The sequence below is a fragment of the Mus caroli genome, unplaced genomic scaffold, assembly GCF_978045245.1.
Source record: "Mus caroli unplaced genomic scaffold, Mus_caroli_1 scaffold_5, whole genome shotgun sequence".
Lineage (NCBI taxonomy): Eukaryota > Metazoa > Chordata > Mammalia > Rodentia > Muridae > Mus > Mus caroli.
In genome coordinates this window covers 36,675,275-36,738,522 of record NW_028227260.1, presented here as the reverse complement: position 1 = coordinate 36,738,522, position 63,248 = coordinate 36,675,275, and the positions used below count along the sequence as shown (strand labels likewise).

Below are 63,248 nucleotides of genomic sequence, written 5' to 3'. Positions count from 1 at the left end.
GGCTGTACCTTGCCTCGGGAACAAGTGTGTGGCAGCAAGCACTGTTTCCGTTTCATTTCGTTACTGTTAGATTTTTCTCTTAAAACCAACAGGCTTCTGGATTTAAAAGAACAAAAACCACTCCATAGCTGAATGCAGACTGGCAGAATGGAATTTCATGAGGGGTTTGACTTGATATCTTTTCTAGGCTAAAACTACAAAGAAGATTGTGCTGAGACTGGAGTGTGTTGAGCCCAACTGCAGATCTAAGAGGATGCTGGCTATTAAGAGATGCAAGCATTTTGAATTGGGAGGCGACAAGAAGAGAAAGGTACTCTCTCCTTTTGAATGTAAAGCTTTATTTGTAGAGTTCACTGTTTCAGGCCTCGGTGTATATAGGGTACCCTCCAAGATAATAATGTTCACAGCTGAGTTAGATAGCCCATATCTGAATGCATGGGACCAGAAGTATTTTTTTTTAATGTTTTGTGAATCTGACATATGCTTTATTAGTAGACACAAAAGTTTGCATAAGTGCAAAAGAGAAATGGCCTCTACGATTTCAGTATTTAGATTTTGGCTGTGGCTGGGATTGAACACAGGACCATAGATTATGTAAAGGTTCCTTAAAAATTACAAAACACAACATTTTGTTTTTCTGTTCTGTTTACAGGGCCAAGTGATCCAGTTCTAAGCAGATTTTGTTATGAAGACAATAAAATCTTGACCTTTCAATCCCTTTGATTGCAGTTGTTCCTTTGGGAGGGAATAAATTAAAAGCTTTCAGAAATTACCTGAAGTTCTTGGTACCTTGAATTGACTCTTGTTGAGAGGTATGAAATGTGACTTGTTGGGATCCTACTTGGCATTTAAAGTCCATGGGTTACAAATTATAAGAAAAGGCAAAGTAGAGACTTTATTTGAAATCTGTTTTCAATACATTCCAGACTTTTATCCCCCTCCCAGTCCACCTCTGAATGTTGCACATCCCCCACCTCCCCAAGAGGATGCCCCCACCCCCTGAGGTAGAGACTTGTATGTAAAGGGATTTGAGTCCAGTAATAAGCTTTATATATGTTTTGCTTCAGGCATTTTTTTCTTTTAAGATTATTATGTGAGTATAATGTTGCTGTCTAAGAGACACACCAGAAGAGGGCATCAGATCTCATTACAGATTGTGAGCCACCATGTGGTTGCTGGGATTTGAACTCATGACCTTCGGAAGAGCAGTCACTGCTGAGCCATTTCTCCAGCCCTCCATTCTTTTTTTCCCCTGAGACTGGGTTTCTCTGTATAGCCCTGGCTGTCCTGGAACTCACTCTGTGGACCAGGCTGGCCTCGAACTCAAATCCTCAAGCCTCTGCCTCCTAAGTGCTGGGATTAAAGGCGTGCGCCAGCACTTCAGGCATTTAATAAGGGAGTCTGGGGAGCATGCTGTGATCCTTTCAATATACATCCCTTGTTTTCGATTGTTGGAAGTGCCCCCATTTCCTCCCCTGGGTTTCTCTGGCCTCATCCTCCCCAAGTGCTAGAATTAGAGGCATGGAATACCATCATACTGGCTTCGTGTAAAAACACCTGAGCATCCTTCCAAACCTTTTTCCTCCTGATGGCCTGAATCCCCCAGTTTGTCACCAGGACAGTTCATCAATTGGTTACATGATGTCCTAAGAGCAATCACCATTGGTAAATGCAGGTAATCCTATCTGCATTTCTTAGCTCTAGGGGATAACCTGGGCATATGAGTTTGTTTCCAGCCAGGTTTGCACTTTGTAGTCCAGGCTGGCCTTGAATTATACTTGCCATTGCCTCCCTAGTACTGGGATTAAAGACATGCCACCACACCCAGCCTGTCACCTGGAGGAAGCAGATTTTCATTTTTTCCTTTGCACTAGACTATAGTGATTTGTGTCTGGCTGCTTTAGCTAAAATCCTGGTTCTGGGTGCTAGAGCTTGCTGGCTCAGTGATTAAGAGCACTTGTCAAAAAAAAAAAAAAAAAGGCTGGGTGGTGGGTGGCGCAGGCCTTTAATCCCAGCACTTGGGAGGCAAAGGTAGGCGGATTTCTGAGTTTGAGGCCAGCCTGCCTGGTCTAGAGTGAGTTCCAGGACAGCCAGGGCTATAGGGAGAAACCCTGTCTTGAAAAAAACCACCCCCCACCCCCCCCAAAAGCACTTGTTCTTCTGACTTCCTGGGCACCAGGTATGCATGTGGAACTCATACATACAGGCAAAACTCTTGAACCACATACATCTAAAGGGTTTTTTGTTGCTTTTGACTTGGCTGTAAAGATTATAGTGGATAAGCAGCTGCTTCAGGGTTGTGAAGGTTAAAATCAACCAGTATATGGAAGCGTCTGTTACAGTCTACAGGTTACAAGTTACAAGAAAACCTGAAGGAGAGACCTTTTTTTTTTTTTTTGAAATCTGTTTTCAATACATTCCACACTTTTATCCTCCCAGTCCGCCTCTGAATATTGCACAGGAGTACCCACTTAATTTCAAAAGCCTACATTAAAAAGCAGCTTTTAAGGGCAATAACTTTGGGCTACTTTATTTGTAGAGGGAGGGGCAGGAAATGGTTTGGTCTTTAGTAAAACGGGACACAGAACTCTGCCTATATAGTAGTTTATCTTTCTAACCGAAACAAAACAGTGCCTGAGGGGTTTATTCGAGTTTTCAAGGTTAAAGTCCATTCATAGAAGCCTAGGTGTACTTTCTCGGGGAGAAGCTGAGTGACGATGCAGCCAGGATTGCAGGCTAGTCCTCTACCCAGGGAAGAAATCTGGATGGTATAAGGACAAGGTCCACCAATCTCCTGCAGGTTTCTCACAGCCACAGCCCAGGCTAAGTTTGAGAGTGGCCGTTCCCAAACCTCAATGTGGTTTTCCTGAAAAGCCAAGAAAAGAATTGTGAACATGTGGTTAACCTTATCACTAGTCATATTTGATATTCAGCCTTGTTAGCAGAACGATCATGCACTCAGAGAAGGAAAAAGTTAGCCAGCAGTGTATTTTAGAAATTTAAAAGTCATGCTGGGTGTGGTGGCACACACCTTTAATCCCAGCACTCAGGATGCAGAGGCTGGTTCAAGGCCAGCCTGGTCTACAGGGGGCATTTCAATACAGTCAGGGCTAAACAAGAAACCCTGTTTTTTAAAAAACAAAAAGACCTCATCTGCCAAAATGGTTCATATATTTCTAGGAAAGTCTCTAAATATACTAACTTTGTCTTTTAGCTTCTGTAGTTCAAATTCTGGCTAAGTGTTCTTCTTAACTGAAGTATGTCCACTCAGGGCATGGATTTACGCTTAAAGGCTTATCCTGATAAAGGGTCTGGGCTACACTGGGATTCCAAACACCTGAGTGTAGTTGTCAGCTGGCTAACAAAGACTTTCTATTGGCTTAAATCCACGTCACAGTAGTCTTCTCTGGTGGATACCCACAAGAAGCCTGGCCAACAGAGCTACTTCCAGGATAGCCAGGACTACGACTGAGAAATTCTCTTTTGAAAGCAATAGTTCCGGCAAAAGCCTTATTATTCACCACTCTGTTAGCAAGCTCGAGGGGAAAAATAACAAGAGAAAAGGGTTAGTCGTGTCTTCATTTGGCAGAGTTGGGCTTGAGATAAATTTGTACTTGAGTATGAAAAGCCCATCTCAAAATACTGTGAATCAGATACTTTAACGCAGGATATGTTCTTTGGCCAATACCCTCCCAAGAAGCATCGCTTACCTGTCTGAAACAGTACCCCTGCTTGCCCAAGGGGTCTTGGTTGATGGCAATTACATCCTTATTCTGAAGCAGAGCTTTGGCTTGGGAGCTGATTTGTCGGAGATCATTGGACATGAGTAGGGGAGCGGCCATGATGGCCCAGAGGGCCATCTGTGTTACCTGCTGGTCCCAACTGAGGCCAAAGTTGCCGATCACTAACTAGGACAAAGAGTAGAATAAGTCAGGTGGGAAAATAGTCAATTTATTGGGTTTCTGTTGTTTGTTGGGAATACAGAAGTCCTTGTCTGAAAACCAGGAATGTTAAAACACATAGGGCCCTCTTTACAATGGAGTAGTAAAATACCAGTTTTCCTGCCCAGAAGGCTGGGAGACGATTTTGTCAACAACCTGGTGACCTTTTTGCTATCTGTGGAATCAGACCTCACCCAAATTCCATAGAATGATCATCTCACCATCCTTCTCTCCCTAGATCATTCATTACCCATCCTTAGGGGAGATGTCACATGTACTTTATGGCCTGCTGACCTCTGTGCTATTGGTCAGAGACCACACTAGATTCTAGGCTTCTTAGCTATACAACTTACTCTCATGGTCACATGGACTGTGTAAAAGAGTTTCTATGTAGCTACACCTTGAGCTTTACTGTGCACCTAGAATCAGACAGACCATTGCCTGGAAACCTTTTCCCAAATGGCACCTTGTTTTAGATATGAGGACAATGGCGTTAGACTCCCCAAAATCTGACCCAGGTTGACAAAGTAAATATGCACCAGGTTTTCATTCTTATCTCCTCAGTGGGTTCATGTCCTTGCTTGGATGCCCGCAGGGACCCCTCAATAGTTTTTTTTTTTCTTTTCTTAGTTTGGAGATAAGGTCCAAACGAACCTTTAGGCCTTGAGTTTGGAGCAACTCTCCTGCCTTAGCTTCTGGAGTTCCGAGACCCCGAGCAACTACACAATGCCCGCTGGAACATTTTAAAAATTTCCTAAATAATTAACCGAGAGAAACCATTTTCTACAGCGTGGTGATGTAAATATTCACAGAAGGCCTCTTCCAAGGGATCAGCGTAGACGTGGCTTGTGCAAGGCCCTGGTTTCAGAGCCAGACACCAAAATACAAAAGCTACCTCTTCAATGAGGAGGGTTCAGGTCTTTACCATGTCTGGGTCATTCCAGCTGCCTGGTCCAGCGACTTCAACAATCTCCTTCTGGTAAAGCACTGTCCAAGTCAAGATATTCTTTATGCTTTCCCAGGAATCATAAACATCATCAAAATTTCTCCAATGATTGCAGTAATATTGGATATCTGTATAATTGGGCTGTAAAAAAATAGAATTCTTTATAGTCTTAACTTTCTTGTGAGATTTTGCTGATCTACAGATCAAAAGCCTCCCACAACAAAGCCTGACCATCTTTTGGAGTTCTAAATATAAGGGAATTTCACCAGAAGATGTTCACTTCATATAAGTAGGCCATATAATTTTAAGTACCTGTTTACAAAGTGACTTTAATACTATTTATGTTGGACGTGCACTGAACTGTGGTGTCTAAGTGCTGGCATTACGAAATATCTTTGTTTTTACTGTAATGTGTAAACTTTCCTAAGATGGCTTCATTGCTAATAAATTACAATGATCTACTAGATGGTTAATATAAAGTCTATAAAGTTATATGGGATACTATCGAACATGGTAAGATTGGAATTTGAAAGATGTAAATTGTGGAATGAACCAATGTGCAGATTCACAGGTATAACATCCAAGATCTAAAATGCTGAGGAAAAAGTTGTACTATCTAAAGTTCAAGAAAACAATATAAATTCATTCATAAATACTTTAAAGACCTACCCTCCTGGAAAACCAAACAGTTAATGCCTAGATAGTGAATGGGCGGAGGCCTCTGTGGGATCCATTACCATCCATGCACAGTGAATATACAGCAATGGGGTAAATATGCTATATGATACACAGAAAAGAAAAAGCGCCGAGCTGGAAAGAGCTGTTGGGGGCTGGAGGCAGGCAAGAAGCATGCTGATGGAGTTTGATTTTATTCCAAGTGTGCAATGGGAAGCCAGTTACAGTTACATTCTAAGGAGGAGACAGAGGGGAGGCCCTTGATAGGTTTTCAGCGGGGTGAGATGAAAGTGGCTTGGAAGGCCAGTGTGGATTTCCACAGGACAGCAAGTTAGTGGTATCAAGAGAGGGGGCCTGGAGAGATGGCTCAGTGGTTAAAAAACAGACTGCTCTTCCAGAGGTCATAAGTTCAAATTCTGGCAACCATGTGGTGGCTTACAACCATTCGTAATGAGATCTGATGCCCTCTTCTGGTGTGTCTAATGACAGCTAGATATAAATGAGAGAGACTTTCAGAGCGAATACTGGCAGGATTGCGGGTGGGCAGGATGTGAATGGTAGAAGAAAAGGAAAAAAAAATCAAAGATGGTTTCCTAGTTGGTGAAAGCTTAGGCTATAGTTACAAACAGCGAGGACAGGGAGGGGGAGAAGTGCAACTTTGTACTCAAGCTCGGAAGTTTAGATTCTGGGCCCACTAGCTCACCTTATGAAAGGGTCTCAAATAAAGTGGCCACTCACAGGAGTATACAATGCTTCGGCCTGTCCTGTTCAAGGCCAAGGCCATGTACTTATAACCTGTATGAGGAAAACAATAGGTAAATAGCGGGAAGCAGGCAATTTCCAGGCAGTGTGGTATATCTGAAGAGTCCATGTTTATATTTAAAACCAGTGTCTGGGCGGTGGCGGCACACGCCTTTAATCTCAGCACTTGGGAGGCAGAGGCAGGTAGATTTCTGAGTTCGAGGCCAGCCTGGTCTACAGAGTGGGTCCCAGGACAGCCAGGGCTACACAGAGAAACCTTGTCTCGAAAAAAAGACAAAAACAAACAAACAAACAAACAAGTGACATGGAGAGGTTGTTCTCTGCTTAAAACTGCTCAGAAGGCCGGGCGGTGGCGGCACACGCCTTTAATCCCAACACTTGGGAGGCAGAGGCAGGTGGATTTCTGAGTTCATGGCCAGCCTGGTCTACAGAGTGAGTTCCAGGACAGCCAGGGCTACACAGAGAAACCCTGTTTCGAAAAATCCAAAAAACAAAACAAAACAAAACAAAACTGCTCAGAAGTTAGCTCAGCGATGGGTCAACAAATCCCAGCAACCACATGGTGGCTCCCAACCACTCATAATGAGATCTGACACCCTCTTATATGTAAGTGTACTTACATATAACAACAAATAAATCTTTGGGCCAGAGTGAGCAGAGGACCTGAGTTCAATTCCCAGCAACCACACGAAGGCTCACAACCATCCATAGAACTACAGTGTACTCACATACATAAAATAAGTAAATCTTCTTAAATAACCGCTTAAACTGTGACTATTGGGTTGCTCTGAGGAGGTGGTACAGAGACAATAGGCATAGAGAAAAGATAGGAGTTAGATGCTTCTTTATCTGGGCTCTCACAAACAGTATCAGATCTAGTTATAATTAATAATTATAATGTATTCTCAGAGTCCTTGAATCAAAAGTGCACAGTATATGTCATGTGCCATGGTAGGCATGTATGAATTCCACATAGATGAATAAATGATGGAGACAACTTCTTTGGCTGGGCAGTGGTCCCAGCCCTCAGGAGGCAGAGGCATGACAATCTCTGTGAGTTCAAGGCCACTCTGATCTACAGAGCTGGTTCCAGGACCACCAGGGAAAGAGAGAGAGAGAGAGAGAGAGAGAGAGAGAGAGAGAGAGAGAGAGAAAGAAAGAAAGAGGGAGAGGGAAATGGGGAGAGATTAGCTCTTTGGAGGCTCAGCTTAACGATAGCCTCAAGTTCTTGTTTCTGGCTAGATCTTTTACTTGATGTTAACCAAAAGGCCAAGAAATAATTATGGCTAAATGTCTTGAAGACAACATACGATTTAGGCTAATGAAATGGTACAGCTAGCAAAGGCTCTTATTGCCAAGCCCGACGACTTGAGGTTGATCCCTGGGACTCACATGGTTGGAAAGAGCGAACAGATCCCTGCAAGTTGCCCTCTGACTTCAGGCACATAGCACATACACCCCCTCCAATACAGTCACATGCACTATACATCATTCTTTGTTGATTTTAACATAATTTAAAAAATGGAATTAAAAAAAAGAAACATACCATTCTCCAAGGATGCCACACTGTCACAGTGACAACCATCAAATTTTAGCAGATCCACACCCCAGTCAGCAAATGTCTGCGCATCAATGTCATAGGATCCAAAACTCCCGGGGAAACCTGCACAGGTTTTATTCCCAACATCTGCATAAATCCCTAGCTTCAATCCTTTGCTGTGGACCTAAAATGAGAAGAAAGATGGACCACAATAGGAAATCAACCAGGAAGTAGTAAAAAAAAAATGGTGGGAGGGCCACTTACTAAGACTAAGCAGAGATGTGTGCTTCTCCAGGTCTTGGCAACTTGGTTCCTTCCAGCACTCCAGTTTTTTAAGCTGAAGTTGTTGGAAGCAGGGAACCAACCCTCCACTTTTGCTAAGGCAGTTCTAACTATGCATGTGGACAGTAGCACAGAAGCGAGGAAAGGGCTATGTCCACTTTAATGTTCCTCATGGGATCCTAAACAGTCCCTTTCCAAAACAGTGAGAGACGGGTCTTGATAAGGGTGGCGATATTGCAGTTAAGTCTCTCTGACATTACTCCAGTCTTGGCCTTCCTGGCATCTGTCTGGGTGAATTTGGATAGAGCCAGGATCCCAGTAAGGTATCCTATCCTCTGACTCTCGGTGTCTCCTCTAGCCGTTTGCCAGCTGCTGAACCCCCAGGACTTACTCACTGGTTGTACAGTCTCACTTGTCCATCTGGTTTGGAATGTGACCTTTTCTCCTACAGGACTGAATAGTATCAGGCCTCATTTGTCTTCAATAGTCTCCAGAGCATTTGTTTTTATCTTTTAACATTCACTGAGTATGTAGTTCAACTACATACTTAATAAGAGTATGTCTAACTACAGTAGCCTTTGGTGCTGATGTGGAAATACAAGCATGCAAGGCACAACCACGCTATCCTTTTCACTTAGAGTATTCAAGGCCTGGGAACTATTGCGAAATGTTTATAGGCTAATATGATAATTCCACTTGGTAAGCACCATAACTTATCATTCAGACAACATTACATTACATTTTCAAAGTATTATGTGGTCTGTTTCATAATAAGCCTTCATAAAGCCATAAAAAATAAACAATGGGCTCTAAACTCACGTAATTTGCGAGGTGTTTGATTCCACTAGGAAAGCGTTGGGGATCTGCCTGAAGCCTGCCCTTTGAATCCCTCTCGGGAGCCATCCAACAGTCATCTATGCAGAGATATTCATAACCTGCATCCCTCCAGCCATCAGAGACCATGAGCTCTGCCATCTGCATGAACAGTTGCTCACTGAAAAAGAAATTCAGACAGTCATTCCAATTCGTTAGGTGACTACTTCCGCGCTCCCATTTTAAGGTACCTCGGGATTTCACAGTTTCTAAAAATGCAGTAACAACGTGGTAGTAATCACAACCCCTGAGGTATAAAAATGAACCATCCTTCCCGCTACTCCTCTCTCCCTCCTCCCACTACCTCTGACCCAGAACTCACAGAAGGGGTGGGGCCTCCAGGTCCACGCCTAAGCACAAAAGAAATAAACAAAACCTCCAAATAATTAAGAATGCAACCCATAACAAAACTGAAAAGCTATTGTAACTATCAAGCTGTGCTGACACAGGCCTGTAATCCTAGCTATTGAGGAAACGAAAACCGGAGGATGTGAAGGAGAAAGGCCTGCCTGGCCTATGAACAACTAGAGAAATCCCAGCAGAGAAGGCTGAGTACGATAAACAGCCTCTTCCGGTATCAGCTTTACTTAAGAGAAAACAATCTCATTCGTACATAATACTAACAGAAACAAAAAAGAGCCAGCAAAGGCTAGGATACATAGAGATTAATATGTTTATCAACCATATGTTAAATATTCTGTTCCTCGATGGCCTGAATAAATGGAGAAACATTATCTTACTCTTGGATCAGGAAACCTTGAACAAATCCCAAAAAAAGACTTTTGAAGGAATTTGGCAAGATTTCAGGAGCTCACCTCAAAGATGAAATGCTTATGTTCCTAAAAAGAAATGAAGCTACTGTAGCATGGCTTTTACAATACAGAGATTACAGTGATTCAAGAAATCAGAAAGAGAGCCATTTATCTAAAACCTGAGTCTTCTAGCTTCCCCCAAAGAATGCAAGGTTTCACGACCACCACCCATTTTTTTGGTTAAGATTTATTTCTTTATTATATGTAAGTACACTGTAGCTGTCTTCAGACACTCCAGAAGAGGGAGTCAGATCTCGTTATGGATGGTTGTGAGCCACCATGTGGTTGCTGGGATTTGAACTCTGGACCTTTGGAAGAGCAGTCAGGTGCTCTTACCCACTGAGCCATCTCACCTGCCCCCCATTTTGTTTTTTGAGATGGTTTCTCTGTGTAGCCCTGGATGTTCTGGAACTAGCTCTGTAGACCAGACCTTGAACTAACAGAGATCTGCCTGCCTCTGCTTCTATCTCTGAAGTACTGGGATTAAAGGTCTGTACCATTACGCCTGGCTCACAATCACATTCTTATAAAAACGTACCTTCCCTCTGGAATGCTATTTCAGTCAAACTGAGTCTTTGTTTCCTATGTGCAAACTTACTCTGCACTCAAGTGCGATTTACCTTTTGTTTTAACTTTGATTTCTTGGTATAAGACTTCAAAGACAGAAATAAAGAATTGACATGTCCCATCACATGAATTTCAGAATAACTCATAGTCAAGAACCAGCTGTATCTGCAATAGATGCTAGACCCAAAACAAATGGCATAAGAGAAAAACTCAGATGATACAATCAAATGGCAAAAAAAAAGGGAACTCTGTTGAAGAAACAGTTGAAGAAGCTGATTTAAAGTAGGAAAAGACGTTAAACCTCCTTAGAAATTAACTACAATAATGTACATAAGAAGGGCTGGGGTGTAGGTCAGTGCCAGAGTATTTTGAAACATGGTAAATCCTGGGCTCAAGTCCCTCGGGGGCAGAAAAAATACTTAATAACACAAAGCAGATTGGTAAAAGTTCTAAAAAGATGACAAAGCTCAGGATTGGCTACATTGCTGTGAAAAGAGGCAAGATGGATGACAGACACACTGTGGGGGTACGCATGCATCTGCAAAATCTGGGTTAATAAACCCGGCAGTGGTGGCGCACACCTTTAATCTCAGCACTTGGGAGGCAGAGGCAGGCGGATTCAGATTTCTGAGTTCGAGGCCAGCCTGGTCTACAGAGTGAGTTCCAGGACAGCCAGGGCTACACAGAGAAACCCTGTCCCAAAAAACCAATAATAATAATAATTCTTGGTTAATGAATGTTAATGGTTAATGAATGGTTAAATGGCTTGGTTAATGAATGGTTAAAGATTATCAAAATAGGGCTGGTGAGATGGCTCAGTGGGTAAGAGCACCCGACTGCTCTTCCGAAGGTCCAGAGTTCAAATCCCAGCAACCACATGGTGGCTCACAACCATCCGTAATGAGATCTGACGCCCCTTTCTGGTCTGTCTGAAGACAGCTACAGTGTACTTACATATAATAATAAATAAATAAATCTTTAAAAAAAAAAAAAAGATTATCAAAATAATCATACCTTTACACTCTAAAAATTAGTGTTTTAAGAAAAGAATCTAGCCTGGCCCGGTGTGCTGGCTCGTGATATCTCAGCACTCTGAGGCACTAGATCAGCCAGGCCCGCAGAGTGAGACCTTTCTCATTTAAAAAAGAAAAAAGAAAAACCATTAAAGGAAAGAAAGAAATCACATATAGGATGCACAAAAGTTGAAGAATATCAATAGCTCTTAACAGAGGACTACACAAATGCTAGACCCAAAACAAATGGAATAAAAGAAAAACTCAGATGATACAGTTAAATGGCAAAAAAAAAAAAATAAAAATAAAAAAAGCATTAAAGGAAAGAAAGAAATCACGTATAGGATACACAAAATAGCATATACAGAGACTTGAATTTATCAAGTTCTTACTCTGTACCAGGTACACTACTCGGCACTTTTTTTTTTGAGGTCACTTACATGTATCCCAGGCTGGCCTCAAACTTGTGTGACATGAGCTGGACTTGAACTTCTGATATTCCTCCTTCCACCTCCTGAATACTGGGACTTCCATGTGCACCACCATTCTGAGTTTACAAAAGCTATGCTAGGCAAACCCCGTGCCAACTGAGCTGCATCAGCCCAATTGAGACAAAAAAATTATACTGGACATGGTTCTGCATGCCAGTAACCCCAGCAAGGTGGAAGAAGGATCCCCAGTTCAAGATGACCTTGATCCACATTAGGGTGACCAAGACCCCAAATCCAAGGGTAAGGAATTCAGCCCTTTCTAAGAAAGAACACTTTCTTAACATATGCAATACCCTCAGACATGTCCCCAAACTTCAAGAAAAACAAAAGTAAATGAATGCTTCGCCTAAAGCCACACTAACATAGAATTTGAACCCAGGCAGGGCACTGGGGTCTTGATGGTACTCACACATAAAAGTCATGCTATTTTTGGGGAGTCAATTAGAAATCTGTGTTTTCATTTACATAATAAACTACTGCAGATTTGTATATAGATATTCACCATGATTATTTCTGGATGATGAAATAAGGAGGCTTATTTTCCATCATATCATTTTTACCACTAACTTATTTGCAGTGACCATGTGTTAGTTTTCTAACAGCCCCCCCCCCAAAAAAAACAGCCACCATTAACAAAACAAAAAGACAAAAAAAAAAACCCTATATTGTCAAGTTACCACAGATTTTATCTCAGGGATACAATGGGCAGTCTGAAACGCAGAAAGCCATTTTCTCTTATGATGTCTGTACAATACCTTGATTTTACCCTTATAGACATTTAGAGAAGTAACTGGTGAACACAGAGAGGAAGTTGTGTCACCACTGGGTGACCTTACTATGTTTTCAATAATACTTATAAGGGAGCCATGCAATATCTAATACTTGGTTCTTAATCTTTTCTAGATCACAGATTCTTTTAAGAATCTGAAGAGGGCAGGTGTGGTAGCATACACCTTTAATCCCAGCACTCAGGAGGCAGAGGACACAGAGAAACCTTGTCTCAAAAAAAAATATTGTGAAGAAAGAAAAACCTATCTTTTCTAGAAAAGTGCCCATATATTTGTGTAAAGCTATAATTCATTTTCTTATGCCAGGATAAAGACATCTGATGTATTTGCCTAATTGAGGTGACCAGAGCAGGAATAACTGGTTTTTAAAGTGGGTTTACTTTAACTGAGAAGATCATCTCTGTCAGATAACCATTTTACAGCTCTTCCTTTTTCAGTCAGTGTCTTACTACATAGCCCTGGCTGGCCTTGAATTCAAAAGAGATCTGCCTGCCTCTGGCACTGGGGTGCTGGGACTAAAGTCCTGAGCCACCAAGCCCAGCAAAGTTACAGTTTTTTCCGTGTCAGCTCCATGAGTTAAAATGCAAACTAGGATTGTGCCTGGTCGCAACTCTCACCTTTGATTTATCAAGTTCCTTCAGGTCAACCTTCCAGCCTGGTGCTATGCTTAAGGGAAGGGGGTTCAGGAACACCTCAGCTATCCTATGGTTTCTCTAACTCTAGCTTCATTACAGCCAAAGAACCCGTGATCCAAAAAGAAAAAAAAAAAATCACATTGGTCTTAGTCATCCTCCTGCCCGGTCCAACTGTACTTATGGCTAGCTCAAGGCTAGCACTAAACAAGAGCAGAATACAAACCCACACAAAGGGTCTGCGTGGAACCAAATAATAAATGAAAAATTCCCAGTGAGGCAGAGATAGAGCGGGAGCGAAGCACTAGCTGCTGGCTAGCTTCAATCCCAGGATAGCTCACCAGGATGATGGTTTAGAGACAGTCTAGATCTCGGGTGGAATATAAAAATTGCTGGGAATAAAAAAGCATCAGTAGTACGAGATCTACCCCTCCAGCTCAAATGCTCCACTCCTTCTACCAAAGACACCCACACAAACACACGGAAAGAGGAAGGATCACTCCACATCTCATACCTTATGCAGGCATCAGGCTCTTCTTGGCAGTCAATGTTGCACATGAAACGTTCCCAATGCAGCCAACCCATAGTAGGAGTCCGTGCCAAGCCATTGTCCAATGCTCTGACCCCAAGAATGCTCCAGAAAACTAAAGCCAGGGGACAAAGCGCAAGCTCACAGACCAGCCGCTTATGTCCGCTCAAAAGCATCATGGCCATAGAAATCCTTTGGTTCAGTTTCCCGAGTTAAACTGGGCTTTTAAGTTTACCCTGGGGCGGACCAATCAGCAATGAGCTACTCCAATGACATCATCGTTTCTCAGGCAACTAGGCAGTTATCTCCAAAAGTGAACCAATGAACAGTCAGGTAAGACATGCATCAACCAATCGTATTGGCGCTTTTTTTACCTTGGCCCGCCCCATTTCCAAAGGAGGAGGAAGTGCGGCATCTCAGTGATCCCGAGTTTAAGCCGAGAGTTGCTCACGTGACCGAGATCTCACATGACGTAGATGCTCACGTGATCAATCGCTTACGTGAGCAGAAGTAGTTCTGGTCGTCGTCTATCGTCTCGCTAAAGCCGTTTGAGGGAAGAAGAAGGAAAATCCCCGGGTCTCGTTGGAGGTTGGTGTGCGGGTGGGAACTGGGGACCCCGGGTGGTGATAAGGAAGAGCAAAGTCGGGTCCGGGGTCGCCTCCGCCTTTTCGTGCTCGACTCCCCCCCCAAACCCCGTCCTCCTCCCCCCTCCCCCTCCCCGAGTGCCGGGAAGCGGCCTGCGCTGCGTCTGGTGGGGAAATGGTGGACGGTCGTGACTGTGTGCGTGTTTTTGTAAATCAGTTCCTTTGGCTGGATCTCGGGGGACTTTTCCCCCTCTGCCCGCAAGAGGGACCCGTAAGATGAAAAGCGTTTCAAACACGGTCGGTCCGGAGTTAGGGGAAAAAAAGAAAAGAAAGAAAAATAAACAACAGAGTGAGACCCGCGGTCTGAGTACCGCTCCATCCATTCATGCGCTCAACTATTCAAACTGCCGGATGGTCGTGAGGGGTCCCGAGGGAATTCCATCCTTGAAAGTATGAGTTGGGCAAGTGATGCGTGCTCGAGAGGCGCCCAATAAATGCTTTCACTTAATTATTTGAACGTTTGTTTTTCTGCTTATCACGATCTACGAGTTGAATTTTGGTCGTTCGAAAAGTAATAAATTCGTTTAAAAGGGACACAGTTCAGCACTACCCAACTCTTATTACAGTTACCAAAAGTGTGCTGTAACACGGGTATAAGTACACGGATGCTTAACTCATAAATTTTGGTTACTACGTTAGGTAACAGAATCCTGGTGGCCTTCTCAGGAAACGTAAGGAAGCCAAACCTCTCAACCACTAGGGAGGACCTATTGAGACAGAATGCTGTAGAAATCACCATCGTCTCTGGGGTGTTGTGTCAAATCATTCTTTAAGCAGACCGTTAAGCCTGCACAAAATAAAATTAAAAAATAGACCATAAACTCAATAGCCATTGTTTACATTTGATGTCTGATCCCCATTCCTGCACACATAAAAAAGTTTTTTTTTAAATTTTTGTCATATTTTCCATGCTTATGTTTTTGTTCTAAGATTATTTTTGTCCCAATACAGTGAGCTTAAAGAATTAAAAAAAAAAATTGAAGTTGTCTAGTATTAAAGGGTAAATGGCATTCATTCCCTTGGGCTCCATTTGTTCTTATAGTTTATCTTATTGCAAAGCTACTTTCAGATCGTCTCTCACACAATGAAACATTTCGTTAACATTTTTGAACATTTTAATAGAGTTAGGATTATACTATGGATGATCATTCATTCAATTTATTTTGGAAATCTCTCCAGGTAGGGGCAGATTGCTTAGTCAGTAATTGCATAGAACTCCATTTAAGGTAGAAATATATTTCATCCATTTCTGTTGATGACCATTTAGTCTTCTGATTTGTTTTTTACCATTACAGTCCTGCAGCAAACATTTTTAAAGTATTTCTGTCGACCAGATACCTGGAAGAAACTCTAACAGGGTCAAAGGGTATGTGAATTATTATTTTTTTAACATAATTGAGATGAATAATCTTGAGTCATTTAAAATTTTATAACTTTATATTAAATGTATAATGTTCCACTTTTCTTCATAAAATGCCTTTCGAATACTACATAGTTCAATAAGTCCTGCTCTTAATTTCAGATAATTCCTTAAGGCACATACCTGAAGTGGATTTTCTGTCAGAAGGTGTGGTAAATATTACCAACATGTTCTCCCAGAATAGTGCAGCTTTTAATTCTTCTGGTGAACTCTAGTTTGTGAACTGTCCGTAATGTTGACTTATTGTCACTGTTGAATATCCACTATTTTTGATGGGTGGTTAAAATGTTTATTTTCAATTTCATTTTGAATGAAGTTTGAACATGTCCCAGACTTTTTCCCTATACGCACGCTCCTTTCACCTCTGCATTTAAATTTGTTATTGAAGTTATAATCGGAGCATTACGGCTTTCCTTTACCCTCACTCCAAACCTTCCCATGCTTAATCACCTCTCCACATTGCTCTCTTTTAAATTCTTGGCCTCTTTTTCTCAATTACATGTGTGTGTGTCTGTGTGTTCCTAAGACATAAATACCAGCTGCTCAGCATATCTGTGCACGCTTTGAGGCCTGATCATTTGCTATTAGGTAACCAATTGGTGTGCTTTGCTCTGGGGAAGACATAGCGCTCCACTATCAGCATTCCTTAGTTGCCTGCAGTCCTGTATCCTCCTTTGTTGTGATTGTTCGTTTTTTGGGATGGGAGTCTCAACTATGCATCCTTGACTGACCTGGAACTCCTCCCTCTGTCGGGCATGCTGGCCTCAAACTCAGGCCCTCCTGCCTCTGTTTCCAGAGTGCTGAGATTAAAGGTCCATGCCGACACACACATCTCAGTGGGTCATTTTTTTAAAAAGATTTATTTGTTTATTTGAGTGTTCTGCATGTATGCAGCCTGCATGACAGAAGAGGGTATCAGACAGAACAGGGCATTGGATCCCATTGATGAATGATCATGAGCCCATGTGGTTGCTGGGAATTGAACTCAGGGCCTCTGGAGGAGCAGCCAGTGCTCTTAAGCAAGCTCCTCAGTGGGTCACTTTGAAATTTGTTCATTTCACCTAGTCCTCCTTTCCTTCTGTTTGAATGCTACATTCCTTAAGGTTTGGGGGAGGTATGTGTCACAATGTAACGTGAATACTCAATCATTGTGCTTGTGAAGCAAGCAAGAGTCTAGTCTACTTACATTAACTAGAACGCTCAGGAGCTGCTCTCTTTCGTGAGTCTTGTCTTTGGAGTTCTTTCCCCTTCCACTTTGTGCTTCATTAAAAGTCTTTATAGTTTCTGGACCCTGGAACACAATCAGAATAGTTTGTTTCAATTAACCCTTGTGTCTCCCGTTGATACACGTAATCAACCAATCCTTCTATGAACTTGCCTTCTATGTAGTCTATGGATCTGCACTTTAGCGAGGACACATAGTTCTCCTGTAGAACTGTGATTCGTCCATGGCAGAACTGTGGACTGAAGCTGGCTCCTAAAACTTGTTTAAATGTATATTAATGTCTTCCATTTATCTCTTAGGCTTTAATACTTCTGTATTTTATTGACTTGCATTCATTCTTTATACTCTTAGGCTATTTAATGGATTTGTTGTATTGTCTCATGAGTTTTGTTTGTCTTTTGATTTAAAGAATATTTTCATTTTTCTATAATGGAATATAGTTGTACTTTGTTATATTTAGTTTTAATTTTCTCTCTGTGATGTTAATACATTGGCTCAGTGCAGAAAATTTAGAATATTCAAAATTATCTAAAGGAAAAAAGTATCCATGGAAACAGAAAAATTCCTATAGTACTGCTACCCAGAAATAACCACTGTTAATTAGACCTGATACATAAGAGAAATGGTATAAGCACTCCCTAAGTGAATGGATTAAAAGTTTTATGCAGTCTTTGCTCATATGGCTCCTTTGAAAAACTTACTGATGTGAACTTGTAAAATAATAGTTTTCTTTGTTTCTCTTACTATATTATATATACTTTTTCATGACAATAGTTTTCTAATTTTTTTAAAGCCACATTGAATTTGCATTGAGCCAAGCTTGCCACCAAGAGTCCATCAGTCACCATGATGCTGAGCACAGAGGGCAGGGAGGGGTTCGTGGTGAAGGTCAGGGGCCTACCCTGGTCCTGCTCAGCCGAGGAAGTGATGCGCTTCTTCTCTGATTGCAAAATCCAAAATGGCACATCAGGTGTTCGTTTCATCTACACCAGAGAAGGCAGACCGAGTGGTGAAGCATTTGTCGAACTTGAATCTGAAGATGAAGTGAAATTGGCTTTAAAGAAAGACAGAGAAACCATGGGACACAGATATGTTGAAGTATTCAAATCCAACAGTGTTGAAATGGATTGGGTGTTAAAGCATACAGGTCCAAATAGTCCTGATACTGCCAATGATGGTTTTGTACGACTCAGAGGACTCCCATTTGGCTGTAGCAAGGAAGAAATTGTTCAGTTCTTTTCAGGGTTGGAAATTGTGCCAAATGGGATGACACTGCCAGTGGACTTTCAGGGGCGGAGCACAGGGGAAGCTTTTGTGCAGTTTGCTTCACAGGAGATAGCTGAGAAGGCCTTAAAGAAACACAAGGAAAGAATAGGGCATAGGTACATCGAAATCTTCAAGAGTAGCCGAGCTGAAGTCCGAACCCACTATGATCCACCTAGAAAGCTCATGACTATGCAGCGCCCGGGTCCTTATGATAGGCCAGGGGCTGGAAGAGGGTATAATAGCATTGGCAGAGGAGCCGGGTTTGAAAGAATGAGGCGGGGTGCCTATGGTGGAGGGTATGGAGGCTATGATGACTATGGAGGTTATAATGACGGGTATGGTTTTGGGTCTGATAGATTTGGAAGAGACCTAAACTACTGTTTCTCAGGAATGTCTGATCATAGATATGGAGATGGTGGGTCCAGTTTCCAGAGCACCACCGGGCACTGTGTACATATGAGGGGATTACCATACAGAGCCACTGAGAATGATATTTACAATTTTTTCTCACCTCTTAATCCCATGAGAGTGCACATTGAAATAGGACCTGATGGAAGAGTTACTGGTGAGGCAGATGTTGAGTTTGCTACTCATGAAGACGCTGTGGCAGCTATGGCAAAAGATAAAGCAAATATGCAACACAGATATGTGGAGCTCTTCTTGAATTCTACCGCAGGGACAAGTGGAGGAGCTTATGATCATAGCTATGTAGAGCTCTTTTTGAATTCTACAGCAGGGGCAAGTGGTGGTGCTTACGGTAGCCAGATGATGGGAGGGATGGGTTTATCCAACCAGTCTAGTTACGGAGGTCCGGCCAGCCAGCAGCTGAGTGGTGGCTACGGAGGGGGTTATGGTGGTCAGAGCAGCATGAGTGGATATGACCAAGTTCTTCAGGAAAACTCAAGTGACTATCAGTCAAACCTTGCTTAGGAAGCAAGGGACCATCCAATAGCATCTACAGCAACCTTTATAGGAACTGGATAGAGTAGGGAGGGTGTCTTCATATCCAGTATGATTGGTAAATGGGAAGTACAACTGCTTCTGATCACTATTGGTCAGCTTCTTTCTTTCTTCTTTTTCCTTTTTTTTTTTTTTTAAAAAAAAGAACAAAAATTTAAGTTTTAACAGTTTCGCATTACAAGCTTGTGATTCATGCTTACTGTAAAGTGAAAGTTAAGATTGTTTTCAAACTTTAAGCTCAGCAATTTTGAACACTGAAAATATTCATCTAGGATGTAATAACAAGTTCAGTATTGACCATAACTGTCAAATCCCCTTTCAGCTTTCCTCAAGTTAGTTATGGTGTAGGAGTGAACTTAAGCAGCAAGCACATTTAGGTTTAAAGCAGATTCACTTACGTTAAATGTTGCTCTTATACCGCAATACATCGAAAACTTCAGATGCATGTTGAGAAACATGCTTTTCTGTAAAAAAAAATATATAGGAGCTGTGTCTATGATTCAAAGTGACAACATTTGGCATGTTTGTTAATTCTAGCTTTTTGGTTTAATATCCTGTAAGGCACGTGAGTGTACACTTTCACTTTTTTTTTTTTTTTTAAAGATCCGGGACAATTTTGAGATGTGATACCAATACATTAGGAGTTTGGTCATGTTATTTGTATGGAATTCTGGGGCTTTGATTTAAACCTTACCTTGTATTGTGAATTCCATTTAGATGTATTGTACTAAGTGAAACTTGTTAAATAAATCTTCCTTTTAAAAACTGGAAAAATCTGGCATAGTTTGATTTTCTTTTTTAAATCATGTTCTATTATATGGACACATAGTAACTGGCTTTTAAAGTTCTCTGCTGTTGAAATTTTAATTTTTTTTTCTCAAATATTCCAGGCTATGAATGACTCAAGGTTTGATCCTCCTGCCTCTACTTCCTAAGTATTAGAATTGCAGTCATCCGTCACTGTCCAGTTTATGCAGTGGTGGAGAACAAACCCAGGGCTGCTTGCATACAAGACATGAACTGTACCAACAGAGCTATATTCATAGCCTAAATTTTGATTGTGTGTTGCTAGAGGGTAGAGAACAATATTGGATCTCCTTTTCTAAATACCCTGCCTTATTGTCTTGGTGGTAATGGGGTCTTTCACTGAGCCTGCAACTAGTCTGGCAGCCAGGAAGTCCCAGTGATCTGCCACTGCTGTACACTGCACTGGGGTTATAGTCACACTGATCTTACTGGGTCACACTTTGTGGGTGACCATGGCTGGGTTGTTACATGGCTGCTGAAGATGTGATCTCAGCTTGTCGTGCTTGCTCAACAAGCATTCATTTTTGTTTGTTTACTATGCTTTGAGACAGGATCTATGTCGTTCTGGGTGTCCTAGAACTCTCTGTAGACCAGGCTGAACCAGGCTGGCCTTGGCCTCACACAGAGTCACCTGCCTCAGGTTCCTGAGTGCTTAGATTAAAAGTGTACATCACCATGCCTGGCCTATTTTCTTCCTTCCTTCCTTCCTTCTTTCCTTTCACTCTTTCAGTTTTCCTCTCTCTTTTTCTTTCCTTCTTTCTCTCTTCCCTTCTTCCTTCCTTCTTTATTTCTTTTGCTGGCCTTGAACTCACAAAGATCCACCTACCCCTGCCTCCCCAGTGCTGGAATTAAGAGTACTGGGATTAGGGCTGGAGAGATGGCTCAACGGTTAAGAGCACTGGCTGCTTTCCAGAGAGAGGATCCAGGTTCAATTCCCAGTACCCACGTGGCAGCTCACACCTGGAACTGGAGTTCTAGGGGATCTAGCACCCTCACACAGACAGGAATGCAGATAAAACACCTAAGAGTGCTAGGATTAAAGGCACGTGTTGCTACCACCTGGCCACAGCAAGCACTCTTACCCATTAAGATGCCTCTCCATCCCTGCGATGTTTATTTAGAGTATTTTTCTGTGTAGCCCTGGCTGTCCTGGAGTCTGTAGACCAGGCTGGCTTCAAACTCAAAAGATCTTCCTGCCTCCACTGCTACCCAGCTCTATGTTTGATTTCCTAAAGGTTTGTTTTTAAACTATCTCTACAGAATTCTTGGAGACTGTGCTTTATCAAGACAACATTCCCCAAATCCAAAGAGAAAGAAAGCAAATAATTGCTTTCATGTTACCATAAATGATACTATGCCTTTACTAGAAAAAAATAAAGCAGGCTATAGGAAAAAACCCATTCTAAACAAATTATTTGATAAAACTTTTTTAGAAGAAGATTCAATTAGTTTTATTTATAGGAGCACACTGTAGCTGTCTTCAGAGACACCAGAAGAGCGCACCGGATTCCATAACAGATGGTTGTGAGTCACCATGTGGTTGTTGGGAATTGAACTCAGGACCTCTGGAAGAGCAGTCAGTGCTCTTAACGGTTGAGTCGTCTCTCCAGCCCTTGGTTTTTAGGGTTTTCAGACATCTAAAGCTTGTGAGCCACTGGTCCTCTTGCTATTGTAGTGTCACTGGAACATATTTAAAGACATTGACTGCTGGTCCCTGGTTTGGGAAAGATCTGAGAGGATGCAGAATACTGTGCCAAGCGTACTTAGGACCACATTTTAAAAACACCGTAGGATTCTCTCTCTGCTAAAGGTTTAACCCTAAAAGGAACTGTTAAGAAATAGCTGTATTTATGATCTCCTGTCCTCATCCTTAGCAAGTAGCTCAACATTTCTTGTGATGTACAAGCCATAGTTGATTGTTTACCAAACCATGCACCTCCCATGAGTATTTTGAGCACCTGCGGCACTTGTCTTCTGGTACCTCACATGTCTGTATCCTAGTGGTTAGCATGGACACCCTCAGATTAGTAAAAGCTGCACACTAAACACATATTTCTGGATATATGACTGGTCAGGAACTGATCGTTGTCTTTGAGCTGTCTATGCTCTGACATGTGTAGAAATGCCCTGTGATATAGGATACAGATGACAACTTCATATTAATTTGTACTCGGGGATACTGAGGTTTCAGATTCACTAATTGTTTCTATTTAATATTTTTGGTTGGTTGGTTGATTTTCACATTGTTTCTAATTTCTATTACAGTTGACAGGAGAGTAGGCCATCCACTTTGACTTTTATGTCGTTGCACCAATCACTGTCCTTTTCTCCTAAGCACATTTTAGAACCCTTTCTCAGAGAAGAAAATAAATTCAAGGTATTTTTGCTTTCCACGGTGCTGAGTAATTTTTCCAGAAGTTTCTACAAGTATTAGTGAAAAAGCTCCAGTTAGCCACTAGATGTCACCAAGTCCCCAAAAAGGAAAGCTGAACCCGGAGATGCTAGAATGCTCTTTGCGCCATTAAAATGGGGCCAGCAAGACAGCTCAGCAGGTAAAGGTGCTTTCTGCCTGCTGTGCCTCTCAATGTTTGATCCCTGGGGACCCACACCAAAGAGACCTACACCGATAACTGACGACGGAGCTCAGCAAGTTGTCCTCTGACCAGTTTCCTCTCATGTGTATCCCCTACTCCCAAGAAAATAGTAAGAAACTCAGGCTGTGGAGAACAGTCAAAGGCAGGAACCTGGAGAACAAACGTGGTCAGGATAATAGTACCCATCAGGGCACCAACACTGATCCTTGAATAGTATACTTGTCTACAGGTCGTCCCCCCAGTGCCCGACACAAACACACACCACTGCTAGTGACCCAGCATAAAAGTTACCCAGGGGAGTGTTACAGAAGCTAAAATGGACGTTCCACTCCATTGAGTCAAGCTACTTGGCAAGAGCAGCAAAAAGTTGTATGGTACAATAATCATGGCCTAAAATTGTTCCCATAATAGCTTGTGTCAGTGTGCTGGTGTGGTTTGTGGAGCAGCAACAGCACAACCTCAGGCTTCCTTAAGAATGAGGCTTTTCAGCCCAGGTGGATTGGAATGATTGAAAAACTCCCAACAAGCTGCGTTTTAATAAGTATGTCATGTATTCTGCTAATGTGCTTACTTATATGTGGGTTCTTTTTTGTTTGTTTGTTTTTTGTTTTTGTTTTTGTTTTTGTTTTTTTTTTTTTTTTCGAGACAGGGTTTCTCTGTGTAGCCTTGGCTGTCCTGGAACTCACTCTGTAGACCAGGCTGGCCTCGAACTCAGAAATCCGCCTGCCTCTGCCTCCCGAGTGCTGGGATTAAAGGCGTGCGCCACCACGCCCGGCATATGTGGGTTCTTTAAGCCACCAGTTCATTCATCCATTCCGAAATTAATGAATCTGACCCTAAAATAGGTAACCAAATAGACAATGATATTGTAACCACAGAAGACTGTTGGCTCATCCCCTAGCAAGAAAAAGTGTAAGAAAAAGTGATGTCAAATTTATTTATAAATCAAACACCATTTCCATCAAGAGGAATTAAAAAAAAAGGATTTATTTGAAGCTGGAGAGATGGCTCAGCGCTTAAGAGCACTGACTGCTCTTCCGAAGGTCCTGAGTTCTTATCCCAGCAACCACATGGTGGTTCATGACCATCCGTCTAACCGTAATGGGATCTGATGCCCTCTTCTGGGTGTCTGAAGACAGCTAGTATACTTACATATAATAAATAAATAAATCTTTAAAAAGCATTTATTTATTTAATGTATATGAGTGCTCTGTCTCCATGAACATCTGCATGCCAGAAGAGGGCATCAGATCCCATTACACATGGTTGTGAGCCATCATGTGGTTGTTGGGAATTGAACTCAGGATCTCTGGATGAACAAGCCAGTGCTCTTAATTGCTGAGCCATCTCTCCAGCCCTAAGAGGAATTTTTAATGCTATCAGTAAAAATGATATTTTTTTTTTCCAAAATGGGTCTTGAGAGAAATTGCCACACAATTGGTGATGTCCACTTATTTGCCAAGTACCGGGCTGAGTGTCATGAGAGCCCTTTTGTAACCTGGTCCCACACTGACTACAGTTCAGTCTTGTGAATGGTGTGGTCCTAACTGCTTATCCCCTTTCTTTCCCTCCCTTCCTTCTTTTCTGCACATTAACATAGAATTCTTTTATGTATATGGGTGGGGAGTCACCTGTGTGTTTATCTGTGCATCACTTGAGCAGTGGAAGCCAGAGGGGAGGGGACTAGAACAGGCCATCCTGTGGATGCTAGAAACAGAGCCTGGGTCCTCTAGGAGAGAAGCCAGTGTCCCTAACCAACAGACACTCTGCTTTCTCCAGCCCCACCCTAAGCTTGAGGACAGTTTTATTAGAGTCGAAAAGAAAAATCCGAGGGTAGCAAGCTATAAATCTTGGTAGCTTCCAGGAATGGGAAGACGGAGGAAAGAGAAGTCATACTATTTGAGTTAGAGAAAGAATGAAGGCCAATTTGTTAGCATACTTAGAAAGGAGATAGAAGAAAAGGACATTTTACTTTTTTTTTTCTGAAAAGCCAGCCGGCTAACTGGTGCTCTGTTGAGTGGGTGTCCCATTTATCTATTTATAATGCTCTGTTTGGCCAACCTGTTAAGACGTCTAGCTTTTTTAAAAAGATTTATTTATTTATTATATGTAAATACACTGTAGCTGTCTTCTGACACCTCAGAAGAAGGAGTCAGATCTCGTTACGGACAGTTGTGAGCCACCCATGTGGTTTTGGGATTTGAACTCAGGACCTTAAGAAGAGCAGTCGGTACTCTCAACGACTGAACCATGTCTCCAGCCCAGACACCTAGCTGTTACTTCTATTTTCTTCCTTCCTTCCTTCCTTCCTTCCTTCCTTCCTTCCTTCCTTCCTTCCTTCCTTCCTTCCTTCCTTCCTTCCTCCCTCCCTCCCTCCCTCCCTCCCTCCCTCCCTCCGTCCCTTCCTCCCTCCCTCCCTTCCTTCCTTCCTTCCTTCCTTCCTTCCTTCCTTCCTTCCTTCCTTCCTTCCTTCCTTCCTTCCTTTCGAGGTTGAGGGAAACTGAAGATTGAACCTGGGACCTTGCCTATGATGGACAAAACCGCTGACCTAACCCTTTTAAAATAAAATTGGATATTGCCAGGACCCTTTTTCCAGCATCCTTTTTACTCTCCTTCCTCTTGCTGCTACCCTTTGTGCTTGATCTGTTTCTCATATACCGGATGCTGTTAGGTTTCATTGACATCTCCACTTTAGAGACGCGGAAACTGAGTCTCAGGGACTCAACTATCTTGGGGAAAGAAACTTGGGCTGAAGGAAAGCAGGAAATAATGTGGGTGGGGGAGTGAAGGACGTGTCTGGGTTCCACGTGGGATTGTGTAGCGGTTCCTGGGAACTTGTGGGTGAGGATATTCCTGAACAATGCTGGAACCACTCTCAGCCTTCTCTTTCTCTCTCTGGTCCTCACTAGGGAGCTCACAATAAGCAGAGGGGTGCGGGGCTGGGCTCGGGAGGGTCGAGAGAATTTGGCAGGAATCCCATCTCTTCCTCTCTTTCCAGATGGCTGGAGGCCCTTAAACAATCCACTCCCCCCAGCACATTCCACTTCAGGGACGGAGTTGGGAAAAGGCTGCCAGGAAATGGCGGCTAAAGCCGGGTGGGGGCTGGTACCGGGTCACCGAAGCAAATGGGGGAGTGGTCAAGACTGATGAATGGCAGATGGTGGTGAGGGAAGGAAGATGCGGAAGGTGTCTGCAGAGCTAGGGGAGGGAATAAATACCACTTTTGTTAGCTATTGCTAAGCATCTGGAAAGCCCAGGCTATCTCTCCCGCCTTCTCAGACCCCTCCCGCTCCCCCAAGCAGGGCGGGAAAGCAGGCCAAAATGCAGCATAACCAAAGACAGGGAAGACTGGACCGCCACCCTCCCCAGGGTTCTCGGAGGCTCATTGGTTCCCCAGTCTGACCCTTCAAGCAGGGACTCCCTGCACTCAGGGCAGCTCTCGGGAGTGGGTGGGAGGGGGCACTGCAGCTACCTCCTCTAGAAGGTGTCACATTACCCTACATGGCGCTCCTGTCTTGGCTTGCAAGAAGCAGCAGAATACAAGTTTATTTTCAGTTGAGTGTTGATCCAAGGTTTATGGCTTGTGATTAATCTTTTTCCTTCTGTTCTTGAATCTCCTATTGATGATGGGATCAAGGACAACTGTCACAACACCATATTGGAACTTTTACAAGTTCTGAAAACATGCTGGTTGTTTTCATTTTTCTACCCATTGTTCTTTCCTTTTCTTCTTTTAGATATTTTTTTCCTACGTAGCAAAATCCTAAAAGCATGTTTCTTCTGCCCACCCCTCCCTTTTTAGTTCACACTTACTTGCTCCCATTTTGCTTTGCTTTGTCTGAACTGTGGTAGCTCAACAGGACCTTAAACACACAGTCTCCTGCCTCCTGCTTCCAAAATCTACATTTCAGCCCTGTGCTACATGTAGGGTAGTGATCCATACAGATTTCTGTTGTCTAAATCTTTTTGAACAAATAAACCGAGCACTTACCATTTTCAAATTATATGACATGTGTGTTTGTGTGTGTGTGTGTGCGCGTGTGTTTCTTAAAGATTTATCTTATTTATATGAGTACACTGTAGCTGTCTTCAGACACAAAGAGGGCATCAAATCTCATTACGGGTGGTTGTGAGCCACTGCTGAGAATTGAACTCAGGACCTTTAGAAGAATCAGTGCTCTTAACCACTGCATCTCTCTAGCCCTTGACGTGTATTTTTTAAATTTTTCCTGTTAAGCTGTACTCCTCCCCATGTTGGTGGTGTGGGGGCCTAGTACTTTTCCCAACTTAGGCATGTTGGGTTGTTGCTTATTTATTTATTGTTTGTTTGTTGTTGACCCATCATAGGCCAGTATTCATTAAATGTGATGACTTCCAAAACTTTCCTGTTGGATGGAGACTGAGGGATAATGGACATGAAGCTTTTTTTTAGAGGTAATAAGAATGTCCTAAAACTTCCATTGTAGTGATGGTTTGACCAAGTCTGTCAATTTACAAAGGACTGTTTTAATAAGGATCCTCCTTTCCTTCACCAAGAGGTCTCCAGCTACCAACACCCTCACTCAGCTCCTTGGCTGTAAATCTATGCTATTGTTGTTATATTTGGAATCGAGTTGTTCTATATTGAAATATCCCTTTTCCTTTATTATAGGAGTTTGTACTCAAAAACCTATCTAGGGAGTGGAGAGAGATCGCTCAGTGATTAAGAGACCAAGTTGCCAGGGGCAGTGGTGGTACACGCCTTTAATCCCAGCACTTGGGAGGCAGAGGCAGGTAGATTTCTGAGTTTGAGGCCAGCCTGGTCTACAGAATGAGTTCCAGGACAGTCAGGGCTACACAGAGAAACCCTGTCTCAAAAAACAAAACAAAACAAAACAAAAAGAGAGACCAAGTTGCTTTGCCAGAAGACTTGGGTTCAATTCCCAGAACCCACATGATTGCTCCCAAAGTAACTCCATGGGATATGTCGCCCTCTTCTGGCCTTCCTGGGAACTGGACACACATGTTACACAGACATGCATACAGGCAAATTACCCTTTACTTATAAAATGATTATTAAAAGCTATTAAAAATTTAACTTTAGTGTTTTTTCTTTTGTGCCCAAGAAGGCCAGCATTGTTGAGTGAGTCCTCCTATGTTCCATTCTCTCAAGACAGATTCTCTCACTGAACTTGGGGTTCATCATTTCTCTTCAGTTAGGTTGGCTGGCCAGCAATTATGCAGCCATGCCTGCCTTTTTGTAACGTGGGTTCTGGGAATCCAAACTCAAATTCTCATGCTTGCATAGTAATTAGTCTTGCTCACTGAACTATTTTCCAGTTCATAGCTTTACTACTTTTAACTAATATATAGCTCTTTCTTTTGGGAAAAAGACACTCCTAGATACTTATACTATCGTAATCTATAGACTGGCCTCATGGAGGACAATTATTATTAACAGATTTAGTTTAGCAGGGCATGGTGGCACATACCTTTAGGCTCAGAACTTGGGAAGCAGAGAGGGATCAATGTCTGTGAATTTGAGGCCAGCCTGATCTACATAGTGAATACCAGGTCATCCAGAGTTTACATGTGTCAAAGTACACACTTAAAATGTCCTAACATATTTATTTTATATTTAATTGCATGTGTGAGATGGAGGTGGGAATGTGGGTATAAATGACTTCAGGTGCCTTTGGAAGCCAGAGGAACCCCTGTGAAACTGAACTTATAAGCTGTTGGGAGCCATCAGATGAGGCTTCTAGGAACTTAATTTGGGTAATCTGCAAGAACACTGTGTGTGTGTGTGTGTGTGTGTGTGTGTGTGTGTGTGTGTGTGTGTGTGTGTGTGTGAAAGAGAGAGACACAAAGGGAGAGAAAGAGGGAGAGGGAGAGAGAGAGAGAGAGAGAGAGAGAGAGTGTCTTGGGGTTCCACTGATGTCCTGGCTGGTCTAGAGCTCACTATGTAGACCAGGGTGACCTTGAACTCACAGACATGTGCCTACCTCTGTCTCCCAGGTTCTAGGGGTTAATGGCATATGATGCCAGACATCTATCTAGAGCCTACAATTTTTTTAAAGACCCCATACTTGTTGCCAGGCACTGTGCTAGGTACCAAGGATAAGTGAGCAAAACTCCTCCAAAGTCTCTGCCCTCAATGAATCCACAGTCAACCGGGGAGCCAAATAAAAAGCAAAAGGCTATGTGTGTGTGTGATGGAAATGAGTGTAAGTCCTCCGTAGAAGAAGGTACATAGTGCTAGAAAGCCCATAAGGAAGAGGCATTTGAGAGATGACTCAGTTTTGAAGAGCACTTAGTGCTCAAACTCAGAGAACCTGCGTTTGGTCCCCAGCATCTTTATTGTAGTAAATAGCCATATCTCCAGTTCCAGAGAACCCAATAACCTCTTCCAGCCTCTATAGGCACTAGGCATGCATGTGATGTGCACACACACATGCAGGCAAAACAATTATCTGCACAAAATAAATAAATCTTTTTTAAAATTAAAGAAGGGGGAATTGACTCTTCTGGCATAGAGCCTAAGAAAGTGAATATCGGGCTGGAGAGATGGCTCAGTGGTTAAGAGCACTGACTGCTCTTCCAAAGGTCCTGAGTTCAAATCCCAGAAACCACATGATGGCTCACAACCATCTACAATGGGATCTGACACCTTCTTCTGGTGTGTCTGAAGACAAAACAACTATAGTATACTCATATACATAAAATAAATAAATAAATCTTAGAAAGAAAGAAAGAAAGAAAGAAAGAAAGAAAGAAAGAAAGAAAGAAAGAAAGAAAGAAAGAAAGAAAGTGAATATTGACCTGCCAACTATGGGAAGAGTTCAGGCTATATGTTTGAATATAGAATGGAGTAAAAAGGCGTTAAATAATATGTATGGACAGTTGGGAGAGAATTGGACTGGGAGTTGAGGCTGTGCCCATGTGGAGGGTCAGATCAGACAAGGCATTAGAAACTAGCTTAAGTTGTTTTGTGCATATCATAAGACCTATTGGAAACCCTGTGGAGTGTAGGCAATGAATCAGATAAGCTTTCTGAAAATAATAGCCCTGGCTACAGTGTGGGGAAAGGATTGGGAAGGGGTCCGAATCCCTATCAGGGATTTTTGTTTGTTTGTCTGAGATTAGGGAATTACCGTGTAGCACTGATTAGCCTGGAACTCACTATATAGATCAGGATGATCCCAAACTCTCAGAAATCCTCTTACCTCTGACTCTAGAGTGGTGGGCTTAAAGGGATGTATCATCATGTCTGGGTCCTCTTAGGGGTTACAGACCTGATCCTACTGCACTGCGCTTTTATGGGGGCTATGGGGATTCAAACCCAGGTCCATATGCAAGTGCAGCAAGCTTACCCATTGATCTATCTTCCCAACCCATGACCTCTTTTTTAATAAATTATTATTATTATTACTATTGTACATATATATTGACCTTTTAATACTTGTATATAATGTGTATATGAAGGTAATTAATTTCCTATTCCTTTACTTATGTTTGGTACTTTCAAACTCCATTTCTCCAGTTTTTTGTTTTTTGTTTTTGTTTTACAAACTCTGTGATAGGTTGTTGCAGACCACACTCGCCCCATTGTGCTATGGAATCCCAGAACCCATTACTTTCTCCCCTCTCCCTTATATTATCATTGGTTATATTAAAAGTAGATTTCTTTCCTCATACAATATGTCCTGATTACAACTTCATTTCCCTCTACTCCCCCAAGTTCCTCTCACCTTTCCTACCATCCAGATCCACTCCCTTTCTGTCTCTCATTAGAAAATAAACAGGATTCTGAGGGATAATGATAAAATAAAATAACTAACACATTGTAATAGGACAAAACAAACTAAAGAAAATGTGTCCCCTAAAGGGGGACGTGAAACGTATATAGACTCATTTAGACCTTCAGAAACCTCATTAAAACACTAAACTGGAAGCCATAATATATATGCAAAGGACCTGTAGAGAGAGATGGGCCCTGATAGACATTATGGAACAAGTAACCTCCCAACATTCTGTTGAGTTTGTTTTCTGTTAGCATTTATAACTGAGTGTGCAGCCTACCCTTTCCCCAGTGAGACTCTCTCGGAGAAAACTCACTTTTCATTGGCAAGTGGTTATCCATTGGAGATAACTTCTAGGTTAGGGGTAAAAGGATGTATCCAGTCCCCCTTTCAGCTCCAGGACTCCATCTGTGCAGACATTATGCAGAGAGTGAGACCTTGAACCATCCATTGCTTTCATTTAACTGTTGTCAAGACATGATTTATGTAGCCCAGTCTAGCTTCAGACTCACTATTGCAGCTGAGATTGCCTTTATACTTCTTATCCCCCTGATGCTTCTTTTATTCTTTGGTTTTCCAAGACAGGGCTTCTTGGTGTAGCCCTGGCTGTCCTGGAACTCACTATGTAGACCAAGGTGGCCTTGAACTATCATACCCAACTCCCCTGCTCCTTAACACTGTTAGAATGGCAGTTAGATTTTTGTTTGTTTGTTTTTTGTTTTTCGAGACAGGGTTTCTCTGTATATCCCTGGGTGTCCTGGAACTCACTTTGTAGACCAGGCTGGCCTGGAACTCAGAAATCCACCTGCCTCTGCCTCCCGAGTGCTGGGATTAAAGGCGTGCGCCACCACCACCACGCGCGGCTGGCAGTTAGATTTTTACAGAAGTTTTAGAGAAGACAAATGGCAGTCTTCACTGTTGGTTTCTGACATACAACTCCTAACCCCCTTGGGAGTTCTTAGAATGAATGTGTTCTGCTCACTAATGGGGAGGATTGGTATCTGGGCGTACATGGTAGCTTCCTTCCTTCCTTCCTCCCTCCCTTCCTTTTTCTTTAAGATTTACTTATTTTATTTATATGAGTACACTGTCACTGTCTTCAGACACACCAGAAGAGGGCATCGGATCCCATTACAGATGGTTGTGAGCCACCGTGTGGTTGCTGGGATTTGAACTCAGGACCTTCGGAAGAGCAGTCAGTGCTCTTAACTGCTGAGCCATCTCTCCAGCACCTTCTCTCTCTCTCTCTCTCTCTCTCTCTCTCTCTCTCTCTCTCTCTCCTCTCTCTCTCCCTCTCTCCCTCCCTCCATCCCTCCCTTCCTTCCTTCCTTCCTTTCTTCTTTTTTTGAGAAACAATCTTACTCTATAGTCCAAGCTGGCTTAGAGTTTATTATGTAGCCCAGGTTTGCCTGCACTTCCGGCAATCCGTCTCTGGTGCTGGGATTATAGGCGTGAGATACGATGCACAGTGCTAGATCTATTTTTATGAAATAATGGGTAAAAATCTAGGCTGGAGTGTACGGAGGTATGGCTAGATGATAGGAATACCCAACAAAATAGAAAAAAATGATTATAGGCAATTATTTGAAGCATCATGCTCATAAAGGGAATGTAATAGTGTAACGGGAATGAGATGAGTCAAGAGTTATATTATTATTATTATTATTATTATTATTATTATTATTATTATTATTATTGCAGAATTTCATGTATGTAAGGCTGGCCTCCAACCTACTAAGTAAGCAGAGATGACCTAGCGCTCCTGATTGTCCTTCTTCACCTCTAAAGGGCTAAAGAGAAGCCCTTTTTAATTGGGAGAAATGTTATGACTGTGTAAAGATTACAATTAAGCGTTTGTTGGGAGTGAGTACCTGAGCAGAGAAAAGGATGACGCGATAGTGTACAGCTACTAAGAAAAAGGAGGATTCGAGACCTAAAATATAGGTGATGTGTAGGAGGCCTGGGCGATCCTTGTCATAACTGAGAGTCGCAAGGCGGCTTGAGCAGCTGGACTGCTTATGCTTGCGTCGGGGAAGCCGAGAGGGAGCTCTTTTCTGACAGGGCACAACCGTTCTTTTTTTATGTAAATGGAGTGTGCTCCCAAGCACTGCACATAGAGACAATATGATGGCCAGTGGCTGGAGGTTTTGAAGACAAAGGAGAAGGTTCAGTGAGGTGAGGGGTGAGTGCAGCTTGTGGGAGGACTAGAGAAGTGGACGACTGACTGGGTAACTCTGATGGCCCATTTCGGGTTGTCAATGGCAGATTTACTGTGAACCACACTTTACTTTTCCTAAGGGCTTTTCTAAGGGTTAAGGTATTTTATTTCATCTTCAAAGCAGCCTAATAAGCAGGAGATTGTTTTTACCTCCTTTTCAAGATGATAAAATGGAGGGATAGCAAAGCTCTCTCATTTGTTTAAGGTTAGAAAGCTAGATCTGCAGCCTAGCATCATATCCAGGTTATCTTGTTCCAACACCTATCATCTTGACCACTAAATGCACCTATGTCCTGAAATTAGGTCCTGATCATACTTTACTATTGTAAAATGTAAGTCTACATAATCACATTTAATGGCTGCACCGTATTCCTTTGTACGAACACAGCACCCATTATTATAATGCGTTCTAAACAGTTTTTTTCCTCTTCCACTAGGTACACACTGAGTTGCCAGAGAAGAATAAACGCAGCATGCGTTATGATGCAATCTAAGCAGTTTTTTTTTCTCTTAATAGGCACGAGCTGAGTTGCCAGAGCAGAATAAACGGTTGTGTTCCTTTGTCTCCTGTGCTGTGTAGGAAGAAAGCTCGGAAAAGCTGCTAGTTGTTTGCCTTTCTGGGCCTGATTAGAGGCTCTGTGTGAGCTGAGCCTCAAAGTATAGTGAGCTCTGATTCTTCCATAGAGAGCATCTCCATGGATTTGCAAATTGATTTTATGCTTGACAGTCTGCTCAGTTAATTTCCCAGAAAATCTCTACCTAGGATTCTGCACTCTCAAGGCAGCCAGTAATCAACGCTGAATCCCAGAAAGAAAAGAGAAATTTTGAGCTCTGTTGGAGGAGGATTAATTTTCTTCTCTTTTATTTTTTTGTATTTTTCCCTTAGATTTTTCTTTTCTGGCCCTTTATTTTTTGAGACGGGGTTTTTCGGTTTCAGCTGGCTTAAAACACATTCTATAGTTGGTACTCATCCTCCTGCCTCTAATTCTCAAGAGCTAGGATTATAGGTGTACATCATCATGCCCAATTATATGTAGCTACTTATCTATCTATCTATCTATCTATCTATTTATTTTGAGACAGCATCTCACTATGTAGCCCTGACCATCCTAGAGCTCACTAGATAGACCAGGCCTTCTTCAAACTCAGAGAAATCTGTTTGCCTTTGCCTCCTGAATGCAGGGATTAAAGAAGTGTGCTACCATGTTCAGTTTATATTTTGTTTTTTAAACTTCTCATTTATTTATTTATTTATTTATTTATTTATTTATTTACTTACTTACTTACTTACTTATTGGAGGGGGCACATGTCAGAGTCAGAAGACAAGTTACAGCAATTTGGTTTCTCCACCGTGTGGTTTTCAAGCATAAAAAGCAAGGTGGTCAAGCTTTACGGCAATTACCTTGATCTGCTAAACCTTCTTGAGCCCCCTCCTGGATCCTTGTTATTTGAGACAGGGTTTCTGTATGTAGCTCCGGGTGGCCTGGAACTCTGTAGCCTAGGCTGTACTCAAACTCATGACTTTTTTGTTTCTACCATCTGTGTGCTAGCAATACAGGTCTGTGTCACTATACCTGCCTTCTATTTTCCAGTGTTCTATGGAGAACATGTATAGTTTCTGTTTTGTGGAGGAAATTAATTTACCTAAAATCCAGGTCAGGCAAGAGACCATAAGACTCAGAGTTTTGAGTCTATGGACCAGGCTGGCCTGGAACTTACAGAGATCCACCTACCTCTCCTTCCAAAGTGTTAGTTTACAGGCAATTCCGCTAGGCTCCTCCCAGGGTCCTAACAGTGGCTTACTTTGTAACCTGCCTCCAGGGCAAGGTGTGTCTGGTGTGAGCTGCATATGAAAGGATTGCCTGGAGTGAGTGGGTAGTGGAATACACTCATAGAAGCAAGGAGGGCTGGGAAAGGAGATGACATTTGAAATGCAAATAAAAAAATAACGAATAAAAACAATAAAAAGCTGGGCGGTGGTGATGCACGCCTTTAATCCCAGCACTTGGGAGACAGGACAGAGGCAGGCGGATTTGTGAGTTCGAGGCCAGCCTGGTCTACAGAGTGAGTTCCAGGACAGCCAGGACTACACAGAGAAACCCTGTCTCGGAAAAACAACAACAACAAAAACAATAAAAATTATAACACTGTCTCGAAATGAACACAAACAAACAAACAAACTTAACATGATTAATCAGTAGTTCTAAGCTTTGTCCCAGTGTGCCCATTCGGTCCACATTCTCCTTCACTCAGGCCGTTTCTCATGCAAGTGTGAGATTTGCCTGATTCCATATATAGACACTGGGATGGCTTTATTGGCATTTTCTCCTTTACTGACAGCCTAAGAAAGTGGTATTTTATAGATCCATGAGATCCATGTGGAAGCTAGGGCTTAGGGAAATTAAATGCTTTTCCTAGAAGTGATTTTAAAAGCCTTCTTATTGTATAGGAAACCGTTATAAAGGAATAGATAGGGAGCCCCTATTTGATTCAGATTGTTCTAGAGGCAGGGACTAGAGGGCAGGAATGAATGGTCAGAGTGGTATATTCCTGGCTAAGGTGCTGTTGACTGAACCTGCTTGTGGCAATAAGTGAGAAACCATGCAAAGTTAAAAGCAAATGTTTATGAGACATTTAACTGAAACATGAGCACTGTCTTAGTTACTATAGTAACTAAGTTACTATAGTTAGTTAGGGTTACTATTGCCGAGATGAAATATCATGACCAAAAGCAAGGTGGAGAGGAAAAGGTGTATTTGCCTTACACTTCCACAGCACTGTTCATCATCAAAGGAAGTCAGGACAGGAACTCAAACAGGGCAGGGACCTGGAGGCAGGAGCTGATGCAGAGGCCATGAAGGGGTGCAGCTTACTGGCTTGCTCCTTATGTCTTACTCAGCCTGATTTCTTGTAGCACCCAGGACCACATGCCCAGAGCACTACCCTCAATGGGCTAAGCACATCCATATGAGTCACTAATTAAGAATGTCCTACAGTCTTGCCTACAGCCAAATCTTAATAGAGGCACTTTTGTTATTATTGCTCTTTCATAGACAGGATCTCACTATGTAGCTCTGGCTGTCTTTGAACTCACTACTTAGAGCAGGCTGGCTTCAAACTCACACAGATGCTCCCGAAGGCCTTTCCTTAACTAGTGTTCTCTCGTCTCTGATGACATTAGCTTGTGCTAAGGTGACATTAAACTAGCCAGTACAAAAGCATGTGTTATAAATGCCAATTTTTTGAAAGACAGATTTAAGATTGTGTAGTCAAGATTTGGTTGTTTTTTTTTTTTTTTTTTTTTTTTTTTTTACAAGCTAGAGAAAAATATGTCCAGATGTCAACAGCAGTTTCCTCTAATTCATTTTTATCTCTCTGTAGTCCTGTGTTTTCATACATTGCTATAGAACACAGTGCTACTAAAAGATCAGAACAATACAACCTCTTAACAAAGCCAGGAAAAATGGCTATCTCGCTATCTGCCTTAAAGGAATTAGCTATGTAAACTTTTTAAAGACCAGATATGGGCAGTTCCTCAACTGCTTTTCAGTGGTTTGGGAAATACTTTGAACTTCTGGGAGTTATGGTGTATAAAGGAGAGAAAATATGATGATCAAAACTCAGTACAGAACACATAATTTGAGAGACGAGTGCATGTTTAAACCTAGGTTATAAGGATTTATTTGTGCTTGTTTCACTATGCCTTATGCTAAGATGGGAGCCACAACCCTTTCATTCTCCCAGTTTGTAGCCTGATAGCAGCTTTAAAGTGGCAAGAAGTTCAAGCCTGACCATTAACAAGATATCCGTACAGCATGGGAGACAATAAGCATACGCTGGATAGGATGGTACCTTTGGCTAGATACCATCTTCACCATCAGAGGCATAGAGAGGACGAAGACAAAGCTCGGCCTTAGTCAAAGGAGTCCCTAAGATTCTGCTGCCTGCAGTTTGTTTTGTTTTGTTTTTCTATGCATATGAGTACACTGTAGCTGTCTTCACACACACCAGAAGAGTGTAGCAGATCCCATTACAGATGGTTGTGAGCCACCATGTGGTCATAGGGAATTGAACTCAGGACCTTCAGAAGAGCAGTCAGTTCTCTGAATCAGCAATCCTTTTGTCAAATGAGATTTTTAGGATCCCATGAATATGATACAATCCATGTTCAATACATATTTTTCTTCCTTCTCAAACTATCCTCCCTTTCTACCCCAACTATAAAGCTGTTCACTTATAAGAGGTCCCTAGAGGGAACTTGCTTTCATTTGGGAAAGACAAATCCTGTTCCACTCTGAAGTCCCCACACCTCACCCCTACTTGATACCTACCTTGCACCTGGTCCAAAAGCTCATAAATCTTTGTGAAATGAATGAACAAACGGATGGGTAGGTGGGTGACTACTATTGGATCAAAGGTTCATTTAGAGACGGGGCTAGAGAGGTGGCTTAACAGTTAAGAGCACTGGCTGCTCTTCCAGAGGACCAGGGTTCAATTCCTAGCATTCACTTGACAGCTCACAACCATCTGTAACTTCAGTCCCAACATCCTCACACAGACATACATGCAAACAAAACACCAAAGAACATGAACCCAAGGTTCGTTTGGAGATTAGGTCCCTTTGGGGATTGGTTAGTTCTTTGGTTAAGTTGAATGGTGTTTTAGTTTCAGGAAAATACCTACACCATTGACTGCAATGGAACTGAGACAGAAAGACTAGACTATTGACACCTCTTTATTTATTTATTTATTTATTTATTTATTTATTTATTGTTTTTCAAGACAGGGTTTCTCTGTGTAGCCCTGACTGTCCTGGAACTCACTTTGTAGACCAGGCTGGCCTCGACAAACTCAGAAATCCACCTGCCTCTGCCTCCCAAGTGCTGGGATTAAAACGTGCACCACCACTGCCCGGTGACACGTCTTTGTTAAATAGACAGAAAAACCAAACAAAAGTGATAAATAGAGATAGAGGATACTGCTTTGGTCATACAACCAACTGTCTGCCAAGAAATTAGTTCTCTCTTTTAAAAGCAAGTCAACAGTGAGCTTTGGAAATAAACCCTAGACCCAAGATGGACACCGAACAGCCAGTTCTCTTTCCATGGAACATCCTCTGGACTAGACAACTCTGAGGTCAACTAAATAGTACAGCATAAAATACTTTCCAAAATGGGTCAGCAAGGTGGGAAACAAATAGGCGCTGTGTTCTGGTTGACTCTGCCTGCCATTTCTATCTGGTAAAGTCTGGAGGAGAAAGACAATCACGAGACATTTTATTTGTGGAGGTTTCTGCAATGTCTTTGTATATCTGTACAAGGTAAGATAGACAGGCTAGGCCTGCCACTAAGTCTAAGTGCTTCTTGATGGCACCACTCCTATCTTCAACTTTGTAATAGAAAAGCAACAAATAACTAACCACCCAGGGCTGCTTATTCAGTAAAATAAAATAAATTTAAAAAGGCTGTGTACTAGGCATGGTAGTACCTGCTTGTAACACCTGTACTCAAGGGGTAAACACAGGAAGATCAGGAATTTGAGGTCATCTTTGACTATGGCAAGTTCCAGGCCAGCCTGAGTTACATGAAACCCTATAATCATGCTCCCCTCCCCCCCCAAAAAAAAGAGAAAGCAGGGAGGGCCTGTGAGGTGGTGGCTTATGCCTTTAATTCCAGCACCCTGGAAGAATAGGTAGGCAGACCTCTGAGCTAGAGGACAGCTTGGTCTAGATCAAGTTCCAGGACAGCCAGAGCTACACAGAGAAACCCTGTCTGGAAAAAAAAGAGGAATGAGGGAGGGAAGGAGAGAGGGAGGAAGGGAGCAATGGAGGGAGGGAGAGAGGAAAGAAGGAGCTATGTTGTATGTACTGCCAAGCATGTCATCCCAGTGCTGAGAGCAGAGGTAGGGGAATAAGAAGTTCAAGGACATCTTTTATGAGGCTTCTTCTTAGCTGCAGTAATCATTGTAATAGCTTTTTAATGTCCAATGAAGGTGTGGGGGGCAGATGCCAGCAAAGATTATAGCTTCTTAACCATCCAGGAAAATAAAAGAACCGATCAAAATAACGTGGCTTCTCAGTATACAAAGCATGTTTTACTTATCTTGCTTCATTCTTAAAGCAGCCTTGGAAGTAGACATGGATTACAATGTGCTCTGAATAAGAACCTCAGGGAACCCTGCAGAAGAGGGGGTAAGAAGGATTGTAGGAGCCAGAGGGATTGAGGGTAACAGGAGAACAAGGCCCACAGAATCAACTAAGCAGGGCTCATAGGAGCTCACAGAGACTGAAGCAGCAATCATGAAGCCTGCTTGGATCTGTACCAGGTCCCCTGTATATATGTTATGGTTGTTGGTTTGGTGTTCTTGTGGGACTCCAAACAGTGGGGGTGTCTGTGACTCTTTTGTCTGCTTTTGGGACCCTTTTCCCCACTACTGGGCTGCCACATCCAACCTTGATGTGAGGGGAGGTACCTAGTCTTCTTGTAATTTGTTATGCAGTGTTTGGTTGATATCCCTAGAAGACCTGGCCCTTCCCTTTTTTGGAAGGGAAACAAAGGAGAAATGGATCTGAAGGGAGGAAAAGGCAGGTGAGATAAAGTGGGGGGAGGAGGAGGAGGAGGGAAAACTGTGCATCCTTTAATCCCAGCACTTGGGAGGCAGAGGCAGCCGGATCTCTGAGTTTGAGGCCAGCATGGTCTACAGAGTGAGTTCCAGGACAGCCAGGGCTACACAGAGAAACCCTGTCTTGGAAAAAAAAAAAACAAAATACCAACCAAACAACCAACCAAACGAGCAAACAAACAAACAAAGAAAAAACCCAACAACAATGAAATCAAATGAAAACTAAGGCAGGAGTTAAGTCAGTTTTTCAGGGTCAAGTATATGGCACAGCAGGAACTCAGATCAAAGTCTTTCTGAGCCCAGAAAATGAGTTGTAGAGAATTACCACAAAAAAGCGAGGGCCCAGAATGCAAGTGGGAAGATAAGGCATAATGTTCTCTCCAGGAGTCACCCTTTGACCATAGTCTTCCTTCATCCTACTTCCTGCAATAAATGGCTTCCGCATTTTTATGGTGAGGACTATGTAGGCATTGGATTTTCAAGATAACAGATGAAATCAGTACCTTATCAACTCTTCTCCCGTAAGTATTTAAGAAATAGAAGGATGGAGAAAAGAGTGCTGGAAGTGACCAAGGGAAAAAATGAAAGGAGCCAACAAAAGCAGTTGAGCGAGACAGATCTGATACTACAAGCATCTAATACCAAATACTCCCGAGGCTGAAGCAAAAGGGTCCCAAGTTCAAAGTCTGCCTCATTTACAGTAAGTAACCATGGCAACTTAGAGAAATTCTGTCTCAAGATGCAGAAACAAAAGTGAGCTGTGATGGTGCACAAATATAACCCCAGCACTTGGAAGGTGGAAACAGGAGGTCCAGGAACACAAAGTCATCCTCTAAGCAGCTCAAGGTTAGCATGGGCAATGTGAGATCCTGTCTCAAAATCTTTTTAAACAGAAAGGTGGAAAAAAAATAAAGAAACAAAGAAGACCAGGGGTATAGCTCAGTGGTAGAATACGTGCCTAGCATACCACAAGGCCCTAGGTAAAATCCCCAGTGCAAGGGAAAAAAATGGTACAACATTAAAATTCACACAGCAATATGCACAAAATTTAAATGTGCAGTTTGATGAACTTCCTGTGTTCATCTGCACCAATGTAACCAATGAAAATATAAAACATTTCTATTACCTCATAATGCTTACTCCTCTTCCCAGGTGATCTTCACCCCAGAAGAAACTGCTATTCTTATTACTTATAAAATCGTATTCAGAGCCGGACAGTGGTGGCGCACGCCTTTGATCCCAGCACTTGGGAGGCTGAGGCAGGCAGATCTCTGAGTTCGAGGCCAGCCTGGTCTACAGAGTGAGTTCCAGGACAGCCAGGGCTACACAGAGAAACCCTATCTCAAAAAAACCAAAAAAGAAAAAGAAAAATTAGTGTTCAGGTGGTATAAAAAAGTGTGCATTTTTGTTTGTTTTGTTGAGAGAGTAGCCTAGGTTGGTTGCAAACTCATGATCCTCAAACTTCATTTCCTGACACACTTTTAAAAAATATTTATTTACAGTATATGAGTATACTGTCACTCTGATGGTTGTGAGCTACCATGTGGTTGCTGGGATATGAACTCAGGACCTGTGGAAGAGCAGTCAGTGTTCTTAACCACTGAGCCATCTCTCCAGCTCCTTCCTGACACATTTTTAGGGGTCTTTGTTTTGACTGAACAAGAGTTCCACTCAGTAATCCAGGTAGGCCTGGAACTTACTACATATCCCAAGCTGACCTTATAACATTCTTCCAGGGTTGCTTCTATGAAGCCTGTACAAGACTGAGCTGGTCATTAGTCAATATAGATTGGGGAGGGGTTTACAAGGCTCACCCCCTCCTTACTGAAATATTGGCTGTTAATTGATTCTGGGAGACAGGCAGTCACTGTCTTCAGTTCAGTTCCCATAGGTGAGCCTACCAGATTCCAAGAGGTAATTCTAAACTCATGGTCACACAGACACCCTAGTTAAACTCAGAGGGTTAGAAAACAGAGCAAACAGTCATGACAGTAAGAAGGGCACATGTAGGGAAGGAGGGGTAGATGGGGCCGGGGGGGGGGAATTGGAGAGGTTCAGTATGATAATAACCAGAATATAGTATCTGATTTTTTTATATAGCATAATTATTTTGAGATTTCCCATGTTGGTATATATTATAAGAGTGTATACCTTTGCAGCTAGGTATAGTGATACACTCCTATTAATTTTAGCATATATATATATATATATTTGGTTTTTTGAGACAGGGTTTCTCTGTGTAGCCCTGGCTGTCCTGGAACTCACTCTGTAGACCAGGCTCAAACTCAGAAATTTGCCTGCTTCTGCCTCCCAAATGCTGGGATCAAAGGCGTATGCCACCATGCCTGGCTTTAGCATTTATATATTATTGGTTATGTTTTGCATAATTGTGACAAAATGTCTGATAGAAACAGTCTAAGAAGGAAAAGATTTATTTATTTTGACTCACAGTTTCAAGTGTTCAGTCCATAGGCACTTCTCTGTGTTTCTAGATGGGTCAAACAGAATGCCGTGGCATCAGAAGTATGTCAAGGAGATTGTTCACCTCATGATAGATAGGAAGCAGAACATGAGAAGGGGATTGGAGACTGGGTATAACCTTCAAAGATGAGCATGCCCCAGTGACCTAAAAAAACCAAAACCCATGGTTCACTTCTTCATGGTGATGAACTCACTGAATGGCACAGAGAAGGAAGTAACCAATCATTTCTTTCATTTTCTTCAACCCTTGATTTCAAGAAAGCAAAAGAGAGAGAATGCCAGGCATGGTAGCACATGCCTTTGATCCCAGCACTTGGGAGGCAGAGGCAGGTGGATTTCTGAGTTTGAGACCAGCCTGGTCTACAAAGTGAGTTCCAGGACAGCCAAGGCTACACAGAGAAACAAAACAGAGAGAAAGAGAGAGAGAGAGAGAGAGAGAGAGAGAGAGAGAGAGAGAGAGAGAGAGAGAGAGAGAGAGAGAGAGAATGTGGGAAAGATCAGTGGTGAGCACTGGAGATGTGCAAGGGGTCAATAACAAAAGTGTAATCACAGTCTCTCTCATCAGAGGCCCAACACTCTCATTTAATACCACCCAGAAAAGTTGGATGGGAGAGAAAGGAGGCGACCCACCCACATCCCTAGCTAATGGATTTTGGATTGATTTTAATTTTGGGGTGGTGTTGAAGAGTGAATACAGGACCTTACACGTGCTAGGCAAGTACCCTATGACTGGCATACACCTTGAGTCCAGGAGGCATCATTTTAGAATGCACAGATGAGTTATTCTGCAGGATCAATAGTGTTGAAAGGCACACTTATCATAATCATGTCCTTAGCTTGTTATGGCCTCCACTTGTATTCACAGCACTCTCCTAACTATCAAGTTCCAGGTCAGCCTGGGTTACATGAGAGACTTGGCTTTAAAAAAGCCCCCAAAATAATACAATCTGAGGCCTACGGCGGTCTCCAGCAATGGCTTGTATCACTGGGTCTAAGTGTGGTTTGTGGATCATTATCAACAGAAGCAGCTAAACCATGTAACCTAGGATGTCCTTGGGAATGGGAATCTTCACTTCCTATGAACTGACTCAGAAACCCTGAAAAATGGAACAACACATTGTGGTTTGACAAGTGTCTAGGGGAGTTCTGCTACAGGTTTATTCATGGTTTCTACAATGTACTCTCATTCCTTTATTTGGGAGTTTATCCATCCCATCCTAAAGCATGGTCATGAGACCAAGGACTTTTTTGCACTAAAGGGGACCACTATAAATTCTAGCTAGTTGCCTGAGTCAGAAGTTAAGATTAGTAGCAATTGGAAAGCTCTTTCAGATCCAGAGCGAGGAGTATTTTTGGTAAACCTTGATGAGTGTGCTGGTTAATTTTTGTCAACTCAACAGAAACGTAGGTATATCTGAGAAGAGGGAACCACAATTGAGAAAGTACTTCCATCAGCCTGTAGTCCACCCCGTGGGGCATTGTCTTAGTTAGGGACAGGCCATTGTGTATAAGAAGGCAAGTTGAGCTAGCCATGAAGAGCAAGCCAGCAAGCACCACTCCTCCATGGATGCTGCTTCAGTTCCTGCCTCCAGCTTCTTGCTTTGAGTTCCTGCCCTGCCTTCCTGTCACAGTGGACTATAATGGTCAGTGGGAATAAACCCTATCTTCTTTGAGTTGCTTTTGGTCACGGGGTTTATCACAGCAATAAAACCCTAAGTAAGATAAGGAGGGAAACCATTCTTTCCATCAGACATGTATTTACCATAGCTAAAGCAGGAAGCAGTGGAATAGGAAGGCAGCTCATAGGCTGAACTATTATTGCTTTTGGAATGGTTAAGGGATAGCAGCCTCAAAAGTTTCTGGAACTAGGATTGGAGAGATGACTCAGTGGTTAAGAGCGCTATACACCTGGCTGCAGCCCTCAGACAGAAGTTAGGTTTTTGAAAGCAGAGATGGGTACTGAGAGACAACACCCAAGAGTTCTTATCATCTATTCAGTGATACATTTCTGAGCCATTTCCTTATACTCACCCTGGTGCTGCTTTTAACATTGCTCTACTTCCCTAAAGACAAGGCTTTCATTCTGAGCTGAGCTCCACGTACTTTCTGTTTTCCTTTCAGTTGGACTCCTTTGTAGAGGATGCTTCCCTACAGATGAGACCTGAAAAAAGTCAGGTCTCTAAAACAGGTCTCTTGATGTTGCCTGAGTCCGGCATCAGACACAGCTTGAGTCCTTTCCCGGAGGCTCTTCAGTGTCTACTGCAAGTAGATTTTTAGTAGGTCCACTTGGTGCATCATTCCAGGGATGTCTGTCAGTCATCACATTTCTCAGCTCTTCTCAAGGACTACAATTGTGACCATCTTCCAGAAGACTTCCCAACCAACCCACAACTGGACTTGTTCAAGTCTTTTCTCATTGTCTTTCAAACTTGCCTAGTCTTAGTAATTTCCTAATAGACACATCAGTCAGCTGCCAAAGAGTTTCAGATCTATGTGATCAAAGCACACTCCTCCCCTAAAGCTATGCTGTAGTATTAACTGGGATTGCTTGGTCAAAGCCTTGGTCCCTTGAAGGCTCAGCAACTAGACTCTGGTACAAGTCCTCAGTAGGCAAATTACAAAGACAGGTATCCCAGCACTTGAGAGGCAGAGGCAGAGGCAGAGGCAGAGGCAGAGGCAGAGGCAGAGGCAGAGGCAGAGGCAGAGGCAGAGGCAGAGGCAGAGGCAGAGGCAGAGGCAGAGGCAGAGGCAGAGGCAGAGGCAGAGGCAGAGGCAGAGGCAGAGGGAGACAGATCTCTGAGTTCAAGGCCAGCCTGGTCTACCTAGTGAAGTCCAGGTTAAAAAAAAATAATTTATGTATATAGGAGTTTTGTAAAAGTATATGTCTGTGAACAATGTGCATACCTGGTGATCACAGAGGCCAAAAGATGTCAGTTCCCCTGGAACTGGAGTTTCAGCCAGATGTGAAGCACTGTGTAGATGCTGGGAATTGAACCTGGGTCCTCTGGAGGAGCAGCCATCTCTCCAGTCTCTGTTCTGCTTGTTTTCCTTCCAAAACCAATTCTTATTTATTTTTTATGTGTATGAGTGCTTTGCTTGCATGTGTGTATGTGTATCATGACCATGCCTGGTGCCTATGGGGACAGAAAGAAAGTGACAGGTCCCCTAGAACTGGATAGTCGTGACCTACCCTATGGTTTCTGGGAGTTGGTCTCAGATCCTCTGCAAGAACAAGTGCTCTTAACCACTGAGCCACTTCTCCCACTCCTATGAAGTGGTTCAGGGTGTTTGCTTTGAGACATTGTATTCCAGCCTCGCCTCAAATTAGTTGTGAAGTGAAGGATTACAGACATCTGCCACTATGTTAGGCTTCTGCAGTGCAAGAGATGGAACTCAGGACTTCCTGCATGCTAGATAATCACTCTTTCAACTGAGATACATACAAAACCTTTCTGCCAACCCCCTCCTTGAGATCGTGTGTCACACAGCCCAGCCTAGCCTTGAACTCACTGTCTCCACCTCCTGAGCGCTGGCATTACGTTGTGCACCCCCATGGCTGGTTTGTGCAGTGCTGACTTTATATGTGCTAAGCAAGAAGTCTGTAACCTAGTTACATCCTGGCAGAGAATAAGAAGTATGCACAACTAAGCAATTCCAGTCTAGGTGCTGTTCTGCCCTTCGTGGACGTATCATCGTCATCTGTTGTTCTGTTCTGCAAGGTGGTCTGATAAGTTGTAGGGGCTGTGCGAATTCTCTTTCCTGGAAAACCCTTCCATCTTTCCATATTCACTGGTACCTGGGTCCTAATCTTTTTCTTTGGGGGAAATTTCAATTTTTTGAGGTCCACTGCCTCTATTGTCTTAACACTTGAAGGGAGAAGTGCCAGTGTGTGATGTGAAGTTTGGATTTTTTTTTTTTTTTTTTTTTTTTGGTTTTTCGAGACAGGGTTTCTCTGTGTAGTCGTGGCTGTCCTGGAACTCACTCTGTAGCCCAGGCTGGCCTCGAACTCAGAAATCCGCCTGCCTCTGCCTCCCGAGTGCTGGGATTAAAGGTGTGCGCCACCACGCCCGGCTGGATTCTTTTTTTTAATTGTTTATTTATTTACATTCCAAATGTTTTCCCCTTCCTGGTCCCACCCTCCATCACCCTATCTATCTATCCCCTTTCCCCTTTGCCTCTGAGAGGGGTCTCCCCCCATCTCCCCTCCCCCCTCCCCCAGCCTCCGATCCCTTCCTCATCCTCCATCCCCCTTCACTTGGGACATCAAGTCTCTATAAGATTAGGCGCATATCAGCTTCATCATCCAAGGTTGGCAAATGAAGTTGGATCCATATAATTATATCACTCACGCTGTTTTAACTTATTAAATGTACTTTAGCAGTTCATAGCAGTTATTATTCTTAAGAATACTGAGGCCGGGCAGTGGTGGCGCACGCCTTTAATCCCGGCACTTGGGAGGCAGAGGCAGGCGGATTTCTGAGCTGGGGCCAGCCTGGTCTACAGAGTGAGTTCAAGGACAGCCAAGACTACACAGAGAAACCCTGTCTCGAAAAACAAAAACAAACCCAAAACAAACAAACAAACAAAAAAACCCAACAACAACAAAAGAATACTGAGACTGAAGAGTACTGAGACTGGCTTGTATAAGCATTTCAACTTTCTCAGCCCCGCCCCTTTCTGTCATGGAGGTTTCACTATGTTGCTGTAGTGTTTTGAACGACAATGTCCCCTAGAAGCTCAGATATTCAAATACTGAGTCAGCTAATGGTTCTATTCTGTTAGAGGCGTGACCTTGTTGGAGGAAAGTAAATCACCGCAGGTGGGCTTTGAGGATCTTGGTATTCCCACTTCTGTTTCCTGTACAGGATTTCATGCCTTTGCAAAGCACTTACATCTACTAAAAACATTTTTAAAATGAAGTGGGATTCCCCCACCCCTTCTTATAAATGTGTTCTGTGCTGGAGATACAACTCAATGGTAGAGAGTATTTCCTCGTAATGTCTAAGGCCATTAGTTTAATACCTATCACTGCCAGAGAAACAAACAAACAAACAACAAACTCTCTCTTCAGAATGAATTCATGACCAAGTATGGTGGCTCACACTTATACTCTGAGCACTCAAGAGGATGGGCAACAGGATTGCTGACCCAAGAGTCAGCCCTGAGTCATTGCCTCGCCGTGAGTTCCAGGTTAGTCTGTGATACTCTGTCTCATAGAAAACAATCTTGACAAGAGCTGCATCTTCAGTTGGCATTGTGACCCACTTATAATCCAGTCACACAGAAGAAGGTAACGAAAGGGTCAGCAATTCAAGGCCAGTGGTTATATAGTGAGTTTGAGGCTAGTTTGGGCTACATGAGATCATGCCTCAAAAAATGTGTTCCTGGAACTATTACGTACTAAAACACTTTCATTCCGGGAAGAATTGGTAGCAGCCGTTATCTGTGCTACAGGAAGGGATCACTGCGATCAGCAATAAAGCGTGTTTACAAAGACATCTGTTGCTCCTGACTTCCTGCTGTCCAGTTCCATCAGGGGTAGGACTAGCCTTCCTTGTTTTCATTTCCTGCAGTCTTTGCTAGCCACTGCTGTGCTAGCCTCTCCTTTCCTGAATGTTTGCACTTTTTCCTCAAGGCTTATCTTCTTCCTGTTGACCTTTGCTTTGGGCTTTGTTTCAACTTTTATAGCCATAGATTTAACCTTCAGGCTGCAGATCTCCCAACCTCTTTATTTATTGTCTCTTTAGCTGAATCCACTTTCTTTGTGGAAATCTTGGTATTGGTCACAATGAGGAGAGGAGGATTTCTAGGTGCCCGCGGGTTGTCATGAAGTTCATGAGGTTCTGCACACTCCCCAGCCTGAGCTACTGGGGTTCTGAATAAAGAAAAATTTCTATTCATCTACCTATCTACATCTGTCTGTGTGTCTGTCTGTTTATATATCTGTTTCTCTCTCTTTAATCAGTCTTTTTTTTTTTTCAAGACAGGGTTTCTCTGTATAGCCCTGGCTGTCCTGGAACTCACTTTGTAGACCAGGCTGGCCTGGAACTCAGAAATCCACTGCCTCCCTCGGCCTCTGCCTTCCGAGTGCTGGGATTAAAGGTGTGCGCCACCACGCCCCGTTTAATCAGTCTTATATCTTATATGTATGCAACATCCCTCTTTTTTTCTTAGACAAATAGGAGCATGCTTGTCATATTTTTCTCCATCTTGCTTTTTTCACCTAGCAACATATCAAAAGATCATTTCCAAGTGTATCTTGGAATGCATGGTCTTCATTTTTTTTTTTTTATTGCTGCAACATATGCCATCTAACGAGAATACTGAAATTGGTCCAAACAGTCCTACTGATAGACAGTTTGGTTTCGTTTTGGTTAACCATCCTGCTTTTGCGTAGAGAGCTTCTGGGAACGATCTCATCCACGTGTTGTAGTAGTTTGTTGTTGTTGTTGCTGTTTGGGATGGATTTCAAGACGTGGGATTGTTAGATGAGAGGGGAATTGGGCAGGGTATCAATCATCTCCCATCCAAGAAGGTGATGCAGTTATATGTTCTCACTATCAAAATGATACGAGAGTGCTTGCTCATAGCTTCCCCAGAACACTATGTATATAAAACTTTGAATTTTTCCCCATCTGTTAAAGGATAAATCTGTCATAGTTTACTTATAATATATATTCTTACGATTAATATTTTTCATATGATTGTATTTTTTTCCTGCACATTGATTTCTTTTTAATTACTAAGAAAACCTTTATGTGTGTGGGTGTCTTGCCGGTATGTAGTCTGTGTATCACTTGCATGCTTGGTGCATACAGAGACAAGAAGTGAAGAAGTCAGATCCCCTGGATGACCAAGCCTGCTCAATCAATCAATAGGTTCTACAATGCAGGACTGAGGGTTGAAAAGCAGAAAGACAGGTAGACAACATTGTAGCATGACCCTAGTCAATTCTGAGACTGAAGGCAGGTTTAATTTTTTTCTAATCTGCTTTTATACCATTTTAATTACATGCAAGTATTAAGGGCGAGTAGCACAACGAAGAATCAAGCAAGGCAATAGTCAAGGAACAAGTAAGACAATAAACACAAAGTCCCATGATCACTCTGGTGAACACTGTGTCTAAGGATGATCAAGATATCTGAGCCTACTTCTTTGTTTACCCTAAAATCAGATTCTTACTTCCTTGTCCGTGGCCAATTTCAGGTCCCTGCCTGAACTTCTTTGTCATGCCCTACTGTCAGACTCCTACCTGGACTTACTTCTGTGTTAGGGCTTAATGTCAGATTCCTGCCAAGTGGCACCCCAAAAGGCTCTCCGTACCTGGAACTGGACTTACAGATGGTTGTTTGCCTTTCTGTAGGTGTTGGAAATGGAATCTGGGTCTTCTGTAAGAGCAACAAGTGCTGTTAACTGATGAGATATTCCTCTAGCCCAAATAAGTACTGTCCTGACAGTTTAAAATATATTTAATGGGGGCTGAAGAGATTGTTCAGTGATTAAGAGCACTGACTGCTCTTCCAGAGGCCATGAGTTCAATTCCCAGCAACCACATGGTAGCTCACAACCATCTATAATGGGATCTGATGCCTCTTCTGTTGTGTCTGAAGACAGCGACACTGTACTCACATACATACAATAAATAAATCTTTAAAAATAATATATATTTAATGTATTTCAAGCTATTACATATATACATATATATTCCCCCATCTTTTAATTTTTTTCATTAGACATTGTCTTAATTTACATTTCAAATGTTATCCCGAAAGTTCCCTATATCCCCCCTCCCACCCTGTCCCCTACCCACCCACTCCCACTTCTTGGCCCTGGTGTTCCCCTGTACTGGGGCATATAGAGTTTGCAATACCAAGGGGCCTCTCTTCCCAATGATGGCCGACTAGGCCATCTTCTGCTGCATATGCAGCTAGAGACATGAGCTCTGGGGGGTTCTGGTTAGTTCATATTGTTGTTCCTCTTATAGGGTTGCAGACCCCTTCAGCTCCTTGGGTACTTTCTCTAGCTTCTCCATTGGGGGCCCTGTGTTCCATCCTATAGATGACCGTGAGCATCCACTTCTGTATTTGCCAGGCACTGGCATAGCCTCATATGAGACAGCTATATCAGGGTAATAAGAACACATGCTCCACTATGTTCATAACAGCCTTATTTATAATAGTCAGAAGCTGGAAAGAACCCAGATGTTCCTCAACAGAGGAATGGATACAGAAAATGTGGTACATTTATACAATGGAGTACTACTCTGCTATTAAAAACAATGAATTTATGAAATTCTTGGGCAAATGGATGTATCTGGAGGATATCATCCTGAGTGAGGTAACCCAATCACAAAAGAAGTTATTAGATATGCACTCACTGATAAGTGGATATTAGCCCAGAAACTTAGAATACCCAAGATACAATTTGCAAAACACAAGAAAATCAAGAAGAAGGAAGACCAACGTGTGGATACTTCATTACTCCTTAGAATAGAGAACAAAATATCCATGAAAGGAGTTACAGAGACAAAGTTTGGAGCTAAGACAAAAGGATGGATTATCCAGAGTCTATTATATATTTTTAATTGCTCAATTATTATCCTTTAGAAACGGGGGATATTGCTTTATTGCTAGAATACTTGCCTAGCATGCATGGAGTTGTCTTATATCTGTGATACCAGGATTCTGCAGGCGGAGGCAAGAGAATCAGGGTTTCAAAGTCAAATTCAAAGATAACCCAGGATACAGACAATGGTGTATCAAAAAAGAGAAGTATTGCAGGGACTCACCTTTGAATAAAGAGCTATAGGTGGTCAATGGTGCTGAAGGAGGGAGAATTAGTTTCCTCTGGGGAATAGGCTACCTAATCTTGAGTGGTCATCCCTGGACATAGATAAAAACAAACAATGCTAAAGGAACTCAGTAGGTTATGCACACCTGTATGGATCTTTATACATATACATATACATATACATATACATATACATATACATATACATATACATATACATATACATATACATATACATATACATATACACATGTACATGTACACATATATATGTAACAATAATAACTAAAAGACAGCTCATGAATATGAGAAGAAACGATTGGATACAGGAAGAGTAGGAGGGAAGGAGAAAGTGCAGAGAGGTAATGTAGACAGATTTGTTGTTCATGCATGAAGTTCACACACACACACACACACACACACACACACACACACACACACACACACACACAAAGAAGAAAAAAGAAAATTACTGTCTGACCAGTAAAAGCTTTTTAATGTTTTCTATCATGTCCTTTTGCCATGACCTTTTGAGAGCTTCTTTAGTAAATTGTGTAACAGGGTATTTTTCAGCTATATTTTTGCACATTAAGTACACCAGAACCATTTTTCGCAAAATATATTGTTGGTACAGCAATAACTGCATATCTATAAAACTTCATGTCCATAACACATCACTATCTGACATTATATCCATATGACATTTCATTGCTTATGATCTATTTCTTCCTTTCATACTTTAAGATCGTAGGTTCTTGGTGTGTGAAGGGCAAGAACTTTGTTTTCTTCATTCATGTATATCCTAAACACAGATCAGCACCTGGCCCACTGGCAGGGCCAGAGGCTGCTGCTTCTCATTTATCTTCTTCTCATTTTTTACTCTCACACCCAGTTGTGTATCCTCAATAAACTGTGTGATTTGATTGGCAAGACAATTAAAAAGGGGCACTGGCCTCCTCTTTGACTTTGCGGCCTGCACAAAGAAACATGGAGACAAAATGCACCACAGAGTCCAGCTCTCTGGGCCCCCTGCTCCTTGAGGACAGGGCTCCTGCTCCCTGAGGACAGGTGCACTCACCAGGGCTCACAGGAGGCAGGGGCAGAAAGGTACTGCTATGCTTAGGAGAGGTAAGGTTCAAGAGAGGGGCTCAGGGAAGGGGTGAGGGCGGGGATTCCATGAACTGTGTGTACAGAACAAGAGAGGACAGCTCCCTTAGAGCAGGCACCTCGCGCCCCTGAGCACAGGAATCCCTTAAAGAAGAGGTCTTCTTGACTGGCCTCCTTGGATGAAGGCCCTAGTCCGTGGCATTTATCTGTCTACCTATCCTGCAGTGGCTCTGTCACCCATCTGTGCCCATCTGATGAAGGGTTCTCCCAGTAAGGATTACCACTTGGCTGACTCCTGCTTCCTTGACTTGCATATGTCCCCTTATGATGCTGTCAAAACCACTTCCTGCAGCCTTCCTTCCTCAGGATCCCAAGCCCTGCTTACTGGCAGGGTGAGAGGGTTGGCAGCTGCTCCACTTTTGGGGGACCTGCATTCTTCCCTAGCCCTTCCTAGGGGTGCAGCAGTCAGGAGGAACTCCCCTCAACGATAGTGGGCAGGATGCTGTCAGTGCTGGTCCTGACCTGCCTCCAGAGATACATGCTCTGCCTCTGAGAGCCACACACCCACCCGTGCAAGGGAGGAGGGTGGACCCTGTGTGTTGAGTCATGCACACAGGCCTGCCAGACTCCTTCTTCCCTCACACAGCAGTTCCCCTTTACACACCCCTCCCAACTCCCCTTAGCTCCTGCCTCACCAAGGCTAACTGCCCTGTGCGCCTGCCATATGTCAGGAGTAGATGCCTTCCCAGAGCCATGACAAAGCAGGAGACACACCTGCTTCCCATGTGAGGGGCTGCTGCTGCTGCTGCAGAACAGGTGTCATGTACTGGTCGATGTCCTTTGGGTGCTGTTCTGAGTCACCATGCCCTGTGCACTGGTGCTCTGTGTGCACAGTGAGCTGTCTTCTGCCCGCTCTCCTCCATGTCTCTCCAGAGCTTTCATTTCCTCTTCTGCTTCCACACACCATTTAACTTCCATCCCTCCTGCTTGTTGTACCCTGTTCCTGGTACCATTCCATCGTGACCAGTAAGGTGAGGTACCTGCCAGACCCCTTGGACCAGAGGCTGCTTCTTCTCATTTATCAGACATTGTGATTCTAGCCTGCGGCACAAGGAGAGTAGTGGCCTTCCAGAGACAGAGTCCTAGTTATTCAATGAGTGACTGGTCAGTTGTAGACATATTCTGGTCATATAACGATGTTTCTGTCAACTGCAGCTCAGATTAGCTAGGATTGCCTGCCGAGGTCTGCAATCTGGAAATTGTACAGGTGGGAATGTTCCTTCTCCAATGGGAAGCTATAACTAACCTGACAAGGGCAACTGAGCACTCGGAACAGAGGGAAGCTGGAGCACGGTCTCCCTTCTGGGAGAAAGCATTATGCAACTGTGTATGTGCCTTTAATTCCTTGCCTATATTTCTAGAAGCTACAGTAGCCATCACACGCAGTTTATGTCAAAGTCAACGCTTTTAACATTTTAAAATGTATTTTTAGTGTGGGTGTGTGTTTCTGGGCACACACACCATGCATGTGGAGGTTAGAAGACAACTTTATGGAGTGGGGTCTCTCTTTTCTACATTTGCATGGGGCTCCAGGGATTGAATATGGGTGGAGCCAGTGCCTTATGAGCCTGAGCCATCTCACTGGCTCCTAGAAATCTTTTCTGTGTGGGAGAAAGCAGGTTGGGTGAGGCTAACAGTTGTTCGAGTCCTGCTGGACGTCAGACATTCTCTGCAGACTTGCTCATTATGGTGGCTTTTTTTTTTTCACTTACCGCCATGCAGAAGATAAAGGAGGAAAAGAAAGCATATTTTAGAAACAGGAAATCAAACAGAGATCTTCTATTCTTTTCTGAAGCCCGGAAGCAATTAGTCTCATAGCCTTGCATTATCTGCAGATACCATCTGCACAGGATTTCCTGTTTAGCCCTTACACTGTTATTACAACAGGCCTGTTTGGCCGCCTCACATTATGCCAATCACTGAGATGCTCCCCCCCCCAAAAAAAAAAAAACAGAGTTTACAGGACATTCAAGAGTGGAAGAAAAGACCTACACTCTCAAATCTGCCTCCCCAAGTATACAGTTTGGGGATATTAATGGAAAAGGGGATTGGGCTGACTTAAGGTGTGAGGGGAAAGTTATCAGAGGTCTGAGCATCTATTATCAGTCCCCATGAGACTTCACAGGGCACATAGTCAGAAAAGCAGTTAGTAGGATCTGAGGGTGGAATTTTGAGGTTCTTGATACCAAAGGTTACCAGCCTAATGCTAGTGCAGGTCCAAGTGAAGTGCCAATGGTTTCTACAAAAGTGGCTGAAAAAGTAATCTAGGCGACTGTTTCTACCATAGCCAATCCTTCAGATCTTCAGCGTGTATGTGGAAACAACGTGTTAGAGACAGTTCTTTCCTTCTACCATGGGGTTTCCAGGAATCAAACTCAGGCTTGGCAGCAAACTTCTTTGCCTGAGGAACTGTCTTGCTAGCCCAGAATTAGAGGTATTTTTTAATGACAGGGTTTTTTTTTTTCCTTTTAGAATTTATACTTCATAAGTGTTGAAGGTTTTCTTTTCTTTTTATATTGGATATTTTATTTATTTACATTTCAAATGTTATCCCCTTTCCAGGTTTCCCCTCTGGAAACCCCCTATCCCACCCCCTTCCCCCTGCTTCTATAATAGTGGTCCCCCACCCACTCCTGCGTCCCCACCCTGGCATTCCCCTATACTGGGGCATCTATTGAGCCTTCATAGGACCAAGGGCATCTCCTCCCACTGATGACCAACAAGGCCATCCTCTGCTACATATGCAGCTGGAACCATGGATCAGAGAGATGGCTCAGCCGTTAAAAGCTAGGCTCACAACCAAAAATATAAGACAGTTTTAAAAAATGTTTTGTTTTACGGTTTTATGTGTACCTGTGTTTTGGTTGCCTGTTTGTCAGAAGAGGTCATGTTGAATTCCCTGGAGCTGGAGTTAAGGGTTGTTATTAGCCACAATTGAGTAATAGGAATGAAACTCAGGTCCTCTGGAGTGCAGCCGGTGCTCTGAACCCCTGAGCTATCTCTCCAGCCCCAGAATTAGTGATTTCTAAAATCAAGGAAAAGCAAGTAACTAAAAGAAAACAAAGCCAGAGAATTTACTTAGGTTTTCTCTTCATTTTAAGTGACTCTGGTGAAGAGGGGAGTTTGATAGTTCCACCAAGGAGACTCAGGTTCAGGAAAGTATAATGTATAAAACACTCCCAGTCAATCAATTTAGAATGGAGGGGCTAAAACTTCAGTGTCACTCATTTTCAGAGCATGCGAACACTAAGTGCAGGGCCTTACCTTTAAAACTTCTCATTCTGATGATTTTGGTCAAACTCAAGGGCTGCATGTGGGCCCACAAGATCACAGGTATAAATCTGATGTGTGGGCTGAGGAGATGGCTCAGTGGTGAAGATCATCAGCTGCTCTTCTGAAGGACCCAAGTTCGACTCCCAGGACCCACATTCTTCTATAATTCCAATCCTAGGTGATCTTACAGCTTTTATGGAAACTGCTTGAACCTGGGTATTTTACATACTTGCAGACAAAACATCCATGCACATAAAATAAAAATAGATAAGCAAAAACAATTTAAAAATCAATAATATGGATAATAAATAAGCCATAAAAGCTAGAAGTGTTAATGTGAATAAGAATGGCATCCATGGGCTCATAGATTGGGTTGCTTGGTCAACAGGGAGTGGCACTATTAGGAGATGTGGCCTTGTTGGAGTAAGTATAGCCTTGTTAGATGAAGTGCATCACTGGAAGTGGACTTTGAGCTTTCAAATGCTCAAACAATGCCTAGTCACCCCCCCCCCGCACCACCCTCTCTCTCTGCTGCTTGCCAATCTAGATTTAGAACTCACAGCTCCTTCTCCAGCACCATTTCTGCCTAAGCATCACAGTGGACTAAAGCTCAGAATCTGTAAGTCAGCTCCAATGAAACCGTTCCCTTTATAAGTGTTGCTGTGGTCTTGGTGTTTCTTTACAGCACTACAAACCAGAAACCTTAACTACAACACTAGGGAAGTAGAAATTGACCATTTAGGAGGAGAACAAAAACAACAAAAAAGCTCTAAAGAAGAACCCAAGTGCTATAAAAACCCAAGTGCTATAAAAAGGGGAAGGCAGAAAGCATGGGGAGAGACTTAAGTGGGGCAGGGGATGAGAGGTTAAAGCCTAAAGAAAGTTGGTGGAAGAAATAAATAACACTAAGGATGGTTTAACTGGGATCATCTTACATGGAGAGATAGACAATGCGCTCCTCGATGCCGTAAAAACCCAGCCCCAGGTGGAAATATCTTCTTCCCTTGAGATGTTGACCAGGAGCACTCAAGACATTCCTAAAATGAATAGGCTACCTTCATTACTCTTGCTTGCCCACCAGAGCTTAAGACACTTTTGTGGACTACATCTCATTGTTTGGTCACAGGACTAGGGAAAATCAATCTGGTAGTGACCAGGAAGCCTCCTCCTAGATACGTAGCTCTTATATTATCAAAGGCTGCTATGCAAGCTGCTTGGGAAGAAAAGTTGTCAGCAGTCATATCCAGCTATAAATCCCATGAACGACAATAATGAGTGAACCAGCGAGATATGTTCAATGGTGCAATAGTGATGCTACTTGGAGGTAACCAACAGCTGTCTGATTGGACATAAGGACCACTCAATAGGAAGTAACTCATGATGGATACTGCAAACCCATCTAAGAATCTGTGGCTGGAGAGGCCATGGATCCTAGAGGAGAGCCAGCTTACTAAACTTACATAGTTTCCAATGGTCTTCTAAATACTTATCTTTATACTCATGGGCAAGTGCTGCTCTCACCCATTATTAAAGAAGATTCCTTTTGTAGCAGGTGGAGGCTATTCAAAATTCAGAGAATAGGTGACTGTAGTGTGCCCATCCCTTAATGAGGCATCTAAGACATAGTCCTTATATCCAAGGCTCAGGAAACATCTTGGAAGCAGGGTTTAAAAGGTTGTCAGTGTCAGACAACTAGGGATTGCTGTAAAATAATGTCTTCTGGACACAACAGGGATGTTGTATCCATGAACTTTCAACGATATGGTTACATTCACAAGAACATATCAATCAATGGAGAGAAGGGCATACAAGGTTTTTTATCCCTGGTTGAAGAGCTACAGGCAGTTGTTGGCTGCTGATGGAAGAGAATGGGTTTTTGTCAGGGGCGTGTCCCCAATAGTTTGCCTATGCCCAAATGGTCAGCCCTATATCCAAGTAAATATGTAAATATGAACAATACTAATTGAACTAATTAGTCTTGGTACATTATATATCTGTGATGTGTGTGTATATACATACATATATAATATCTATACAATATATATATATATATATATATATATATATATATATATATATATATATAGAGAGAGAGAGAGAGAGAGAGAGAGAGAAAGGGGCATGAATTTGAAAGGGATGGGAACACAGAACTTGAGGGGAGAAGTGGATATGGTGAAAATACATTATATTCATGTGTGAAATTCAGTTTCTAATTAAAATAATAATTGAAAAAAAACAGTAAAACCTCCCATAGTACTACTTAGTTAATGTGTACACGTAAATGTACATAATTTGTAAATGTACATAATTTTATTAAACATTGCCAAATTCTTTTTTCAGGGGTTGTATATGGATTTTATCTATCTATCTATCTATCTATCTATCTATCTATCTATCTATCTATCTATCTATCTATCTATCCTTATTTATTTACATCCCATTCACTCCTGCTCCCCCTGGTCACCCCCTCCCATAATCCTTCCCTCCATCCCCTCTTCTCCTCTGATATGGTGGAGCCCCTCTGGGTATTCCCCCACCCTGGCACATCAAGTCTCTGCTGGGTCTAGGTGGATCCTCTCCCACTGAGTCCAGACAAGGTAGCCCAGTTAGAAGAACATATCCCATGGTTAGGAAACAGCTTTTGGGATAGCCCCCTGCTCCAGTTTGAGATTCACATGAAGACCAAGCTGTACATCTGCTACATATGTATGGGGAGGACTAGGTCCAGCCTGTGTATGCTGTGTATGTATGTTGGTGGTTCAGTCTCTGAAAGCCCCAAGGTTAGTTGACTCTGTTGGTTTTCTTGTGGCTTTTGGAGACAGTCTCTCGTTAAGTATTCCTAGCTGGCCTGGAACACAGGAATTAATGCTCATGTATGCATCTGCATGCACATAGTAAGTTTCTTCCTATACTTGCAGTTTTCTGTCTAACAGAAAGGTTCCAGATTATGACAGACACAATGTATACAGTAAAGCAAAAGCATCCAGATTATGCTGCCACTGTTTTGGGCAAGCCAGCTGACTTGCCTTGTAGACTGTCCTTAATATATCTGAACAGGCCTCTCTACTGTGCTTGAAATGGAATTAACTGCTGTCTTTTTTTTTGGTTTTTCGAGACAGGGTTTCTCTGTGTAGCCCTGGCTGTCCTGGAACTCACTCTGTAGACCAGGCCGGCCTCAAACTCAGAAATCTGCCTGCCTCTGCCTCCCAAGTGCTGGGATTAAAGGTGTGCGCCACCACTGCCCAGCAAGATTTCATTTCTTGAAGTCAGAAAAAAAAAGAATCGCTGATATACTGATATAGATATGCCTATATTGTTTTTCTTCATATCTTGATCAACAGATTGTGTGCTATACTTTGATAATAGCTATTTATCAAAGTATTTTAGTGGATGTTATACATTATGTATCTTAAAATAAACTTTAAAATAAAAAATCTTTATTTTGTTTGTTATTTTATATGTAAAAGTTTAATACTAATATTATAGAAAAAAATGAAAACTGTATATGGTGATGCACACCTGTATCCTCTGCACTTAGGATCAGGAGTTCAGGACAATCCATAATGAGTTCAAAGCCAGTTTGATCTACATGAGATACTGAAAAGTAATAATTAAAATTAAAATACTGAAAACAGTTAAGTAAGTACTGTGGCTAGCAGGGAACCAGTCAAAGGTTAGGTGAAAAATTGAGTGTTGCAAACTGTATGGGATTCATTATGCGGTATGTTAGGCAAACTGGCTTACTAAGGGATGGGTGTGTTAAAGTGATGTTTGGAGCTAGACAAGGAAATGCATATTTGTTATCTCTGCACTCAAGATATGGCAGCAGGAGGATTCAGTTTCCAAGCTATCTTCAACAACACAGGCAGTTTAAGGTCATCCTGGGCTACAAGAGATCCTGCCTTTAAAACAGAACGAAGTATTATCTGTGCCTATTGATCACTAGTTATTTTTTTTAAAGATATATCTATTTATTTTAGGTATACGAGTACACTGTAGCTGACCAGACACTCCAGAAGAGGGCATCAGATCCCATTACAGATGGTTGTGAGCCATCATGTGGTCGCTGGGAATTGAACTTAGGATCTCTGGAAGAACAGTCAGTGCTTTTAACCACTGAGCCATCTCTCTCTGGCCCAGACCACTAGTTATTTAATGTCAGTGAAAAGGGGAGCTACAATGGTAAGTGAAATAGGCAGAATGTAAGAGAGCACATATGGAGTGATTATAATTCTGTATAATATATATTTTAGATAAATGCTTTCTTTTGTATTTAAACTGTACTCAGAGAAACATTTTCAGGGAATATACTTGAGTCAGGGAGTGAGGGTCAGGCTAATGATACACATAGGGTTCAGTTTACACATATACCTCTTTTTGGTCTTGTTTGAAAATTTTAATTAGGAAACCATATTAAGATAGAACTGTGGAGCTAGGCTAAGCAGGTAAAGGGGGCTTACTGCCAAGCAGCATGACATTTGGCCTCTGGAAACTTGCAGAGGTGGTGTGGGGATGTGGGGTGTAGAGGAGGGGTCTCTGACCACCAGAGCCAGCAGAGTAGTTCAGCATGACTAAGTAGCCAGTGTAGATTCAAAATTCGGTTTCTGTAGAATGACTGAGAAAATCAAGCTTACAATCGGGCCCCGTGGGAAGATCTGGTGTGATCTCTGCCACACAGACAGCACAAAGGTCACCAGCCTGTTAAACGAAGCCATTGCCAGCCTTCTGGGAGGATAACAGGATATGCATTCCTTTGCTTGAAGGAACAACCCTGCGTGTTTAACGTTTCCGTTTACTCTAGTGCTAATCTGGGACCTCCTTGCTTCCTATAGACCCAACAGGGTGGAAGGAGAGAAGCAAGTGACTCCTACAAGTTCTCTGACCTCTACACTCATACATTGAGACACAGGTATATCATGTGTGCATGCGTGTGTGCTCACACACACATAGAGGGTAAACAAATAAGTGGAAAAAAGATTTAAAATGTAAAAATGATGTAACCCAACTGACAACAATTTATGAAATTATGTACAAATAGTATATTTTAGAAGTGTGTACATGATATATTGGCTTGTTGGGCAAATATGTTTAGATTAAAAAGAATATTTTGGTAGTATATCTTTGGGTGTGTTTCTGTCTCAAACTGCGTCTAAAATAGTCATACAGTTTTCTCTTCAGTTCAGGCAGGAAGTGGATATCTACTTTGGGACTTAGAGACCGTGGAAAAACCTTGTGTTTAGAGAATCGCTGCCAGTGGGTTGTAAATTCTAGACAGATCTGGTTTAAGTCAAGAAGTCTAAGCCCCTCCCTCTCCTCTCAGGTTCTGTTTGAGAAGCATCAGTGTTTCAGAACTGCAATTTTGATTCTGACCACCAGGTGGCATCTGTCTTCATTGTCCCTAATTAAAGGACACAAAAGGATGTGTGTGTGTGTGTGTGTGTGTGTGTGTGTGTGTGTGTGTGTGGTGTGTGCGCGTGTGCGCGCACACGCGTGTATAATTCAAAAGCAAACACTTGTTCTAATATTTAAATCAAATTTTATATGGTTAAAACAAACGAAAACCTCAACAATCCTCCCCAACCCAAAATAAAAAAATCCCTAGCAAAATACATAGTTTTGGTAACAGAAGACAATGCAATAATGGGTCCAGGTGGAACAGAGAATCAGTGTTTAATTTTTAACTGCTAAACAAGCACACTTCACATTTATTTATCTCAAAAGTATTTTGATAATAAGCTATATTGACAGGATAAATGCTTTACTGTAAATAGAAAGAACAAGATTCCAATGACAATAAATTATAGCTAGTTAACAGCATTTTCAAATATAACCAGCTAGCTATAGTTCTCAAACACACACACACACACACAGACACACACACACACTTCCCTCAAAGATCCCTGCTTAAAATCAAGTGTACTTAAACGGGTCTTAATGAGACTTTCATCATATGAAAATTATTTCAGGAAGCAGTATGATAGGGCTCTAACAGCAATGCTGTCATTAACAGAAGTCACAGAAAAGCTTATTGCGGTTCCTTCCACGAACAACAGCTGCACTACAGGAAATACAACCACATGACCCTCTGAACTTCATCCACATCTGTAACATCTTTACCCAGGAGAGAATAAGTCATAGATCTTTTTGGTAAGAATTCCAAGTACTTAACGTGCAGTTTCACATTACATCATCATGTTTGCTTCTTTTTCCAAATACACAAAATAATGTATTTTCTTCCAAAGTGAAATAAGCTGTCCACATTCAAAAACACAGCCTACAAAAAATTTTTCAAAGCTAGAAAAGATTATTCATGACACAATGTGATCTCCAAAGTCCAGAGTAATGAAACAAAGTCTATGTATGCATCCCGTTCGCTTTTTGATGCAGCATTAACTTTGAGGTGAAATCACAATCTTATTGTTTCAGTCAACAAGTGGACACAAATGTTTTCTACACAGTTATTACAGGAGATTAACTTGAATGTGCCAAAATATCCAACTTCAGTTGATATTTTAGCATCTTGAAGAAAATTAGAGAAGAGATTTCCTTGGTTGGTTTCTATGGCTTAAAAGGTTTAAAAAGAAAGAAAGAAAGAAAGAAAGAAAGAAAGAAAGAAAGAAAGAAAGAAAGAAAGGAAGGAAGGAAGGAAGGAAGGAAGGAAGGAAGAAAAGAAAGCCAAACCTTCAATAACAAACAGCACCACTTTCATCCCTTCTCTGTCTTGGGACATCTGCCAAGGGACCATACTTGTTGGTCTGCAGCAACTACCATTGATTCTGTTGCTATAGATGTTTCATAGGGGACCATTTCTTTAAGACTGTACCTTTCTGCTCTTCTTTCCTCCTTCCCCAGCCCCTTCCAATTCAGCTCTCTTCAGTGGTTGCTTTGGCTCTCTTCTGGTTGTGTACGAGAACTCAGTGACTGGCAGACTAGGAACTGCAAGCTTGAAACTTCCAGTTAATCTACCCATAACTAAGGATCAGTTGCTGGAAGCCATTATAGTATCAGCAACAGAGTACTGTCTGGAATTATTGCACCATCTATAAAGAAAGGTCGTCAGGGCTGGAGAGATGGCTCAGCGATTAAGAGCACTGATTGCTCTTCCAAAGGCCCCAAGTTCAAATCCCAGCAACCACATGGTGACTCACAACCATCCATAATGAGATCTGACTCCCTCTTCTGGTGCATCTGAAGACCACTAAAGTGTACTTAGATACAATAATAAAAAAATCTTTAAAAAGCCAGGCACTGGTGGTGCATGTCTTTAATCGAAGCACTTGGGAAACAGAGGCAAGAGGATTTCTGAGTTTGAAGCCAGCCTGGTCTACAGAGTGAGTTCTAGGACAACCAGGGCTATACAGAGAAACCCTGTCACAAACAAACAAAAGTAAACAAAACAAAGCAAACAAACAGAAAAGAAAGGAAGGTCGTGAGACTCCCACTGCTTTCCTTGCAGTTCGCCATCCTCTTGTAGACTCACTAGGTAACATCTACACAGGCCCACCTTTGAATGTCCACTCGTCCGTTCAGTCTCAATTATTCCAGCCTGAGAAGAGTTCTGATTATGCTCCATTCCTCTTTGCTTGTATGTTATCGGAGTCTTTGCCCTGCCTTTTAGTGGGCTTCTCTTCTTAAGCTTGGGCTCTATTTTGGAGTCTTGGTCATTGTCACTGTACCTGTCAAAGTCATTAATACCGTTCTGTCTCATAATTTCTGCTGAGGAAGAAAGATGGTTGAGGAGATCTTCATTCTGTTCCTTGTTCCCTCAGTTTCAACAACATTTTTCATATAGTTCCCTAGTTGTTCCCACAGTAGGACTAGGATTCACCCTGTATTTCACAAGCTGATTCAGACAGGCTTCGTGTGAGTTCAAGGCCAGCCTGGTTCTGTGCAAGACAACCAGAGCTACACAGTTAAACTTTGCCTCAAAAAAGGGCATATTATACTCATTGCGTCATATAGTATTTTGAGTACAAACAGCTTTGATAAACAAAACAGGGTGCCTGGAGAGATGGCTTAGCGCTTAGGAGCACACACTGCTCTCTCAGATCAGAGTTCAAATCCCTGTATCTACTTGGGGTAGCTGATCCACAACCACTTGCAAGTCCAGGTTCAGGATCTGAATCCTTTGACCTTCACAAACACCTAC

At 42.4% G+C, this 63,248-nt stretch overlaps 3 protein-coding genes and 1 pseudogene across 4 annotated transcripts in view; 2 read left to right on the top strand and 2 right to left on the bottom strand.

The window, feature by feature from the left end:
- Positions 1-721, top strand: part of Rpl36a (ribosomal protein L36a) — a 2,393-nt gene extending 1,672 nt beyond the window's left edge. Inside the window, 2 exon segments of the mRNA XM_021153395.2 lie at positions 188-310; positions 653-721. Coding sequence (XP_021009054.1) covers positions 188-310; positions 653-673 — 144 coding nt within the window. The 3' untranslated portion in view covers positions 674-721.
- A 1,781-nt stretch (positions 722-2,502) lies between these two features.
- Positions 2,503-14,086, bottom strand: Gla (galactosidase alpha). Its single transcript, XM_021153222.2, has 7 exons — positions 13,837-14,086; positions 8,966-9,140; positions 7,871-8,048; positions 6,266-6,357; positions 4,867-5,028; positions 3,711-3,908; positions 2,503-2,866 (listed from the first exon to the last, which is right to left on the bottom strand). Exons 1-7 carry the CDS (start codon positions 14,034-14,036, stop codon positions 2,606-2,608), a joined length of 1,266 nt encoding a protein of 421 aa, XP_021008881.1. The 5' UTR covers positions 14,037-14,086; the 3' UTR covers positions 2,503-2,605.
- A 233-nt stretch (positions 14,087-14,319) lies between these two features.
- Positions 14,320-20,140, top strand: Hnrnph2 (heterogeneous nuclear ribonucleoprotein H2). Of its 2 annotated transcripts, XM_021153003.2 has the most exons (4): positions 14,320-14,439; positions 15,791-15,861; positions 16,018-16,062; positions 17,934-20,140. In XM_021153003.2, the coding sequence occupies exon 4, from the start codon at positions 17,987-17,989 to the stop codon at positions 19,334-19,336; it is 1,350 nt and encodes a 449-aa protein (XP_021008662.1). In that variant the 5' UTR covers positions 14,320-14,439; positions 15,791-15,861; positions 16,018-16,062; positions 17,934-17,986; the 3' UTR covers positions 19,337-20,140. The 2 variants fall into 2 exon arrangements, with proteins under 2 accessions (XP_021008662.1, XP_021008661.1); XM_021153002.2 differs by lacking the exon at positions 16,018-16,062.
- Positions 20,141-61,505: 41,365 nt separating this feature from the next.
- The window catches only part of LOC110286380 (lamina-associated polypeptide 2-like), a 2,443-nt pseudogene continuing 700 nt past the window's right edge, over positions 61,506-63,248 (bottom strand).

Excerpts from the sequence above, each read along its gene's own strand:
- Gla (XM_021153222.2), bottom strand. The coding sequence starts at position 14,036 with ATGGCCATGATGCTTTTGAGCGGACATAAGCGGCTGGTCTGTGAGCTT. Across the intron at positions 5,029-6,265 it reads ATTTGAGACCCTTTCATAAG|CCCAATTATACAGATATCCA; the intron begins GTGAGCTAGTGG and ends ATTTTTTTACAG. Across the intron at positions 3,909-4,866 it reads GCTGGAATGACCCAGACATG|TTAGTGATCGGCAACTTTGG; the intron begins GTAAAGACCTGA and ends TCTTTGTCCTAG.
- Hnrnph2 (XM_021153002.2), top strand. The coding sequence starts at position 17,987 with ATGATGCTGAGCACAGAGGGCAGGGAGGGGTTCGTGGTGAAGGTCAGG.